General features: G+C 39.5%; 1 protein-coding gene across 1 annotated transcript; it reads left to right on the forward strand.

Annotated features, from left to right (window-relative positions):
- The first annotated feature begins 33,394 nt into the window (after positions 1-33,394).
- LOC128519367 (C-C motif chemokine 4 homolog) lies at positions 33,395-52,768 on the forward strand. Its single transcript, XM_053493078.1, has 3 exons — positions 33,395-33,545; positions 33,899-34,010; positions 52,617-52,768. The coding sequence occupies exons 1-3, from the start codon at positions 33,476-33,478 to the stop codon at positions 52,720-52,722; spliced, it is 288 nt and encodes a 95-aa protein (XP_053349053.1). The 5' UTR covers positions 33,395-33,475; the 3' UTR covers positions 52,723-52,768.
- Positions 52,769-72,089: the final 19,321 nt, after the last annotated feature.

Here is a 72,089-nt window from a genome sequence, read left to right on the forward strand (position 1 = left end):
GATTAAGGGTTTTGCTCAAAGGCCCAACAGTGGTAACTTGGTGGTTGGGGTTTGATCCTGGGACCTTCCGAAGCATAGTCCAATGCCTTAACCACTGAGCAACCACTGAGCGACCCATTGCTAAAAATGACCAGTGTTAATAAACCAGTGTGTGCATGCTGTGCTGTTACATGAAAAATACTGAGTGATGGTGGTATAAGGATTGGAGTTACAGGACTGAATTTGTTTGGTTTGCTGGAGGAACACATTCCAAAAACACATTTTTACTACAGCTTCCCTGATGGAGCTCCGTCTTTTTTACTTACCTCAGAGATTAAGGTAGCAATGGCGGAACATCTAAAACATGCTCCAGGAAGAGCTGTGGGTGGCGGATATAAGAAATGAGCCGTTAACAGCTGACAGCAATAATCCAAGTGTTCTTGTTCATGTTTTTTTTGTTCTTGTTTAACTGATGTAAAATGTTACTCTGTTACTGTTGTACTATATATTTAGCCTTTTATCATTTTATATTTGAATACATGTGTTGAATACAAAAATGTTTAAATATAATATATACAATATATATATGAGATATTTTTCCTTATTTGTTAAATACAAATATTTTGTAATGTGAACGTTGATTAAACATTTTATGTTTAATCATACAGGTCTGACTGGACTGATTTTGGACTTCCTTTTTTTAAATCATTTATGTTCTGATTCTGATGTGCATTTTACAATAGGGGCTTTTATATGCAGGCTCATAAGTACACTGACATTACGCAGCAAAACTTAAAAACATCCAGACGACGACACATTAGACATCCAGAAAAGATACCGATAAGACATCAAATTCACAGCAAGTTAACGTCAAACACGTCCATTCAACTTTCATTTTGCGAATCGGGGTCGATGACGCAGGCAGGGTCAAAAGTTGGATAAATCCAACAGATGCTTTAAAATCCAAGTGAGAAGGTAAGAGGTCCATAAAACAAAGCAGAGTTATCACTGTCCAGCAGCAAGAGACGTAAAATCTGGAAATTCGATCAAAGATTAAAGTCATTAAGCAGGCGAGGTCATATATGTAGGCAAATTCAAAGCAAGAGGGAATCCAGAGAGCAAGGCATGAAATAAAATCCAGGGAACAGGAGAGGTCAAACACAGAAACAGCGCACTAGGTAAAATCTCGGATAGACAGGACAAAAGGCAAGCAAGATGCATTGGCAACAACCATGTGCCACTAAACTGTACCACTGCTGCTCGGTCTTAAACATACAGTAAGTTGTACTTTAATTGTATTCCAATGACCTATATTAAGCTTTAATTTTATTCTAAGCTGGGTTTAGGGTTAGTTTGTACATGCAAATTCTTTACTGTCTTTGTGGTTGTGCATAACATTTTCTGCTATATATCGTGCTCTGCACATGTCCTGATAGAGGTGCACATTTTTTTTTTACATATGAGTTTCCTGTGAAACAATTTCCTGTTTCCTACCTACTGACCATTTATATGCTTAACAGCCTTCTTCATTTTATTTACACACTAATTCCTCCATCATCTTCATCTATGTTTTCCAAAACTTTTTTAATTCTGCTGGCAACCATCTGCTTTCATCCCTACACAGCAAGCAATGGTAAGTTAAGCATAACCACTTATCTATTTTCGCATTACAGCAAATAACCTGAGTTTATAACCAACATTTTTCTCCTGTTTTTCCACAGATGAGTTTGTGACCAAGTTTTGTTTAAACATGGATACATTTAGACAAGTGCAAGATAGTCTAAACTCTACATGGTTTTCAAATTTAACTACAAAAAGTCCTGCTCGACAGGATCACACAGAAGAACAACCACACACAGTAACTTTACAAGGAATTTCAGGTATGTGATCTCTAAATACTGTAAACTCCCAAAGCTTACAGCTTTACAGCAACAAAATTGGCAGGATCTAAAATTATAATTATTTTATTAAAATGTATTTAATTTGAAATTGTTGAATTTATTATTAATTATAAATTATAATTATTATTATGGCTTCTTAAACACTAACTTATTTTTAAATAATTATATGCTGGCTTAAGGGTTGGTATAGCAACGTTTTATTTATGTAAACTATTTAAAAATGTACTATATATTTTTAAAGGTTTATACACCCGTAAAAGATGCGTTCTACATAAGCGCTAATGTGATAGAATGGTAAAATTTATACTGGTACACCACTAGTGTAGTAGTAACTAAAGAAGTATAGCATTAGTATTCCACTATCCATAAAGTTAAGGTAAAGGTACTGTATAATTAGATGCACATTGTTATGATACTAGCACAGTAGAATTCATAGGAATGTAGTTCTTCACTCTAAAAAAATGATTCTTTGGCCTTGTAAATTTTACAATAATGAAATGGTTATATTACCTTACTTAGATAACTGAAAATCACATAAGTGGTTATTTGAATTGGACATATCAAATAAATAACAAAAACATTTTGTCTTAAATTAAACTACAATTGAAGTTTATTATTAAGTTTACACAAATATAAATTAACATTTGACTAACTGAATAATATTTTTAATATGCATTTCAATCAAAATATTTGACAATAGAGTAATTGTACTGATTACTTTCAAGAACTACATTAATCACTTATTCCTTAATTCAATATTCCTTGTGTTTGACAACAATACCATAAACAATGAGTAAATTGCATAAAAAGTTCATGTAAAATCTACAACATCAGAGACAAGAACACCCTGCTGTGAGAATGGACATGAAGCACCTGGAACACCCCTTACAAATCCTGGTAAGTAAGCAACTAACACAAGTAGTGAAATATTGACTCTGTTCGCATGCATACACAACTTTATAGGGTGTACATTACTTTTCTGAATACTGTCACAGCCGAGCTCCATAGGTCGCTCATGAATGATTCGTTCTTTTTGAACGAGTCTTTAAAGTGACTCAGATGAACGAGTCATCTCATAGAGTGATTCATTCATTTTCTATTGGGCGCGTTAATATCTAAACAAATGATATTATATCAATTGTTTGAGTCAATGTCTGTATAAGAGTTAAAATATCAGTTATGTTTAAGTGTTTTACTAACAAACAACATGAGAATACTGATAATATATATACAGGATTTCTGTTACTATTTTAGTATTTTGTTAGTATTTATGTAGGTTATTACTATCCATAGTGTCATAGTGTTAGTATAGGCAGCTAGATGATTTTTTATTAACATTTATATAATAGTTAAACTACCTGTTTGGTTTACTACATATAATCTTTTATTGTTTCATCCAGAGTCTGACAAATCACTTCCACTTCCACCCAGTATAAACAGTAAGTGAGCCAAAATATAATATACATTATACCTTATTATATTTAGCATTACAGTAGTGCCACGAAATATGAATTTAATCTATTTTGGAGGGCAGTTCTTAAGGTAAAATAATTTATTACCTATTTTCAACATTATTATCAGTCTTTGGATATCAAAACAATCAAAACATTTAAAAAAGACATGTAAATGAAGTCAAAGATGAAATAAATAGACCTTAATTTATGATTCCTTTTACTACTAGCTGCTTTAAAAACAAAATTAAATGCAGCTACCGTTTCTTCTTGCTACCATCCTTGGGACCAATGATGAAAAAAAATAAATAAATAACACAAGAAATAGCAAACTTGCTTTGCTTTTCACTGACACAAACAAGTTTTGAAAAGCTCCTTGATGTACTGTGCCTTGCAAAAGTATTCATACCCCTTGAACTTTTTCATACTTTGTCACGTTACAACCACAAACATAAATGTACTTTATTGGGATTTTATTTGACAGACCATCACAAAGCGGCACATACTGTAATTGTGAGGAGAAAAGAAAATAATACATTGTTAATTTTCATTTCTTTCTTTCTTTTTCTTTTTTTTTTTAAATAAATATCTGAAAAGTGTGGCATGCATTTGTATTTAGCCCCATTGAGTCAATACTTTGTAGTATCACATTTCCCTGCAATTAAAGCTGCACGTCTTTTTGGGTGTGTCTCTACTAGCTTTGCACATCTAGATTTTGGCCATTATTTTTCACAAAATAGCTCAAGCTCAGTCAGCTTGGATGGAGAGCATCTGAGAACAGCAATTTTCAAGTCAAGCCAATTATAATTATTATTGCCACAATGTTGTCCACAAATATCAAAATTAAAAACAGTCAATTGATATTTTCTTAGCAATATTTTTATTTATACTTTGTTGTAAAGTATTCAAAATCTACTAGGTATTTTTATATATGTTTATATGTGTTCTACATAAACTGAAGAAGTATGGCATTAGTGTTCCGCTGTATAATGTACTGTAGGTACGTATACATTGGAACCTTGGATTATGAGGCGCTGTGTGTGTGTTTGTGTGTGTGTGTTACACATTAACGGAGGGACTGTTTTATCATAAAAAATTGGCAAGGAACATCGCCAATCACACTTGCGTAAGCGCATACTTATGAAATTACTGCTGTAAAGTAAGGAAAAAAAAAACAAAAAAAACAAATGAACCTGCGCATTATCTTTGAAAAGAATCGCGGTCTGTATGTGTGTGAGAAGCTGAAAGGCGGAGGGAATGGGAGGGGGGCTGTAGAAGTGAGTGTGCTGTAAAAGCGACAGGCTGATACAGAGAGGGAGAAAAAAAACGGATCTTTACCCTCTAATGAGAATTGCTTTTGCCTTAACATGCGCACATGTGTGTTATAATAAACAATACATGTGCGCTGTACACACATGCTTACAAACATTAAAATAAAATATGTTTCACACACACACACACGCGTGGTCACAGTGTTATAGTAAAATCTAGGATTCTTTTTGTTATTTTCTATAAGAGTGGAGAGATATGTTGATCTAGCTACACTAAAAGCTTTTCTATAGTTCAGGATGCTCTCCTTCTATGCTATTTGAAATACTAACAATTTAGTTTGACGCCATTTACGTTCTAATTTCCGAGCGGTCTGTCTTAAAGTGCGCGTGTGATCGTTATACCAGGAAGAAAGTTTCTTATCTCTAATAATTTTTCTTTTAACTGGAGCTACATTATCTAAGGTGTAACGGAACGTCGACTTTAAATATTCAGTCGCCTGATCGAGTTCTGTGGGGTCAGACGGTGATCTAATCAAAGTTAATAACTCTGGGAGATTACTGATAAAACTCTGTGTGGTAGTTGATGTGAATGTACGTTTCATACGGTAGCGCGGCGCTGTGCGTACATTATTACTGTGACACACTTGAATTAAGACAAGATAGTGATCTGAGATAACTTCAGATAGTGGAATTGTGAATAAATTTCTTATACTTAATCCGAATATTATTATTAAATCTAAAGTGTGACCTGCTTTATGAGTGGGTCCTACTACACACTGATTTACTCCTACCGAGTCCAGTATAGACATAAATGCAGTTCTCAGAGGGTCTTCTGGATTCTCAAAATGAATATTAAAATCTCCAGCAATTAACACTTTGTCTACAGAAACGACTAGGTTTAAGAGGAAATCTGCAGTACGGCCCTGGAGGTCTGTAAATGACAATTAGTGGAATCGACTGAGCTGACTTAATATACTAAAATACACTTATGTTACTATAAAGAATTTCAAATGAATTAAATTTGTGTCCGTGTTTTTGTACAATAGTCAAATTATCATTGTGAATAACTGCGACGCCTCCTCCTCTACCAGTTAACCGAGGCTGGTGTATGTAGCTGTATCCAGGAGGACTAGCTTCATTTAGAGCTACATACTCGTCCTGTTTAACCCAGGTTTCTGTTAAACAGAGTATATCAAACTCCTGATCCGTGATAATTTCATTAACAATAACTGCTTCAGATGCGAGAGATCTAATATTTAACAGTCCTAGCTTCAGATCAGAGGTGCTGGCTGCACATTCAGTGTAATCCGAGTTTGTGGTATCTATGTTAATTAAATTACTAAAACAGACTTTCTGAGTCTTTCTACATTTTTGCTTAGCTCGGGAAACAGACACAGTCTCAATATGATGAACCCTGAGTGACGACTCTATGCAGCTAGCAGACGGTTGGTTTAGCCTGTCTGTCTGCTTCCTGGCCTGGGCTCTGGATTGTCACAGATTAACTAGGCCTCTTCTGAGACTATGCGTTATACTACAAGAAATGAGAGCAGCACCTTCCCAAGTGGGATGGACACCGTCCCGCCCTAACAGGCCAGCTTAATGCTTTATATGTTAAAAGTAGTATTTTAAAATCAGTGCGAAATTTCACAGGAAGCCAATGAAGTGAAGATAAGATAGGTGTGATGTGCTCGTATCTTCTGGTTCTTGTGAGGACTCTCGCTGCTGCATTCCGGACTTGCTAAAGCTTGTTTATGCACCTAGTTAAAACCAAACAGTAAGGTATTACAATAGTCCAACCTAGAGGTGATAAAAGCATAAACTAGTTTTTAAAATGATAATCATCGTTTAGCGACAATATATTTCTTATCTTGGCAATATTTCTGAGGTGAAAGAATGCTATCCTGGTAATATTATCTACATGAGCTTCAAATGAAAGGCTGTTGCACTTGAGGGAACAGAAAGGCCATCTAAAGTTACAGAGTGATCTAGAATCTTACTTCTAGCTGTATGCGGTCCTATGACTAGAACATCTGTTTTATCTGGATTAAGCAGAAGGAAGTTAATTAGCATCCAATTTTTTATGCCCTGCACACATTGCTCAACTTTAGTAAGATGGTTTATCTCATCAGGTTTTGCTGAGACATATAACTGTGTTGTCAGCATAACAGTGAAAACTAATACCATGCTTACAGATTATGTTGCCCAGAGGAAGCATGTAAAGGGAAAAAAGCAGTGGGCCTAAAACTGAACCCTGTGAAAGACCAAACTCCACTAGAGAACATGCAGAAAAATCACCATTTAAGTCTACATACTGATACTGATCGGTCAAATAGGATCTGAGCCAGGAGAGGGCTGTACCCTTAATTCCTACTACATTTTCTAATCTGTGAAGAAGAATAGCGTGATCAATGGTGTCAAAAGCTGCACTGAGGTCGAGTAACACAAGCATAGTTACACAACCGTGATCAGAGGCCAATAGGAGGTCATTTACTACTTTAACGAGTGCTGTCTCTGTACTGTGATGAGGCCTAAATCCTGACTGATAAAGTTCATGTATGCCATTTCTATGTAGATATGAGCATAGCTGCTCCGCTACTATCTTTTCGAGAATCTTAGAGATGAAGGGGAGGTTTGATATTGGCCTGTAACTGGATAGCTGTCAGGGGTCGAAGTCACGTTTCTTAATAATCGGTTTTATAACTGCTAATTTAAAAGATTTTGGAACATACCCAATGCTGAGTGAGGAATTAATTATTCTCATCAGGGGTTCTGTTATTGCTGGTACTATCTGTTTAAGAAAATTTGTCGGTATAGAATCCAATATACAAGTTGATGAATTTGCAGAAGAGATGAGTGAAATTAGTTCATTCTCTTCAAGGGGAGTAAAGTATTCTAAGTTCCGATCTGACATGGCTAGTCTGCATAACATGGCTACATAACATACATTGTTAGGTTTCAAAGCCTCAATTTTATGCCTAATATTTACAATTTTATTATTAAAAAAGTTTATGAAGTCCTCACTATTACACGAAGTTGTTGTGGAGATTTCTGCAGTGGTCTTATTTCTGGTTAATTCGGCTACGGTATTAAATAAAAATCTAGGATTATTTTTGTTATTTTCTATAAGAGTGGAGAGATACGTTGATCTAGCTACACTAACAGCTTTTCTGTAGTTCAGGATGCTCTCCTTTAATGCTATTTGAAATACTAACAATTAAGTTTGACGCCATTTACGTTCTAATTACCGAGCTGTCTGTTTTCAAGTGCGTGTATGATTGTTATACCAGGGAGCGAGTTTCTTATATTTAATAATTTTTCTTTTGACTGGAGCTACATTATCTAAGGTATAGCGAAATGTCGACTCTAAATATTCAGTCGCCTGATCGAGTTCTGTGGGGACAGACGGTGATCTAATCAAAGTTGGGAACTCTGGGAGATTACTGATAAAACTCTGTGTGGTAGTTGATGTGAATGTACGTTTAGTACGGTGGCATGGCGCTGTGCGTACATTATTACTATGACACACTTGAATTGAGACAAGATAGTGATCTGATATAGCTTCAGACAATGGACTTGTAAATAAATTTCTTATACTTAATCTGAAGAATATTATTAAATCTAAAGTTTGACCTGCTTTATGAGTGGGTCCTACAGTACTACACATTGATTTACTCCTACTGAGTCCAGTATGGACATAAATGCCTTATGCACAGGGTCTTCTGGATTCTCAAAATGAATATTAAAATCTCCAGCAATTAACGCCTTGACTACAGAAACGAATAGGTTTAAGAGGAAATCTGCAAATTTACTAAGAAATTCAGTGTATGGCCCTGGAGGTCTGTAAATGACAATTAGTGGAATCGACTGAGCTGACTTAATATTTGTAGCTACACTCGTTATGTTACTATAGTGAACTTCAAATGAATAAAATTTGTGTCCGTGTTTTTGTATAATAGTCAAATTATCATTGTGAATAACTTCGACACCACCTCCTCTACCAGTTAGCCGAGGCTGGTGTATGTAGCTGTATCCAGGAGGACTAGCTTTATTTAGAGCTACATACTCGTCCTGTTTAATCCAGGTTTCTGTTAAACAGAGTATATCAAATTCCTGATCCGTGATAATTTCATTAACTATAACTGCTTTAGATGCGAGAGATCTAATATTTAACAGTCCTAGCTTCAGATCAGAGGTGCTGGCTGCACATTCAGTAAAATCCGAGTTTGTGGTATCTATGTTAATTAAATTACTAAAACAGATTTTCTGGATCTTTCTACATTTTTGCTTAACTCGGGGAACAGACACAGTCTCAATACAGTGAACCCTGAGTGACGACTCTATGCAGCTAGCAGACGGTTGGTTTAGCCTGTCTGTCTGTTCCCTGGCCTGGGCTCTGGATTGTCACCGATTAACTAGGCCTCTTCTGAGACTATGAGCTATACTACAAGAAATGAGAGCAGCACCTTCCCGAGTGGGATGGACACCGTCCCGCCCTTACAGGCCAGTTTTGCCCTTAAAGGTCTTCCAATTATCCATGAAGCCCACGTTGTTTTCAGAGCACCACCTGGACATCCAGCGGTTCCAAGATGGCGCCGGTGAGGTTGGCTGCCGTCACGACTGCTCCGACCACCTTTTCTTTGTTTTTGTTCTTTAAGTTAGTTTTTTAGCGTTTTAAAACCAGTCAAATTACCACCATGGAGTACATTAGTTATATTAGAGACACTCTTGTTTCTATTGGTATACAATGTACTCACAATTCGATGTTTTTAACTCCGGATCCGAGCTGGCCGAGTGAGATCCTGAGGGAGAACAAAGGACGTGACGCGAAGCGGCGGCCCCGAGGGAAAGAGCCGGCGTCAGGAACAGGCTGAGAGCCCGTGCACACTGCACACCTCTGCCTGGCATCCTGCTCGCCAACGTCCAGTCACTGGAGAACAAGCTCGATGACCTCAGGGCCAGGATAAAGTTCCAGAAAGACATTCAGGACTGCAATCTCCTCTGCTTCACCGAGACATTGCTGAACCCAGCAGTGCCGGACCACGCCATCCAGCCGGCCGAGTTCTTCTCGGTTCACCGCATGGACAGGACACGGGACTCGGGGAAGTCAAGGGGAGGCCGCATGTGTTTAATGGTGAACAGCAGCTGGTGCAACAGCGCGAGCGTTGTTCCTCTCACACGCTCCTGCACACCAAATCTGGAACTACTGTCCATCATGTGTCGTCCTTTTTATCTACCTCGGGAGTTTACATCAGTCATAATGAGTGCTGTTTATATTCCACCACAAGCGGACACGGACACTGCCTTATGCGAGCTGCATGAGGCACTTACACAGCACCAATCACAACACCGGGACAACAGGGGACTTTAACAGTGCCAACCCCAAACACGCAGCGCCGAACTTTTATCAGCATATCACCTGCCCCACCAGGGGCGAAAGGACACTGGATCATTGTTATACAACGGTCAAGGACGGCTACAAGGCACAATCCTGCCCACTGTTTGGTAAATCCGACCACGCCGCCATCTTCCTCATGCCAAAATACAAACAAAGGCTGAAACAGGAAGTTCCGGTTTAGAGGGAGGTCGCACGCTGGACGGACCAATCGGTGGCCGCGTTACAGGACGAACTCGATGACGCAGACTGGGATATGTTCAGGAACAGCTCCGATGACGTCAGCGTGTTTACGGAAGCGGTTGTGGGATTCATCAGGAAACTAGCGGATGATACCGCGGGAAAAAAAGACTATTAGAACGTTTCCCAACCAGAAACCGTGGGTGGATAAAACCATCCGCGACGCTCTGAGATCTCGCACCGCTGCCTACAACACGGGATTCGCGTCGGGGGACATGGAATCGTACAAGGCTTCGTCATACAGCGAAGCAGGCGAAGCAGCGCTACGGGAGGAAACTAGAGTCACAGCTTCAACAGAGTGACTCTAGAAGCCTGTGGCAGGGATTAAGGACAATTACGGTTATAAAGCAACAACATCCGGTATGACAAATGCGGACGTGACTCAGCAGACGAGCTAAACACTTTCTATGCTCGCTTCGAGGCTGCAGCTAAAGACGCTAGCAATGCTAATGCTAGCGGCGCTAACGGCTGCAGACAGGAAGACACTGCTAGCACCAGAAACCTGTTCATCATCACTGAGCAGGACGTGAGGAGAGGCTTTAAGAGAGTGAACACCAGGAAAGCAGCAGGACCAGACGGCATCTCAGGTCGTGTTCTCAGAGCCTGCGCAGACCAGCTAGCATATGTGTTCACTGAGATATTCAACATCTCTTTATCTCAGTCGGTGATCCCCAAATGCTTCAAAGAGTCCATCATTGTTCCTGTCCCAAAGAAACCTCATCCTGCTTCCCTCAATGATTATCACCCTGTAGCCCTCACCTCAGTAGTGATGAAGTGCTTTGAACGCCTGGTCAGAGACTTCATCATTTCTTTACTACCAGACACACTGGACCCACTACAGTTTGCATACCGTCCAAACCGTTCCACGGACGATGCAATCTCACATCTCCTCCATACATCTTTCACTCACCTGGACACTTGGAGGGGGAATTATGTGAAAATGCTCTTCATCGACTACAGCTCTGCATTTAATACCATAATTCCCTCCACACTTACCACCAAGCTGAAGCACCTGGGACTCAGCTCATCAATGTGTCAGTGGATCTCCAATTTTCTGACTGGCAGACCACAGGCAGTAAGGATGGGCGGACATGTCTCAGCCTCCCTCACTCTCAGCACTGGAGCCCCCCAGGGTTGTGTTCTGAGCCCCCTGCTGTACTCTCTGTACACCTATGACTGCGTGGCCACTACCAACTCCACCACCGTCATCAAGTTTGCTGACGACACTGTCGTAGTGGGCCTGATCACGAACAACGATGAGACGGCCTACCTGGAGGAGGTTGGAAATCTGGAGAACTGGTGCCAGAGAATCAATCTCCTCCTGAACGTCAGCAAGACAAAGGAGCTGATAGTGGACTTCAGTACAAAGCAGGTGAGGATCTACCAGACCCCCATCATCAACAGGAGCCCAGTGGAGAGAGTGGACAGCTTCAGATACCTCGGTGTTCACATCACGCAGGACCTCGCATGGTCCTGTCACATCAACACCGTGGTAAAAAAGGCCCGGCAGCGTCTGTACCTCCTCAGACGCTTGAGAGACTTTAGACTGCCCTCCAAGTTGCTCAGGAATTTCTACTCCTGCACCATAGGGAGCATCCTGACGGGAAACATCACGAACTGGTTCGGGAACAGCACCATGCAGGACAGACGAGCTCTACAGAGCTCTACAGTGCGATCAGCTGAGCGCATCATCCGCACCGAGCTCCCTGACCAGCACTCAATCTACACCAAGCGGTGCTGGACCAAGGCCAGGAAGATCGTGTAGGACCTCAGCCACCTCAACAATGGACTGTTCACTCTGTTGCGGTCTGGGAAGCGATTCCGCTCCCTGAGGGCCAACACAGAAAGACTGAGGAGGAGCTTCTTCCCGCAGGCGATAAGGTCTCTCAATCACATCACACCACACAGGAGTAATATCTTTTAAACATTGACACTGACTGGACAATCATGGACACATTCATGCAATACATATTTACATATCTGAAGCCATTGCACATGTCACTTTTCATAAGTCACTTAATGGCAGATAAACAATACATGTTTATCTGCCATTGCACCTGACACTTTGCCACTTTGCCACTTTGCCACTTAAAAACGTTTTAATGCCACTTTAAAACATTTAAAAATGTTTATATATATATATATTTTCCCCCATATTCCTATATTCTATATTTTGATATTTTTACATGCCCTTATTTGTACAGTTTGTTTATTTTACTAGTTACATTTATTTTCCTTTGTATTTTATTTCTTTTTATTGATAATAATATCTTATATATATAGTTTTTTTATTTTCTTTTTAAGGTCACCGGCGGTCATATAAGCATTTCACTGCATATCGTACTGTGTATGACTGTGTATGTGACAAATAAAATTTGAATTTAAATTTAACACAGGCACATGTGATTGGATAAACTGATGTAGAGGATCTACTGAAAAAGCTACAAAGTCTATGCTGCTAAATTGCATTTTTCTTGTTTGACTGGAAAAAAGGAAATGTTTTGCTGCCTACATTTCCACATCACAGTCTCCCAGATGAAGATCCCCAAAGTGGTGGCTAAAGGACAAAGGCTGTAAGTCGCTGATCATAGAGATTACATCTCTGAGAAATCCCAACAGTAAAGGATTGTCTTGTGTTTATATCCTGAATGGAGATGTTAAACTCATCCTGTCCCACCTTGAGAAAAGTAGATGGGAAAGGCCATGAGCTCATGAGACAATTGGCTTCCTGTCTACTCCTTGCTCTCGCATGTCCTGCTGTGTATGTATGTATTTATTTATTTATTTATTTATTTGTAAAGCAAAAGTGAAATCATCCATCAGACATAAGGGGAAGCAGAGTGCAGAGTAATATCTGTGCTTTTTATTTAAGGCAAATATTTAGGACTTTATTTAAGCTGAACACTTTCATGGGTTTAAAAGGTCAGGATTTTTTAATATCACACAAACATACACTGCTACTCTGTTGGTAATGTGTGATGTGCTGCTGAAATTGCCACACGTGCCACAAAATCACTCCAACTTCAGTCAGTGGTAGCTCAGTGGTTAAGGCATTGAACTACGGTTTGGAAGATCCCAGGTTCAAACCCCACAACCACCAAGTTGCCACTGTGGGGCCCTTGAGCAAGGCTCTTAACCCTCAAATGCTCAGATGTGTAATGAGATAAAAATGTAAGTCGCTCTGGATAAGAGCGTCTGTCAAATACCATGTAATGAGAGATCTACTTAGGTCTTATCTGGCCCTTATTTAGCCCTCAGCATCAGCCAAATCAAACTGTCTACCTTCTTGCTGACCTCCAGAGCACATGCATTTCCTTAGGAACAAATAAACCATACTTTCATGGACAATTCCAAAGACAATAATTAAAAGTTTGCCAGTGGGGCAGTATATATATACTCAACAAAAAAAGAAACCTTTTTCAGGCCTGTGTATTTCAACAATAATGTTGTAAAAATCCAAATAACTTTACAGATCTTCATTGTAAAGGGTTTAAACAATGTTTTCCATGCATGTTCAATTAACCATAATCAATTAATTAACATGCACCTGTGGAATGGTCGTTAAGACCTTAACAGCTTACAGAAAGTAGGCATTTAAGGACACAGTTCTAAAAACGCAGAACACTATAGAGACTTGTCTACCGACTGTGAAAAACACCCAAAGAAAGATGCCCAGGGTCGCTGCTCATCTGCGTGAACGTGCATTAGGCATGCTGCAGGGAGGCATGAGGACTGCTGATGTGGCTAGGGAAATAAATGGCCATGTCCGCACTGTGAAACGCCTAAGACAGCGCTACAGGGAGACAGGAAGGACAGCTGATCATCCTCGCAGTGGAAGACCACGTGTAACAACAACTGCCCGAGTCACACCAGGAACACACAATCCCTCCATCAGTGCTCAGACTGTCCGCAATAGGCAGTCCATGAGGAGGAAATGCACTGCAGTACTTCAAGCAGCTGGTGGCCACACCAGATACTCACTGGTACTTTTGATTTTGAGCCTCCCTTCATTCAGGGACACATTGTGAAACATTTTTAGTTTATGTTTTATGGTGTTGACTCTTTTAGTGTTCATACAAATATTTACACATTAAGTTTACTGAAAGTAAAAACAGTTTCTTTTTTGCTGAGTGTATATATATATATATATATATATATATATATATATATATATATATATATATATATATATAATTAACATTATTATTCATTATAAATTAGTTCATTCTCTTCAAGGTGAGTAAAGTATTCTAGGTTCCTATCTGTCATAGTTAGTTTAATATCTGCACCAATTGCATTGTCCGGTTTTAAAGCCTCAATTTTATGCCTAATATTTACAATATTATTATTTAAAAAGTTCATAAAGTCCTCACTATTGAACAATGTTGTTGTGGAGATTTCTTAAATGGTCTTATTTCTAGTTAATTTAGCTACGGTATTAAATAAAAATCTCTTCTTCTCTTCTTTTTGTTATTTGATATGGAGAGATACGTTGATCTAGCTACACTAAGAGCTTTTCTATAGTTCAGGATGCTCTCCTTCCATGCTATTTAAAATACTAACAATTAAGTTTGACGCTATTTACGTTCTAATTTCCGAGAGGTCTGTTTTAAAGTACGTGTGTGGTTGTTATACCAGGGAGCGAGTTTCTTATCACTAATAATTTTTCTTTGAACTGGAGCCACATTATTGTTGTGAATAAATTTCTTATGCTTAATCCAAAAGATATTTATAAATCTAAAGTGTGACTTGCTTTGTGAGTGGGTCCTCATAAAGTGTGTGGGGACTACACACTGATTTTGAGTCTGGTTCCTCTCAAGGTTTCTTCCTATTACCATCTCAGGGAGTTTTTCCTTGCCACTGTCGCCCTCGGCTTGCTCACCAGGGACAAACTGACCATTTTGATTCATACAAATTCACATTTCATACAAACTTAAATAATTCTTTTAATTGTGTAAAGCTGCTTTGCGGCAATGAAAATTGCTAAAAGCGCTATACAAATAAAATTGAATTGAATTGAATTGAATTACTCCTACTGAGTCCAGTATGGACATAAATGCTGATATGAGCAGATTTATCGATAAACCTGCCAACATACTCCCCCATACAGTAAATAAAAAGGAAAGTATTAAATCCAACTATTAAGTCTGATTTAATTGCTATCATTAATCATTTTTATTTTTTTAATCTATTTTAGGCAGAGACGTCCACTCTGTCTTCTTAATTCATCTAAACCCCCTACAGTATTTGCCAACAGCGCACACAGTTTGATAATTTTACACCTATTGTGAATAAAAGGTGAGAAGAGATTCCGCAGAATCTTTTGACACAATGCTTGCTCTGAAGGACTATACTCGACAATAATATAGAGGATAAGAATCATATTTATAATAAGATTATAGATTATATCTATAATCTTATCTAGGATTATATCCAGCCCCTAATTGACAGGCAGGGAGACTGACAATTACACACATTTTTGTTTTGTTGTTTTTTGATTTTTTTTCAACAATAGGGCCACAAAAATTAACCTTCTTAACTTTTTAAACCTTTTGTTCACGGTTCAACTTTAGGTATTCATATCATTGCATACCAGATGAAAGGAACTTTTAAGCAGTCATCCACGTAAAGGTTTTTAAGTACTGTGTTGACTGCCACCGCAGATGCATTGCTGCGGTTTTCTTCTGCTGTTTTCCCAAGGGCGAAGTTAGCCACACTTGGAGACGATTTGGCACCAAACAAATGAACAACCATTTTAAACTCGACCAAATCCTGACTCACATCTCCATTCGGCCACCATAGAAAATGCTACAAATCTGTGTCCTTTTCCGGAACTCTAACCCGATAGTACATGGCTTCCACATCTGCCATCATGGCAACTTTCTCTTGTCTGAAGCGTGTAAGCACTCCAATGAGTGAGTTTGTCAGGTCGGGTCCCTGTAGGAGCTCGCTATTTAATGATACTGTCAGGGAATCAGAACGGACACAAATGCAGGTGTCCTTCAGTGTTTTTTCCTTTATTATTATTTGTTAGAGAGGTGCCTCGAATCAGGCAAAAAACAAAAACAAAAGGACAAAAACAAAACAAAAATAAACAAACTGAACAGTTCTTCTTAGGCAAAGACACGCGTCGCCCAAAGTCTCACAAGAACAAAAAACATACAACAAAAACCACTCCGAAGAGGAAAAGGCCTTCAATGTGAGACGTGGCTGCAGTTCCCTCGGCGGACAGCAGGGGGCGATAGGACCGAAATCCGCTGAACTTCAGAACGGCACAAACTAAGAAAAAACAGGACCCAGTCTGGATGCAAAAAAGGATAAAACCCTCTGCTGGTGGGCACCAGGAGGTTGAACTCCCTGCCGTTGTGGAGTGGGAGATAGAGTTGTAGACAGGAGCTGTTGGTGGATGGCGTCAACCTTGTTTTCGAAAAAGTCCTGGAACCTAGATCACAGATCAGCAGCATCAGACGGCTGGGGGGTGTCAGGAGGACGGAGAAGGCGGGTTTATAGTAGAAAAAAGCTTTCTAGGATTATGTTGTTGGTTATTGATGAGCATGGAGTAGTAGTGGGTTTTAGCCTTGGAGAGAGCCTCCTTGTAGTTCCTGACATGGTCCTTGTACGCCTTGAGATGGACAGTGAGGCCGGATTTTTTGTGGAGTCGCTCCAGCCGACGACTAGTTGACTTCGTGAGGCGAAGTTCGGGAGTGAACCAGGGAGCAGGTCGGGAGAAAGAGACTGAACGCGTGACAAGAGGGGCCACAGAGTCCAGACTTGTGGAGAGAGCAGTGTTGTAGTGTTCCACCAGGGTGGCCACTGAGAGGCCAGAGGCGGGAGCAGCAAGGTGAGTTTCTAAGTCACTGGAGAGCAGGGGCAGGCACACCTCTTTGGTCTTCCTGAAGGTGATGGTCTGTACGTGGCGTTGCCTGAGTAGGGGCAGAGGAACAGAGAACATAACAGCATGGTGGTCTGATATGGCCAGGTCCGTGCACTGGAGGTGTAATGGTGGTGTGCCAGTGGTGCACACCAGGTCCAGAGTATGTCCTTTAATGTGGGTGGGGCCAGGCACATGTTGGGTGATGTTAAAGCAATCTAAAAGTGACAGAAAATCGTCCGCAAAAGAGCAGCTGCCAGAGTCCACATGGGTGTTAAAGTCACCTAGTAGAATGGTAGATGGGGACATGGGGCAGATGGTGGCAAGCAGCATCGAGAGCTCATGGAGGAAACAGGTGGAGGCTTTGGGTGGTCGATATACAAGGACCACTTGTAGCTGTGCAATCCCAGTCAGAGCAAGATGGAGACACTCAAAGGATGAAGCATTGACAGGATGTTCTTTGACCAAGATATCAGAATTGTGTATGACAGCAAGTCCACCACAACGACCCAGGCAACGAGGCTTTTGTATGTATGTGTAACCAGGTGGGGTAGCTTGATTGAGACTGACAAAGTCCTGCTGGCTCTGCCATGTTTCAGTTAAACATAGAAAGTCATTTTTTTCCTCTGTGATAATGTCTTGGATAAGTAACGCTTATTGTTTATGGATCTGATGTTCTGTAACATGAAGGAGGCTATCCTGTATGTGGGTGCAGAGCTGTCCACGCAGGCCAGGGTCCGGAGATTGGCAAGTGATGGGCGTGGTTTGCGTTGGAGACGTCTTCGCACGGAAGCATGACCGGTAACCACAGGAATAGCCGGAGTTATGTCCGTGTAAACAAACTTGTGACAAACAGCCCTATGCACATAGGGTGGCCAACTCAGAAGGTGAAGCGATTTAATGACTTCAAGGCAACTTGGGAGGAGTGCAGTGTTGAGTTTTAGTAGTTCATCTGCGGTGTATCTTATGGGCGTCATCATGACAGGAGAAGCACCCGGTAATCACAGCACTTAGCTTGCCTGCTAGCGTTAGCCTGGCTTGCTAACCAACACTAACGTTATATTCCTCAGACAGCAGGGTGGCTTAAGGAGGACTACTCGACAGAACAGCCCCAGTGATGCCAGCAGTGATGCAGGCGGGCAGATCGCAGCAGATCACAAATCAGTTTGTAAACATCGGTATAATTAGCATTACTGAAGCAGTGTCCGGCAATCGCGAGATAGATTGTAGTAGCAGACACAGAGGAAAACAACAGCTCCAAAAACTTTGTGACAAGCAGGATTATTTGACCAGAGTTCAAAATGTAACTGAATCCTAACTGTACGGATCCAAGAAGCAGCGACATGCACGCCAGCGTCCTCTCAGCGTCCGGGAGGGTAAAAAAAAAGGAAGTAGAAGTGGTTATCGGTAAACTGCAGAGAGTTAGTTAGGGAGTCTAAAAACTGATAGTCCTCTTTTGACAACTCAGCTTTGTCATCACAATTCCGTTCAGGAAAGTCATGGTTGTACTGTTGTATCGGCATTTGTTCTACACTTTCGATGGAGACTCTGTTGACTGCAACGCTCGCTTGCTCATTGTCACACGTGCCTTCCTCGACCGACTCTCGAAGAGGTCCATTTATGGTCCATCCAAGAGCGGTCTTTACTGCCTATGGCCCATTGTGCCTGCTGTTAATTACTCGCCATGGTTCTAGGAGCCTATGCTCTTTGTTACCTATGAGAATTTCAACTCTAGCATTAATCTGAGGCAATTTTACTTCGCTGAGGTATGACCACTTATCAATGTCATGCTGTCGTAGAATATTTTCCACTGAGACTGGGATGCTCTTTTGTGTAAACACTTTGGGGAGTTCAACAAAGGTGTTTTGTTCCAGACCACTAACCTCTAAGTCAGTAAGCATGTAACTTTCTACTTGCTTCCTCGAGTTCATGGTGCTTAACATGATGTCAATTTTTTTAACATGTACGTTTAACCACCTTGCTAGTGACTCTGTACAAAAAATAGCAGAACTACCTGGGTCCATAAAGGCATACGCTTCTACTGTCTTATTACTTTTCTTGAACTCTATTTTAACAGGTACGATGGAGAGAATACAATCATCTCCAGCCCCAGTCCAAGCACTTGTTTCATGATTCACCGTGACGGGCAGTGTTTTAACTGGTTCAGTTTCATCTGCCTTTTACGATTACCTGAGCTGTGTCTTGTCCTGGAATGTGTAGCATGCAAGGATGATTCTTTGGGCACAACTGACATGTGATTTTCTTTTGCAGCCTTTGCTTAAGTGTCCTTTTACTAAACAGCCAAAGCAAAATCCATTTTTTCTCAAAAAGTCCAATTTGTCCTTACATGTCTTAATGTTAAACTTGTGGCATTCATGTAGTGTGTGATCTTTGGCACAGAATGCACACGGTTTAGGGAATGCACTGATAACTAATACACTACTACTCTTTACTGTAGTCGAGTCTTTATGATTTTCACCAACCTGTTTTACGCCAGTTGCAAAGCTGCTACCTCTTTTTCCTTCCCTTTTTTGCTTGAATCCTGGGGGAGATTTGTTGCAGTGTTTTTTATTGCTAGTTGAAACGTTTACATCTCCAAAAAGTGGGTTGGACATTACCCTCGCTTCTCGATCTACGAATTTCATCAACTGCGCAAACTTAGCTATTTTCTGATTGCACTCCTCATACTCGTATACGTGGCTTCTCCATTTTTCACGCAGTTTGTAAGGCAATTTTAGAGCAATAATCCTCAAGTTGGTAGCGTTGTCTAACTCATCCATGTAGTCAATGTTTGACATAGTGTTGTAACAGTTTACCAGAAACAGGGAAAACGTGGTCAACGACTTTCCGTCCTCTGACTTTATTTCCGGCCACTTGAGTGCCTTTTGCATCAGTGTTGTTGCAATTATTTGTTTATTTCCAAACTTATCATGTAACATTCTCATAGCTTCTGCGTAGCCACAATGTTCTGGCATGTGCTGGCAGCTTCTTACGAGATCTTTAGGCCTGTAGTGTACTGCTCAAGGTAATACAGCCTGTCCGCATCGTTATCAGTTTTGGTTTCGATGACGTGTTTAAATGCTCTCACGAAGGCCGTGAACTCAAGGGGGTCTCCATTAAACAAGGGAACATCGCGCTGAGGTAAGGAAAATTGCCTTTGACTCTTCACAAGCATATCTGTAATGTCTGCCTGACGTTGCATCATGCTCTGAAACTCTACAGATGTAGCCATTAAGACTGCGTGTGTTTTCCAGCGAGATGCCGCAATCTAGCGTGCGGCGTGTCGTGACTTGCCGTAAGCAACATTCAGGAATTTAAATAAATGTGTTGTGCTTCACTGAATATCCGCCAGATGGCGCATGGAAGGACTTTATCTAAAAGCCTGACCAAGTACTGTACAACGAAGATCTTTATATAATTACTTAGCCTAAAACAATATTGTTTCCAATGCTGAAGCAAACATGAATTTTATTTTGTTTTACAACAGATCTTTCATGATGAAGGTGTGTATATGTGCTTTATATTATTTTCACAATGATGCAATGAGATGCCCAAATTCGTGCTTTAAAAGTTTCTTATATAGTTTTTGTAATGTCTTTACAGGGATAAAACAGTAAAAAAACATGGCAATGCCTCGGTTTAAATGGTCTTGAAATTAATTTAATTTCCTGATAGTAGGCTATCTGATAGTGTTAACCAAGCAAATGTCCTGATTCGTGAATATGCCAACATATCTTATTTAAAATGTAAAAATGTGTCGACATCATCAGAAGACATGAATTCCCTATATATATATATATATATATATATATATATATATATATATCATAGTAAGTAAATTTTTTTTTTATGAACACGAACTTCTTCAGGCTTTTTATAATAATCATCATATTTGCTGTTTGTGTCCAGCATTGAATAATTATTTCATCCATTATTTAACCACGGCCATTTAGCAACATAGTTAGTCCTTGTATTAAGAACAAATATCAACAAAAAAAGGGTTTTAAAAAGTTATAATGGGAGCAGAACATTTAGAGATGGTTGCACAAAGAACTATGAGCTTATACTCCAATTAAAACATAAAAAAAATGTCTTTTTCCAGTCATTCTGATGTGTTAAACACTTGCATGTACGTTAGTTATGTCCATAGCATTACCCTGATCAGATGTGTCCAGACGTCCTTCGTGCTGATGTGCAAAATACTGTAGCATCCTAATCACTATCTCTATCATCTCTTTTAACACCCCTAACACCTTCCATGCTTGCCACACACCCACCCGGTTCCCACCAGGCCATCCTAATAATAAAAATAATTGCACACATTTAAGTTAATTGTATATGATGTGTTGGTTAATTTACCGATTTACTCAAATAAAGCTCAGTTTATTCTACTTTATTCAGCTGTAATTTGGCTGTAATTTTTACCACTTTAGGTGAAAGCATGTTTCCTGTGAAAGAGGTGATTTTTAGTCCTCTGAGTCACAGTGAAACATTTTATCTATGATCTGCCCCTCATTCAAACCACACACTCCTCCTCCTTTTATCAGCTTATAATACCAGTGCTGGAGTGATATGTGCGTTAGCATAATTCAACTCATACAGAGATCATCATCATCATCATCATCATCATCAGTATCAACATCATCATCATCATCAGCAGCAGCAGCAGCAGTCATGTCATCTTGTTCATTCCAGCTGGTTCTTCTGGTTCTTGTCTGCATTCAGTCTTTCACTACAGCCAGCCGTAAGTTCATCATTTAGCCTTTGTAACATGCGACTTTGTACATAGTTGATCTGTATTTCTGATCATTGATTTAAATCAGTTAACATGCACTAACTTAAACACCAAGAAGACACTAATAAGATAGCTGACTTTAAGTAAAACGTTTAATCTTTTTGGGGCATAAAGATCTCCAACATTTTGAAGGGGCACTGTGCAGGCTGTAGTGGTGGTAGAGAGGTCGGGTAGGTCTCATTTTGTAGGATAGGTTTTCAGTACCCATCATTTGTTGTACCGGTGAATATCAGGGCTTTGTTGTTCAAGCATATTATGAGAACAACCATTCTGTGATAGCGACACAGGGAGCATTCTGTACATGCCTCATGGTCTGTCAAAATGGTCCCGGCAACTGGAGCCACACGGAATAGATGCTTTTCGAGCTTTCACATTATTTGGTGTTCTGAGGATGTTCTGTAAAGTTCTTAAAGTTGCGTAGTAGAAGAAGCTATTTGCTCGGTCTGTCCGCTGTGCTTCGGTAAGCTTTTCTGCCGCCAGGAGAGACTCAGTCAAACACACACAAATTGTCTGTCAGAAAGGTCTCTGTTTATTAACAGCAAAACATAGTTTTTATATGTTTAACCAAACGCCTGTGCCATTGACATATGTTACTACAAAGAACATGAACCATTGTAAATGTCCTGGTGAGATCCTGTAGAATCAAAGGGGAGAAAGATAGAGAGGTCTCCGTCCAGAGACAGATGGGAGGAAGGAGACAGAGGGAGATAGATAGAGAGGTAGAGAGAGAGAGAGAGAGAGGGAGAGAGAGATAAAGAGAGAATGGGAAGGTGAGCGTGGGAGCGTTCACACCTTTAAGAACAGATACAAGAGGAGATAGGAAGATAGCATCAGTGAAGATTTAACACGTTCAAGTTCAAGTAGTTCAAGTTCAAGTAGGCTTTATTGTCATTACAACCATATACAGTTAGTACACAGTGAAACGAAACAACGTTCCTCCAGGACCAAGGTGCTACATGCAACATAAATTTACAACATAAACTAACAGAGACACTAAACTAGCTAACCAAGAGGCCTAGTTAACTGGCTAGCAGAGACAGGACAGAGAGACCTAACATAAATTACAACATAAATTAACAAAAACTAACTAGCTAAGTATAACTATTTTAACAGACAACATAAAGTGCACGTGCAAATGTGCAAATAAGAGCAACAACAAAGTGACAGTGCGCAACCACGACATAACAGAACATAAAATATGGTGTTGAGGTAGTGGGTAAACGTAAACGTAACTGTTACAGAACATAAAATATGGTGTTGAGGTAGTGGGTAAACGTAAACATTCTTTAAAAACAGCAGCAAGAATTGAGGAATTAGTGCAAAAATTAGTCCAGTAATGATCATTGTGCAAAAGATAAACAGTGAAGCATTTACAGGTTGGTGTGTACGATAATTTGGTGGTGTAGGTCAGTGTGTCTGCACTTGTGTTGATTAGTTCAATTCAATTCAATTTTATTTATATAGCGCTTTTAACAATGGTCATTGTCCCAAAGCAGCTTCACAAGAAAAAAAAAAAATGAAAGATTTTTTTTTTTTTTTTTTTTTTAAGAAAGAAAAGAAAAGAAAATATTTGGAAGTGTGTATGTGTGAGAAAAATGTGTCTAGATAATAATTAAATGAATGAATGATGAATGAAATGTCTCTGATGAGCAAGCCAAGGGTGACGGCGACAGTGGCAAGGAAAAACTCCCTGAGATGGCAATAGGAAGAAACCTTGAGAGGAACCAGACTCAACAGGGAACCCATCCTCATCTGGGTGATAACAGATAGAAATAACATCAAGTGTGTTGTGCAGGTGAAAGTTCAATATATCAGAAGTTGTGTAGATTCAGTTCAGCAGTAGGTGCAGAGGGCAGATGGGGTCAGATCACTGGAAGCACAGGAGCAGGATGTGTAGCTCCAGCCATCATAAAGCAGAATCTAGCTGGAGCAGGTCCTTCTCAAGATGCTTTAGAAACCTCGCAGGGTTGGCCTTTGTCTACTGAAGCTGGCACAATCTCCAGATGTCTCAGGATGGGTAGAAAAATACAGAAAAGATGGAGAGAATTAGCGTAGTTGCCATTCAGGATAAGTGTAATGGAGTATGAGGTTATGGGTTGAGTTACGCGTATGCCAGATTAAAGAGATACGTCTTGAGCCTACTTTTGAATTGGGAAACCGTGTCTGCTCCCCGAACAGTGTCTGGAAGTGTCTGGATTAGTCAGTCCAGTCCCAATGGATTAGTCAGTCCAGTCCCAATATTTTGAGGTAGTTGAGTTAAGCTGTGTGATAATGTTTGTGTTAGTGTGTCTGTGTGTGTGTGTGTGTGTGTGTGTTATCAGTCCAGTCCCTTTTTGTTGAGGAGACGGATGGCTTGTGGAAAAAAGCTGTTGCACAGTCTGGATGTGTGTGCCCGAATGCTTCGGTACCTTTTTCCAGATGGCAGGAGTATGAAGTGTGTGTGAGAGGGGTGTGTCCGATCAGCCACAATGCTGGTAGCTTTGCGGATGCAGCGTGTGGTGTAGATGTCTTCAATAGAGGGGAGAGAGACCCCGATGATCTTCTCCGCTGTCCTTACTATCCGCTGTAGGGTTTTGCGATCCGATATGGCACAATTCCCAAACCAGACAGTGATGCAGCCGCTCAGAATGCTCTCGATAGTTCCTCTATAGAAGGTGGTCAGGATCGGTGGTGGAAGCTGGGCCTTTCTCAGTCTTCTCAGAAAGAAGAGACGCTGTTGGGCTTTCTTGTGTAGGGAGCTGGTGTTGAGGGACCAGCTGAGGTCCTTCTCTAGGTGGACACCCAGGAATTTGATGCTTTCGACGATTCCCACAGAGGAGCCGTTGATGCTCAGCGGAGAATGGTCGCCTCGTGTCCTCCTAAAGTCAACAACCATCTCCTTTGTCTTTTTAACATTTAGAAACAGGTTGTTGTCTTTACACCAGTCCGTTAGCCTCTGCACTTCCTCTCTGTACGCTGACTCGTCGTTCTTGCTAATGAGACCCACCACGGTTGTGTCATCAGCGAACTTAATGATGTGGTTCGAACTGTGTGTTGCTACACAGTCGTGAGTCAGCAGTGTGAACAGCAGGGGACTGACCACGCAGCCTTGTGGGGCCCCAGTGCTCAGTGTGGTGGTGCTGGAGGTGCAGTTTCCGATCCGTACTGACTGAGGCCTACCGGTCAGAAAGTCCAGAATCCAGTTGCAGAGGGAGGTGTTCAGGCCCAACAGGTTCAGCTTCCCAATCAGTTGTTGGGGGATGATAGTGTTGAATGCTGAGCTGAAATCTATGTACAGCATTCGAACATATGTGTCTTTCTTGTTCAAGTGTGTGAGGGCAAGATGTAGTGTAGTGGAGATGGCATCATCCGTTGAGCGGTTAGTACGCAAACTGCAGTGGGTCCAGTGAGGAGGGCAGCAGGGTCTTGATGTGTCTCATGACGAGCCGCTCAAAGCACTTCATGATGGTGTGTGTGAGTGCAACGGGACGGTAGTCATTGAGACAGGACACAGTAGACTTCTTGGGCACGGGGACGATGGTGGTGGCCTTGAAGCACGTGGGAACGACGGCGCTGCTCAGAGAAATGTTAAAGATGTCGGTGAGAACATCTGCCAGCTGTTCAGCACATTCTCTGAGCACTCTGCCTGGGATGTTGTCTGGTCCAGCAGCTTTACGTGGGTTGACTCTGCGTAGAGTTTTCCTCACCTCAGCTGTAGTGAGACACAGCACCTGGTCGTTCGGAGAAGGGGTGGTCTTTCTCGCCGCCACATCGTTCTGCCTGTCAAACCGAGCAAAGAAGTTATTCAGCGCATCTGGAAGGGAGCCGTCACTGTCACAGGCAGTTGATGTCGTCCTGTAGTGAGTGATGGCTTGTAAACCCTGCCACATGCGCTGTGTGTCGCCGCTGTCCCTGAAGTGATTGTGGATTCTCTGGGCGTGTGCGCGCTTTGCCTCTCTGATGGCCCGAGAAAGTTTGGCCCTTGCTGTTCTGAGGGCCACCTTGTCTCCCGCTTTGAAGGCAGAGTCTCTGGTCCTCAGAAGTGCACGCACTTCCGCAGTAATCCACGGTTTCTGGTTGGGTCGTGAGATGATGTTCTTGGAGACAGTGACGTCATCGGTGCACTTGTTGATGTAGCTGGTCACTGATGACGTGTACTCCTCCAAGTTAATATCAGATCTACAGTATTAAGAAGAGAGCAAGAGAGTAGAAACAACTTCTTTATATATATAAAATAATTCTAACAGGGTAGTGGGTCTGCCAGATAATTTTCTTTTCAGTGTGAATCCAGTTGCCTAAAGGTTAGAAATCCATATAAAAATTGTTTTTTTAGATCTGGTACACATGCATTTTCAACCAAGCATGAGCACCTTATGTTGCTATCACAGAACTGCTGTTTTTATAATACGCTCGGACAGAGCAACTTACATTTTTATTTATCTTATTATAAATGTGAGCAGTTGAGGGTTAAGAGTCTTGCTCAAAGGCCCAACAATGGTAACTTGGGGGGTGGGGGGTTTGATCCTGGGACCTTCCGAAGCATAGTCCAATGTCTTAACCACTGAGCGACCCTTGCCTTACTGATAATAAACATTATTAAAAAGCCATTACAGCAGTATTTAGGAGGAAGGGGGTACAAATTAAATATACATCAAGAAGCATGTCCTACCAGATATAAAAATCTCTTATGTTTCACAATCAGTGACTGATACAGTAAATTAATGATTTTATTTACACAGATGCAAATGAACCAGAAGTATGCTGTTTGAATTTCCAGGAGGCGAAAGTCCCTCTACATCGTATTACTGAGTACAATAAAACCCGCCTTGATTGTACAAAAGCTGGAGTCATGTAAATTTTCAAAACTCTGCTTCATTTTAAGGAGAAATAAGTTTTTTTTCCCCTCATTTAACAATGATTTGATGTAATATAAACTAATGTTTATAGTTTAGGATGAGCGAGAGTGTTAGATTAAATGTTTGGATTATAGTTTATTTTGGTGTAAATTTTCTCTCTTCTGCAGTTTTATCATGAGGAATGGGCGTCGCCTGTGTGCAAATCCCAGAGTTCAGTGGGTGAAGGAACACATGGATAAAATTGACCAGCGTGTTCATAAAACCTCAAACTAACTTCTGCCTGGAGTGGTTACATTTACCCTTCTTTAATACAAAATTAGATGTTTTTTGTTCTCCATATTTGGATAGGATAAATAAAGCATTTATTTTAATTTTGTTTATCTAAGACTTGTGGGCACAAATTTATTTTACATTATATCTATATATTAAAGGACATTGTATTACATATTATGGCTGAGTTTCTCTTCTTCATATTTTAAAGGAAACCATGTTAGTTATTTTAAAATACATAAAAGTTTATATTACATTATGAAGCAACAATTTAAAAAGTTGTCTTAATAAACACGAGGGGTGTTCAAGTCAAACTGGGACTTCTGATTGTGCAGAATAACAGAACTCCCTTTATTTCTCTATATAATCCTCTGTTACACTAATGCACTTATCCCACTGTTACACTAGTGTTTGGCTCCATCAAGGTAGAAAGTTCTCAGTACTCCGGAGCCAAGGAACTATTTTAAAACATTTAAACCTCAAGATATGTGTCGGCAACACATATTCACTCCCACAGGGAATGACGTCGCACAAATGTAGAACTCTAAAAATTATTATTATTTCTTCTTTTTTATTTTGCTTGGTCATAGTGTATGACATGTAATCATGTGTATTTGTGCTATTTCTTCTTCTCAGTCATGTTTGTATAGACCAGTGGTTCTTAAACATTTTCTGTTATTCCATACTTTTAAGGGCGTGGGTGAATTTTCAAGCCCCACTTTTCAACATAATCATAACGAAATCGGTTTACTATTTATTGAAATATCAAATGTTTAAACCAATAAGATCAAATAACACAAAGTTCAAACCAGATAAAATACACGTGCAATTGTTATAACAGGCTTACTTCATCACTTATCTAGAGCTTTCTTTCAAAGAAGTCGAGTGGCTTATTAACGTGACTGGGGTGTGTTGTCTCTAAGTGTCTTCCTACTTTGTTGGGTCTCATGCTGTCTGCTGCCAGCGGTTTAAGACACAAAACACACACGGGTCTCTCCTCTGCCCTCACCATCACCACCATGAATCCAAGTGCAACATACAGTAGGCTTCCTCATGTTTTCCTTTTGGTTGGCTTTTTGGTAGATTAGGCTGATGGTGCTGAATCACCTGCTTTTTTATGGTCCATGTAACAAATGTATCCATTGACGTTATTATGCTCACTACATACAGTACGCTACTGACCTGGTTTGTGTCCGCTGTAAAGTTTAATATTCGCATCTCCGAATTCAATAGCTGCGTAAATAAACCCGCAAATAAGATACCCACATATATTTCCTCTCTACATTGTCTTTAAGCTCCATTCGCCTTAAATTATACATGTTTAAAAGCATAAACACCATTATTCTCTACGGCGCAACGAATGATTTAGGGATCATCGCAAAATGCCGCACACCAACAAAAAGCGTAGAAAGATATTGATCTTCCCTTCTGTTCAGCGCCTGTAGGATCAAAAAGCTACTTTGTTGCCACACTGGAAACTAGAAATGCCAGACTAGTACTGACTGATAAAATATTAATGTTTAACAAAAATACAGAAACATCAGCATACACATTGGAATAAATGAAATGACATATATAATACTGAATGTTTCCCTATATATTGTTCCTCTGCAATTAACACGCCGACGTTAAACCGTTATTGTTGCACTATGGTTCCACTTTTTCTCTGATGTTATTTTAATTTACTTGTATTAATGATCCATTTCTTTGCGTGTGATTGTTTAGTTTCGAGTGTCCGATCTTTATTGTCAATAAAGAAAAGCATGAATTAGAATAGGTACTTTCCTATTATTTTTCACTAATTCCCTCCTGTTCATTGCGCCCCACCTGTCATGTCTGTATTCCCCACTAGTGGGGCGCCACACTCTGAGAACCACGGGTATAGACGGTTAAAATGAAGAGAAGTTCAGTTCATCATACCTCCTATTTTGTGCTGAATAAAAGGATCTCATTCTATTATCTGGTGTACAATTCTTACCTCTATATATGTTTATTAAAAAGATAGGAACACTAAAAATGGCAAACATACGTTTTAAGAGCTTCTGGCTTAAACATGTAGAAATGAGAGGTCAGGATTGTACGGGGGATGTTACAATAACTCCTATTATGTATTCCTGTAATGTGTGTGTGTGTGTGTGTGTGTGTGTGTGTGCGTGTGTGTGTGTGTGTACGCGTGCGTGTGTGTGTGTACGCATGTGTGTGCCTTGGCACTGCGTCTAGAGTGTATCCTGCCTTGTGCCCTGAGCTCCCTGAAATTGACTTCACACACATTTCAGAAATTGCAAAGAAGAAAATAAATATATGACAGAATGTATCTGTACCATCACCAAATGATCTAAACCACTAAATGCTTCATTGCCGTTACGAGATGATAAACTCATTATTTCCTTTTAAGAATTTATTTAATCTTTATTTCTTTTTTAGATTTTCATAATTAACACATTATCTCATTGCAACCCCCCAAATTCTATTAAAAAATAAATTACTGATTTTATTGTTTGATTGAATATTTATTGATTGTCATTATTATACCCCAATCTGATTGGTTAGGAGATGCTGATTCATTTTCTATAATAGCAGCTCTACTACTACTCCCTACTTATAAGGGAAATCCACACATTTTGTAATTAGAAAGAGTTCAAATCTCTCTGTTAGTGTGTGTGTGTGTGTGTGTGTGTGTGTGTGGGTGTGTGTGTGTGTCATGTAAGTTTTCAAAACTCTGCTTCATTTTAAGGAGAAATAAGATTTTTTTTCCTCATTTAACAATGATTTGATGTAATATAAACTAATGTTTATAGTTTAGGATGAGTGAGAGTGTTAGATTAAATGTTTGGATTATAGTTTATTTTGGTGTAAATCTTCTCTCTTCTGCAGTTTTATCATGAAGAACGGTCGTCACCTGTGTGCAAATCCCAGAGTTCAGTGGGTGAAGTGTGTGTGTGTGTGTGTGTGCGCTGAATTTTTACATTAAACACCAAACAGCAGTGCCCTCACCTGGTGGCTTCTGTTTCTTTTTGATGATCATGACCTTTGACTCTGTAGTTTTGTGACAGTTTGTGGTTTTGGTGCATCAACCTTACAAACCATCACACTGAGCACTCGAGGAACATTTAAAAAATGTAAATATTCAACAGAATAGTTAGAATTATATACATTGAAATGACAAAAAAAACAATCAATTTAGTGATTTTCTTGTCTTGTAAAATAAATTTATTTATATTCTTTAATGTTTTACATAAAATGTTTAAAGAGTTAAAGGTTTTTAGAAGGTTAACATGATATTTAACATGATGTAATAATAATAATAATAATAATAATAATACTCACTCACTCTCACTCATCTTCTATATCACTTTATCCTGTATGCAGGGTCGCGGATAGCTTATTCCAGGAGTCTTAGGGGATGAGGCGGGGTACATTCTAAACAGGGTGCCAAAACATCACAGGACAAACACACAAACACACTCATGAACTATGGGCAATTTCGGAACACCAGTTAGCCTAATCTGCTTGTCTTTGAACTGTGGGAGTCTGTTCATTGTACTTTGTCACCGTCAGATACTGTTTCCCTTATATTTTCTAGTTCCCACACATATTGGACTGTTGCTACTGATTTGTTCCCACACCAAAGGTGAATTAACTGAGTTTTATTCTCTAAATATTGTAGCGTTTTTACGCCGGGAAGAATGCTGGAGAGACGAGTGAGCTTATTTGCTGCCCAATGCAATGGCTGGGAGTACTTTATTAAGCACACAGCATGTAAAGCATGAGCAGCACCTTCACTCAGGAGCCTACATCCAATTCAGCACTAGCTTGAACTGGAGCACATTTCACACTTCACACCCCCCTCACACACAACAGGGCCGAAGCCACCAACCCAAACACCTTTCCCCAACATGGTGAACACACACCGACATTCCCGCAAGGCATGCTGGTCGTCAGCCGCCGCCCCGCCCACGCCACACTGCCCCCACCCGAGCTGTGACCGTCCCTGGTCACCATGACGAACTCCGTTTCGGAGGCGTGGAGGCGGTCGGCGCTGGCGGTGGGAACACCGGCGTCCTTTGGCAGGTGAGGGGTGAACGCGAATGTAGCCCTGAGGCGGTCCGGCCTCCAGAGTTCGATGGTTCCCCGGCGTGCGGCTGTGGAGGCGCAAGACGGTCCCGGTGGGGCAAAACTCGTGCCCGCCCTGCCAACCGCACCCGGTAGATGACATCGGAGAGCCGAGCTGGCTGTGAGTGTCCACGCCCATTCGCCCCACAGGTGCCCCCACCCAAAGGTCTTGCAGCGGTGCCCGCGAGCGCTGGGTGGGGCCCTTCTGCCTGGCGATGAGCGGTTCACAGTTCCACAACCCGTGGGAAACAGTGGAGCCGGTGTCCACGAGCGCCCGCAGTAAGACGCCGTCCGGCACACAGTCGATGTAAAGCCCCGCGGGGCTCCCCAACTGTCCACCCGGCGCTAGTTTAGCGGCTGCTGGTGTACGCTGTCCCTCAGGCCTGAGAACGTTGAAGCGGTAGTCCGGCTGTCCCTCAGGCCTGAGAACGTTGCAGTGGTAGTCCGGCGGTCCCTGGCCTCAGCGTCGTCGCGGAATCTTGGAAGCGGTGTCGAGGCCTAGCCGCGACGGGTATCCCTGTCCCCGGCTAGGTTCACCTACCAAGCGCCACTGAGCTGCGGGCGGTCGCTCGGCTCTTTCGCCGTGATGTGCCGCCATTATGGGCTCAACGCGCTCGACCTCGCGCAGCGCCTCGTTACGGTCACCCGCGCCGTCGCCGCGAAACGTCGGAGAGCTGCTCGTTGTCTAGCCGCGACGGGTAGCCCTGTCCCCGGCTAGGTTCACGAACCGAGCGCCACTGAGCTGCGGGCGGTCGCTCGGCTCTTCCGCCGCGATGTGCCGCCGATATGGGCTCAGCGCGCTCGGCCTCGCGCAGCGGCAGGTCGCTTTGCCGGCTAACGGCGCACGGAGCTGTATCTTGCTCCGGCGCTTGCGCAGCGCCAGCCTCCGCCCAGAGATCCAGCGCCCGGAATTTTCTGCTTCCCGCTCCGCGTTGGTTGACGTGGTGTGCTCGCGCTAGCTCCGCCAGGAAAGCGCTTCTTCTGCGCAAGTAGTCGCTCCGCTACACGGCGGCCCGCTTGGATTTTTAGAAGGTCCTCCTTTGTGCGCTCGAACCCGTTATTCTCCATCCCACTTCTGACACCAATGTAGCGTTTTTACGCCGGGAAAAATGCTGGAGAGACGAGTGAGCTTATTTGCTACCCAATGCAATGGCTGGGAGTACTTTATTAAGCACACAGCATGTAAGGCATGAGCAGCACCTTCACTCAGGAGCCTACATCCAATTCAGCACTAGCTTGAACTGGAGCACATTTCACACGTCACACCCCCCTCACACACAACAGGGCCGAAGCCACCAACCCAAACACCTTTCCCCAACATGGTGAACACACACCGACATCCCCGCAAGGCATGCTGGTCGTCAGCCGCCGCCCCGCCCACGCCACAATATGTTCATTATAGCAAGGGAACACATCCCGATGGATAGAATTGTCTCTGTCAGATACTGTGTCCCCTCTGCTTTCTATATAAATAACTTCCCTCATGTATCAGACTGTTACTGCGGCTCTCTGAGTTTCATCACTAACACTATGTTCATATGTCCATGTTCTAAATAAGTAGTAGAGGTTCTGTTACTGCTCACTTGTTTACACAGCAAAAGTGAACCAGCTGATTCAGTGAAGTTTTATCATTATAAACACGTCCTTTATAGCAGCAGAAACACATCCTGATGAGTTTGTGCTATCAGTTAAGGTTCCCCCTCTACTGTTCACATACAGATGTGTCCACAGCTGTCAGGATGGTAATACTGACATGTTTACAGCCGACAGGTGACCCGTCTGATAATAATAATAATAATAATAATAATAATAATAATAATGCAATATAATTAGCATTTTATTTGTGTGATGTGAACTCACCAGGTCACATCTATCTGAATAAACCCAAACTGTATGAAATGAATCAGCATTAGTAGTGCTCCATTTATTATCAAACACAATCCAGAACAAAATTCATTTGTGAAATAGCATAAATAAATCATAAGTAGTGTAGACCAGTGATAATAAAACAACACAAAGCATATTATGATGAGTTTTGTTTTTAAGGCGCGTGAAATTCGCCGTCTTTTCCATTTCAGTGATTATAAAACGCCAACAATGTCATTTTTGTCCTTTACCGCGCTCCGTAGGATCTCACTGGCACGCGCATAACCCCTCGCGGGCGAGCCTTCTCCTAAATGCGCCGTTTTTACGGGGGCGAGGCTAAGGAAACACATCCCGATGGGGGAACCAACTTCGACACAACACCGGGGGCGGGGGCTGGTTATCTCCGGTTATCTCCGATGATACAAACGCGACAACGATACAAAAACAGAAAGTTACGTCACGCACCCTAAACTCTGTGTGAAACTTCAGTCATGTCCTCTTGTTCTCTCCCGCTGGTTCTCCTGGTTCTCATATGTGTTCAGTCCTTCACACTGGCCAAGGGTAAGATAATGTTTACCTTTTGATTTGTACATATTATTATTATTATCAACTGTTTATTATTATTATTATTATTATTATTAATAATTTAAATCAGTTAACAGTCACTGACTTAAGCAGTAAGTAAACACCAGTAAGACAACTGACTTGTACAAAGTTAAACTAGACTCATGTCAGTACTCACTACCACCACCCTGAGTTATAATGGTGACATCATTAATGATAGGATGCTGAACATAAACAACTGGTGTGTGTGTGTGTGTGTGTGTGTGTGTGTTATTAGACCAACATCAGCAGAAAGAGGAGCCACACGTCAGAACTTTAAAGTGAAATTTGAATATATTTTTTCCCTACAGAATCAAAAACACCAAGTTCATGCTGTTTCGTGTTCCAGAAGAGAAAGATTCCTGTACAGCTTATTACTAAGTATGAAGAAACCGAGCGTGCCTGTTACCACCCTGGAATCGTGTAAGTTTTCAGTATCTTGTATCATTTTAACAGGTTATAAAAGTCCCCTCATCAATCATTATTTCATGTATATATAGACTATAATATAAATGTAATAGAAACTAAATTTTAATAACATTAATAATAATTTACATTTATCAAACATTTCAATATGGTTTGAGATGAGTAAAATGTATATTTGCAGTTCAGATAATTCTTTAATTCTTCTCTCATCTGCAGTTTTATCATGAAGAGCGGTCGTCGTGTGTGTGCAGACCCCAGAGATCAATGGGTGAAGGAGCACATGGATATTGTTGACCTGCGCCTTTATGGAGGCACAAACCAAACTCAAGCGAGTAGTTAAATAATTCCTCCATCAATGTATAATAACTACAAACTGCACTTTCTATATATCGAGAATGGTTCTCTTAAAAGCGCTTTCTGTATGCTTGGCCAGGTGTTTAAATCCTCCCTCTATCAATAGATAATTACTACAAAATGCACTTGGTTTATGAATTGCATGCTGGTTTTGGACAGGAGGATTATAGCTTTTTGCTTGAAACATTTAATCAGGTACACTTGCTCAAAACATTATAGCATTATTTTGCTCAATTAATCTATGGCCCGTGGGGAGGAAGTCATTTTATTCCAAGTATTTTAAAGGACATTATTTACACATTATGGCTTCAAGGCCACATTTTTTAACATTTCAAAAATAAACCAATTTTTGAAATATATTGAAATATCATCATGTCTTTTATATCAACAATTTTAATGGTTGTCTTAATAAATGCATAAATAAAAGCTTCAATGCTTATATATTCTTCTACTAATACTACTATGAATAATAATAATAATAATAATACACTTTGCGACATGCCTGTGGAATAATTTCAGAGTGGTAAAAGTAGCTCTGCTTCATGACTGTTTTCTAATAAGATAAGATACTGTAAGAAGTCTTTACTAATCCCGAAGGTAATCCAGATTTAAACAGAATAAAAATAAATAGAAAAAACTACAGCCTGTACAGAAAAGTGCAGAATTATTTTGTGTACTGTAAATGTATGTTATTGCACCCAGGATTTATATTGCACATAATATTTAATATTGCATATAATGTAGTTAAGTTAATTTATTTATATAGCACATTTAAAACAACCGATGGTTGACCAAAGTGCTTTATATAATTAAAAAAAAATCATTTTAAAACTACAGAACCATCAAATTACCAATACAAACCAGCCTCGGCAAACAGATACGTTTTTAAGTTCGATTTAAAAATTGTAATAATGTGAGCTGATCGGACATGGAAAGGCAGCTTGTTCCAAAGCGTGGGACGGGACACCTCTCCTTCTCAATCGACCTTTCGGAATCGTGAGCAGAAGTTGATCAGATGATCTACAAAGTGCTCTCTGAGGACAATATGGAGGAATCAAATCACTCATATATTGAGGCACTACCCCCTTGATCGCCTTAAAAACAAATAAAAGCATTTTAAATATAACTCTATATTCCACCGGCAACCAATATAACGAAACTAAGATAAGTAATGTGACAACATTTTTTTGGATTTCGTGAAGCGTCATGCTGCAGCATTTTTTCATTAAAAATAAATAAACAACTAACATATAGAGTACTAATGATATTGCACACCAGATATATATTCAAGTTCTACTGATTGTTCTGTCATGACAGCTCCCGAATAAAGAGTTATAGACTGTACTTGCCACTGGTATAAATGATATCCTGTGGCATTCAGTTTTAGACTTTGGTAGTCTCAGTCTGTGGCTGAACGTGGTCTTGTATGACATAATAGCAACAGACACAGTTTTATTTCTCAATTACTAATTAGAGAATGGAAGCTCTTTTTTATTAGATATTAAATAGACTAGTTTCTGGTATATTGGAACATTTTGAAGTTTTAGGGCCATAATATAATAGTAATACATCAAATAACAAAAAAAAAAAAAACTTTGTCTTTTTCTAAGTTTTTAACCTGAATTTCACTTATATTAGCAAGAATTGCTAATAATGCAGAAAGACAAAATAAAGAGACCTTGTTTATATGGAAAAATATGTGACAGGCATTAAAAGATATAGACCAATGATTATTAAATTAGAAATCAATATAAAAAGTTTTTTTTTATCTACTCTGAGCCACTAGAACAGTTTCAACTTTAGTAGAATTTACAAAAAGTAAATAGTATTGCTCAATTTACCTTCACTGTAACTACTGTAAGAGGTACAAATCTGTTCCAGTATGACCATGTCACTGAATACAAAGTCAACGTTAATATGATGTGACAGACCAAATGTTGAAGAGAAGAGCCTCACACTGGCGTTGAAGGTAAAATCATAGCACGGCCTGTTTGGATGTTTTTCACACAACAGAGGACATCTTGATGCAACAAGGGATCTCTTTTTCCAAAGGCAGTAAAGTTCATCCTATAAATACTTCCTCAGGTGAGCAGCAGTCACAATTCAATGCAATAAGACAGATAGGATTATCAGTGACAGCATACTGACAATTTCAGTGATTTAGAATATAGCTTGAAAATGAAAACAAAAAATCTGAATGAACATTAAGAGCCAAACACCAGCTGATGTTCTAAAATTCTACTAATAAATGATGTGAATGTGTGTGATAAAATATTTATTTTTAAACCTTTATTTCTATTTTAAACTTCCACAGAAGTCACAACTTTTATACTTAAAGTAATTTTTTTTTTACTGAGAGTGGGAGAGAGAGTGTAACATCGGTACCACCTCGGTCCGGGGGAAAAAGATCTGGGTCTCCGGATTACTAGCCGTAGCTTTGTCACCCCCTAGTGTGTCTACATGTGTACTTGTCTCCCGGTATCTGTATTAGCACAAGACCAAGTTCACCTGTGTTTACCCCTGTGTGTCTCTATATATACCAGCCGAGCCCGTAGCCCTTTGTCTGTTCACCGTTGTGCACCTGTGTCTTACATGTTCTTGACTGTGCCCATGCTGACGACTCTGTCCCCTTTCCCCAGGAGTAAAGGTGTCTGCAGGACGGGGTCCGGAGGAACCGGTGTAGTTAGAGACTGTGAAGAGTCACGGCCCGCCTGCAGACCCAGTGAGGGAAGCTGCGACAAAGCGGGCAGAGCCTTAGTTTGTTTTTGTTGATTTAAGTTAAGTTCTTGTGTTTAAATAATAAATACCTGTTTCCTGCAACCCTGCATCTGCGTCTGTCCTATATCACGACATGACAGAGAGAGAGAGACGTTAGTTATGCTAGCAATCATACACTGTATAATGTCAATGTATTTTGTGCAAAGTGCTTCCCATAAGAGTATTTATTTAAAATATCATTGGCATCCAGATAAGAATGCACTTGACTGTGCACAGCTTTCTCCATAATTGTGGAGATGAAGGGTACCTTTTGATATTGGTCTATAGTTTAACAGAACCAGGGGGTCTGAGCACTTCATGCTCCCTTCCACAAACGAGGTTTATGGGGATGCGGGGGTATAGTGTTTACATAATACTGACAATGAATCACTGTTGCATTCTCCACCAATATATGAAGACATTTTAATGTGGACACTATGCCCAATGCATTCTTCACCATTAATATGTAGTGTTTAGCTCTGGGTCAGAGGGGTATCGAGTTTTCAACGATTCTGGTTAATTCGATTAACTGAAACTAAATTTATAATGTACACTTTATTGATGACCCGTCCAGTTTTATTTATTTTATTTTTTTTGCATTGAAATAAATGTATATACATTTTGTTTGCTTTGCAGCTGGAAATAAAAATAGACACAGTTTTTACTTTATCCAGCTGTATTCACGCCACCTCCATCAATCTCCTGACTTTTGCTTGTCCACAACTTTATTCCAGAGATCTTTTGACAATGCCTTGCCACCTATAATTAAGAATTTGCTGCAGTTGCACTGGCAGAGACTGAAATACTCCAGATTTTCATGCTGAGCTAATCAAAATGGCCAAAGCTGATCACAGTTGAAAGTCGAATGGCTTTGTATGCCATTGAGTTGGTATGTATAGCAGCTGTAGCATGAGAACAGCTAATTGTTTGGCGGACAACACATACTAACTGTTTATAACTGTTAACACGTGTTAACACGTAATAATTATAGAGCATCAGTTAACCTTTTAAAACATTGCATTCTAGATATTATCAGTGTTTGTGATAATGAGTTTACTATTATGTACTAAGTAGACACTGGTATGATGACTGGCTTGTAGTAAAAAGTTAAACTAGTTATTGTAATTGTACGTATTGTGTGAATGAGCAAGTCAGTATGTGCATATGTGTTTAACCTGTGATAGACTGGCAGCCAGTCCAGGGCGTAACCCGCCTCGTGCCCTAAGTCTCCTACGATAGGCTCCAGTCCCCCTTGTGAACCTATATACTGTACATGATAAAGTAGCATCGATGATAAGTGAGTCAATGAGGAAAACTTAATGGAACAGAAGATCTCCCAGTGGCTCAAACTGTTCTGGGAATTGGTTAAGCTCATCTAGTGGGTAGCTACATCAAGTGAAGTGCAGACACAAATGAGGACATCAACATGGATAAGGGGACAACATTTTGAATTTATTATGATTTAAATTTGTTATTAAAAATTGAAAAAAAAAAAAAAAAACGAAAAAGTTATGTTTGGGCAGCGAAAGCCAAACTCACTAATGATTGTGGTGTGTGTTTGTGTGTGTGTGTGTGTGTGTGTGTGTATGTGCATGTGTTGGGACAAAATATCACTTCCTATTTTGCCCGAATGTCTTGTGTTACGTTCCCCTCTAGTCTAGGGGTGGAAGGGAAGTAACAAAATGAATTGAAATAGCAGATTTTTATCTAAAATGAAGAATACAATGTTAAATTTCTCAAAAGAGAACACACTAATCGCAAATGCCAAAAAAAAAGATTTTATTTACAAACTCAAATATCCAAACCAGGGAGCAAAACAAACTTCAGGAGGGAACAAGGCCAAAATAACAAACATAACAGTTCTAACTAAGTTTTAAAGAAAGCTGGTTAACCTCACAAAAGAAAATACCAAATAAACAACAAAAGTCTTACCTAGCTCCCTTATTAACTTAACACATGAGAAAAGATGGTACAAAAGTAAATGGCGTCCTCCTCCCTACAGCTCCAAATAAAGTAAGTAAGTAAAAACAATAAAGCACTTAAGTTCAAGACAAGTGTAGGAACAGAGTTGTAGCAAAACTACAAAAAGATGACAACTGGTAAAGTTACACCTAGCACAAGCTAACACCTTAGCACAAACAAGCTAACAAATAGCACTAGCAATAGCACACAAGCTAATGGCTAAGACAGGAAAAAAACACAATAGTCTCTGGTGAGTTGGTCAGTAAACAGGAGGGCACCCACTCCTAAGCTACTCTGCTGTACACTACCTATCCACAGTACTGCCCTCCTCGTCCTTCAGGTGTCTGCAGCCTTTAACTCCAAAGAGCTCTCCTCGTTAGCCAATGTGGATCCAGCGGTGATTGATGCAATTAGGCACAGCTGTGCTACATCAAGCTGGCTGTGTGTTAGACGAGAGAAAAAGAGAGAAAGAAACCAAAATACTGTAGTATGACAGTTCATGTTTACACAACATAAAATAAATACGTCAGAGGACGTAACACCCCCATCACCAAATTTACAACCAGTGGATTGTAAATTATTATAACGTCAGACAGTATTACACTCAGTCACCAACATCAGACTCACAAGCCCTGGAAAGTGCATCTGCAACCACATTTTCCACTCCTTTCTTGTGGTGAATATCAAGGTTGTATTCTTGAAGAAACAATGACCAACGCATCAAACGTTGGTTAAGGTTGCACATTCGGGAGAGAAACACAAGAGGATTATGGTCTGTAAAAACAATGAGGTACACAACTTCTACCCACATAAACTTCAAAATGTTTAAGTGATGACACCAAGGCGAGAGCCTCTTTCTCAATAGTGCTGTAGTTTCTCTGACACTTGGAGAACTTCTTGGAGAAGTAACAAACCGGATGCTCGACACCTGCATCATCCTCCTGTAACAGGACAGCACCTGCACCTACAGCACTTGCGTCGATTTGTAACTTAAATGGACGAGAAAAGTTAGGGGCAGAGAGAATTGGAGCATTGCATAAAAGGTCTTTTACAGCAATAAAAGCATTTTCACACTAAGAATTCCAGACAAACTTTCTCTCTGTGCTAAGCAAGTCAGTTAAGGGAGATACCACGGTTGCGAAGTTTTTGCAAAAACCTCGATAGTATCCAGCCATCCCTAAGAACCTGCGTAACTGACGTTTAGTAAGGGGATTAGGAAACTCAGTAACAGCAATCACCTTAGCTGTCACAGGCCTTACACAGCCTTGGCCCACTTTCTTTCCAAGGTATGTTACCACAGCTTTAGCAAATTCACACTTTGCTAAGTTGAGTGTTAAGTTAGCACTACACAGTCTTTCAAACACTTTCTCCAAATTAGTGAGATGGTCTTCCCAATTACATGAGTAAACCACAATATCATCCAAATATGCTTCACAATTACACAGTCCGGACAAAACTTTCTGCATGAGCCTCTGGAATGTTGCTGGGGCATTTCGCATGCCAAACGCCATACAGTTGTACTGTAGGAAATTGTCAGGAGTGACAAACGCAGAGATTTCACACGCTCGTGTAGTCAAAGGAACCTGCCAGTAACCCTTTAACAGGTCTAGCTTTGTCACATACTTTGCAGCACCAACATTATCTACACAGTCTTCCATTCTGGGTAATGGAAAGGAATCAGGTTTGGTGATACTGTTTACCTTCCTATAGTCCGTACAAAAACGAAACGTGGAATCAAGTTTGGGAACAAGTAAACATGGAGAACTCCACGGACTTTGACTGTGAACAGCAAGATTGTTTTGAAGCAAGTAATCTACCTCACTTCTCATGATATCCCGCTTTACAGGATATAGTTTAATAGGAGTAGAATTACCCACGTCAATATCATGGGACAACACCGTTGTTCTCCCAGGCAGATCAGAGAACAATGACAGGTATTTTCGCAACAACTTCACAACCTCATTCAACTGATCTTTAGGTAAATATGAGGTATAAGGTCCAGAAAACTTTGCTTGCAGCGGTGAGCCAGGAACGGGGAGAAAAACAAGAACAGATTTACCCGCCTGAAAACTGTGTTGAACTGCCTTTCTATCATAATGTTCTTTCATTTCACACTGTGATACTGCAAGATGAGACTTAGCCAGGCTACACGCTGTGTGTAAGCGTTCACGAAAAGAACGCATAATCATGAACAGACATAGGGGTGCTCTCTTTACCCGTTAACTGCTCTTTCAACAACTTCAAAGGTCCGCGAACTGTATGTGCGAACACAAGTTCCGCAGGACTAAACCCTAGAGATTCTTGAACGGACCCTTTCACAGCAAACATGAGTAGCGGCAATCCATCTACCCAATCTTTACCAGTCTCAGTACAAAAAGTACGCAACAAAGTCTTCAACGTCTGATGAAAGCGTTCCAATGCACCCTGTGATTCTGAATGATAAGCACTAGACAATTTGTGAGAAACTCCCAGCTCTTTTAACAGCTGCTCAAACACTTTAGAAGTGAAATTCGTGCCTTGGTCTGTCTAAATTACTTTAGGCAGACCGAACGTACTGCAAAACTTCACAATCTCTTTCAAAACTACCTGTGCTTTCAGTGTACGCAATGGTACGGCTTCAGGGTAGCGAGTAGCAGCACACAATTGTTAAAATATACTGGTGCCCATGTTTTGATTTGGGCAAAGGTCCTACACAGTCAATTATCAACCTCTCAACGGTTCCCCAATGACAGGAATCGGGTGAAGCGGGGCTTTAGGAACAGTTTGATTAGGCTTTCCTGCACGTTGACAAACATCACATGACCTACAAAATCATGAAACATCCCCCTTCACGCCAGGCCAATAAAAATGTTTTACAATTCGCTGAAATGCCTCGTGACACCTAGATGACCAGCGAGAACATTTCCGTGCGCTAACTTCAACACATGAGATCGATAAGTGGAAGGTAAAACTATTTGATACGCTATCTGCCAATCACCACTTTCTTTTGGCTGCCATTTATGCATTAAAATTTTATCATCCCAAAAATATCCCACCCTTGCCACCACAAGGTCAGCACTTGCCACTGCAGCGCTAATACAATTTGTTAGAGTGGGGTCTAACTTCTGGGCAGCACTCAAATTTTCCTTACCCACAACAGAGTCTTTCTCAAATGGAAACTTGGGCTTCTGCTCAGCAATCACATCCTCCTTAGCAGATAACCTGCACTCCACCTGCTTAAAGGGTACACTCAAAAGAATCAGACAAGTCAATAACATCCTGAAAACTTTTCGATTGAGATCTTGTAATGACACAAGCTGGAAAAGCTAGTGGAAACGTTACAGAGAGATCTGGTACCTCAGAAATTACCGGCTTGCTTACGACAATTGGACAGGGAAAAACTGCACCACCAGCAAGATCATTTCCCAATATGATACTGACATTCTCAACGGGCAACTTCTTACAAACACCCATCTGCACTTTGCCTGAAACTAGGTCTGACTTCAAGTTAAAAGTGTGCAAAGGAATACCAATACATCCCATTTCGATACCACGCACTAGCGCGTTGGCACCTGCATACGATGCATCACAAAACGGTAAAACATCCTCTAATACGAAAGATTGTGCCGATCCAGTGTCCCTTAAAATCTGAACACACCTAACTGTAGAGTCTCCTACAAGTGACATAACCTGTCAGCATAAAAGGACTAAACGAGGAAGCATCAGGCGTAACTGAACCAGGAACTGCCTGTACAGTCGCTGCACTTTTAGGTCTAGCCTTTTGCTTCCAAGCGCTACACTCAGCAATCATGTGACCAGGATCAAGACAATAAAAACAAACCCTCCTCTTCTCTGTGCTCTTTAAAACTGCTTTTCCACCACCAGACATTTTGAATTTACCGTTAGGCGCAGTACGAATGACTGACTCCGTGGCGAAAGGAGCTTTAAACTGACGTACCGAAGAAAAGACGGTTCGGTGAGTAAGTGCGAATTCGTCAGCGAGCACAGCCGCATCAGTGATTTTTAATACTTTTTGCTCATTTAAATGAACAACAACGTTCTCCGGTAAGCAAGTTCTAAAATCTTCAAGTAAGATTAATTCTTGCAATTCCTCGTAAGTGGTAATCTTACAAGCGTGACACCATTTCTCAAACAGAAATTTCTTTTCCCTTACAAACTCCACATGAGTCTGTTTGGGCTGCTTTAAACATGCCCTAAACTTCTGTCTATAGGCTTCTGAAACTAACTTATATGCTCTTAATACTACTGCTTTTACTACGTCATAGTCTAATGACTCTTCAATCGGCAAGGCAGCACACACCTCCTGCGCTTTGCCTACTAGGTTGCACTGCAGCAGTAAAGCCCACATATCTTTTGGCCAGTTTAACTTTGCAGCCACACGTTCAAATGCTATAAAGTAGGCATCTACCTCTGACTCACGGAAAGGCAGAACTAATTTAACATACCTACTAATGTCAAATTCAGGACCTGTTATTCCACCATCACCAGTAGAAGGCGCTCTAGCACGGGGAATAGGAACTGGACGACTACGCAAAGTTTCTACTTCTACCTCAAGCCTGCGTAATTTCACATCACGATCAGCCTGAACTCAAGAGCTTTTAATCGTAGCATTTGCGTCTCGTACTCTTGCTTTTTTAATGCAAGATCAAGCTCCTTTAATCTCACAGTTATGTGTGGATCTACTAACGCTACACTCTTACTACTAGTAACAGAGTTAGAGTCAACGTCTGTACCAACATCTTCCTCATCTCTCTGCTCTAAAGCTTTACCAGGAAAGATGCCAGCTTCCACCAATTTAACATATAACTCTTCCTTAATTACCTGTTTCCTAGCAACTCTAGAAACAGCGATATTATAAAAATCTGCTATCAAAAGAAGATCTACCTTTTTACAGTTATTAAATTCTTCCAAAGAAGGAGATAAGGTAAACTTCACTAAATCAAAGTCCATATTTCCCCTAATATGACTATGACCCCTCCCCTACCAAAGTTTAAAGCAGCCACACAAACTTTATACTTTAGCAATATGGGAACAACAATTGTGATATTGATATTACTCACAAGCAAACGAGCCCCCAATTGTTAATTGCAATGGACGGACGAGCCCCCAATTGTTAATTGCAATGGACGGACGAGCCCCCAATTGTTAATTGCAATGGACGGACGAGCCCCCAATTGTTAATTGCAATGGACGGACGAGCCCCCAATTGTTAATTGCAATGGACGGACGAGCCCCCAATTGTTAATTGCAATGGACGGACGAGCCCCCAATTGTTAATTGCAATGGACGGACGAGCCCCCAATTGTTAATTGCAATGGACGGACGAGCCCCCAATTGTTAATTGCAATGGACGGACGAGCCCCCAATTGTTAATTGCAATGGACGGACGAGCCCCCAATTGTTAATTGCAATGGACGGACGAGCCCCCAATTGTTAATTGCAATGGACGGACGAGCCCCCAATTGTTAATTGCAATGGACGGACGAGCCCCCAATTGTTACATTCCCCTATAGTCTAGGAGTGGAAGGGAAGTAACAAAATGAATTGAAATAGCAGATTTTTATCTAAAATGAAGAATACAATGTTAAATTTCTCAAAAGAGAACACACTAATCACAAATGCCAAAAAAAAGATTTTATTTACAAACTCAAATATCCAAACCAGGGAGCAAAACAAACTTCAGGAGGGAACAAGGCCAAAATAACAAACATAACAGTTCTAACTAAGTTTTAAAGAAAGCTGGTTAACCTCACAAAAGAAAATACCAAATAAACAACAAAAGTCTTACCTAGCTCCCTTACTAACTTAACACATGAGAAAAGATGGTACAAAAGTAAATGGCGTCCTCCTCCCTACAGCTCCAAATAAAGTAAGTAAGTAAAAACAATAAAGCACTTAAGTTCAAGACAAGTGTAGGAACAGAGTTGTAGCAAAACTACAAAAAGATGACAACTGGTAAAGTTACACCTAGCACAAGCTAACACCTTAGCACAAACAAGCTAACAAATAGCACTAGCACACAAGCTAATGGCTAAGACAGGAAAAAAAACACAATAGTCTCTGGTGAGTTGGTCAGTAAACAGGAGGGCACCCACTCCTAAGCTACTCTGCTGTACACTACCTATCCACAGTACTGCCCTCCTCGTCCTTCAGGTGTCTGCAGTCTTTAACTCCAAAGAGCTCTCCTCGTTAGCCAATGTGGATCCAGCGGTGATTGATGCAATTAGGCACAGCTGAGCTACATCAAGCTGGCTGTGTGTTAGACGAAAGAAAAGGAGAGAAAGAAACCAAAATACTGTAGTATGACAGTTCATGTTTACACAACATAAAATAAATACGTCAGAGGACGTAACACTTGTATCACTCGATATAGCACTTCTGAAATCTTTCTACCAATTTATTCTATCGTTTCTTTACATTTTAGGTCACAGTCATATAAGCATCTCTGTGTTGGTTGTGTCTGAATCTGGACTCATCACAAAAACAAGTTAGAAAGTGTATGGAGTCTGACATAGTTCTATCCATGGGCCCATTGTATTTGTTGCCGTTTGGCTATATCCTGCGAAAACATGGAATCTCGTTTTATTGCTGATGATAATCAGATCTACTTCCAGTTAAAGCAGAAAGGAGGTTCCTCTATCTGGGCTCTGTTAACATGTCTAGGAGAAATAAAGGCATGGTTAGCCCTGAATTATTAAAAACACTGAAGTTCTGGTGTGTGGTTCTGTTGTTAGGGGTGGAGTTTCACCTCTGGATTTGGGAGCCTTGGAGCAGTACAGTAAATCATCAGTGTTACATTTAGGTGTTATAGTTAACCATGGTCTTAAATTAAATGAACAGATTAGTGCTGTGGGTCAGACCAGCTTCTTTTAATTAAGGCAATTAGCAAAGCCTGTCTTGCCTATTAGGCATTTTGAAAAAGCCATACACGCCTTTAACAGCCTATATATATATATATATATATGTGTGTGTGTGTGTGCGTGTAAGTAAACAGTAGCCTAAGCTCCGAAATCGTTCACCCTAAAAAATGCTGCTGGGTAACTATTGGACTAACTACATGCTGGGTTAATTTAACCCAGCAAAATGGGTTATTTTTTTAACCCAGCAAAATGGGTTAAATATTCAACCCAAATGCTGGGTCATATTTAACTATAATGCTGGGTTAATTCTACCACATAAATTGGTTAAATGTTCTACCCAGATGTTGGTTCATTTTAACTGTAAAGTTGAGTTAATTCTACCTCACAAATAGGTTATTATTATTTTCATGTTTTACAGTGAATCTGTAAAAAAAAAAAAAAAAGTACCCATGTCCATTAAACAGTCAAATTACTTTGACATACTGGTTTATTACAACAAAAAAAAAAAACTTCCAAGTTTTGCAAACCATACATATATGCAATAAACAACATCCTATTAAATGTTCTTAGAAAAAAAATTATTTTTCAAAAGCACAAGAGCAGATAATCAACAGCGACATCATTACTATACTATTACTCACAAGGGCAGAATGGAGTAATAACACAAATAGGCTGAGGCAGCTTCTACAGAGCAGGATCTCTCTGTGACATTAGATATCTTTTCTGCAGAACAAAACTATCCAGCCCTGGTCTCATTTTAACATACAAACACTGTCTATGACTTTTCAAGTAGGCCTTGCTATTTCATAGCAACATTACAAAAAGTCCTATACAGGAGCACACTACTTTGGAGTATATAAAAATATAAAATGCCTTGAAGCACACATCAACCACCCCAAGTAGTGTGCATTGCTCCAGAGCCTGACCCACCAGAATGACGAATGCCTGAGAGCAGCGCTGGTCATTATCTCCCAACGTCAGGATGTACAGTAGGGGTACGGCCTTGACCCTTCAGCCTGCTGGTGGCATTCCACCATGTTGGTGCCAACCTTAGAAAGAAATGAAAGAAAGTTAAAAATTTGTTGAATAACAAAGATTAAACTGAATAAGACTATCAATTTAATGTGTAATAGGATTTATACTAAATTAAAAAATGACAAAGCTAGGGCATAGGTAACCTGAAACAAAAACATGGAGACAGCTACTACCAAATAGTCTGTACAGCTGACTGATAGTTAATTTAGTGAGTCACAAGCAACTTTGGTTAAAGAGGGCTACCTGGTTAGCTTACATGCAGCAGTCATATTTGCATACTACTTGCCAAAGGGGGAAAGGTGTAAAATATTGTTATAACTCGGGAGAAACGCGGGCAACTTTTGACCGCGGAGTAAATTACTAGCTAGTGAAAAACGGGAGGGTTAGCAGGTGTGTATATTTGTGAGAGGGTCAGTGTTTTGTAACACCCCAGCATTTTATTGTCTCAAACAGTGAGATTAATAAAGATTTAATGTTAATGTGGTTGCTAACGCTAGCAACCTAACTAAATGCTAGCGTCATGCTAATACTACAGTTACAGTTTCGTCACCCTGCAAACATTCTACAGAGAAAGATAAAAAGCTCAGAGATCTTATCCATTTCTTTCACACACAGGTGGGGTTCTCTGGCTAACTATAGCAGCTATTGTCAGCTAAATTATCTTACCTCAGACCAGCCTGAAAGTTTGTGTGTAACCTTAACACGGTAACAGTAATACATCTTACATATAGTAATAATATTTTAGTCATATGTGACTTAGGTGAGTGAACATGTGTATACAGACCTTGTATTTAACGTAATTTTCCCTTAAATGAACCGTCATCAGCGGTGTGGGAGCTCAAGAGAGACACGAAGCTCTGACTGACAGCCGCTGAATACACCGGTGACCTTTGGGGGAGGAGCCAATCAAACTTCAACCCAGCAGCTGGGTTACACAAAAACTACCCAACTCTCTCTAAATAACCCAGAAAAATTACCCAACAGCGGCAACCCAGCGCTTGGGTAGAAAAAACAACCCAGCGTTTTTTAGAGTATTGGGGCATTTTTTTTTCTAAATAGACGCTATCTTTAATAACTGATGGAGGTTTTGATCTTTACACACAGGCATTCCGGCCTAAACAACTCTTAAAACTACACTTGTGACACAATAACAGTAATATTTTGAACATTTTGCAGGGTGCCATTTGGAGAAATGAATGAATAACGAATAAACCAGTTGTTGGGTCAAAATAACCCAACCAGGTGTTCATTTGTAAATGGCCCACTACATCTCATATGAGCCAACATGAGCGACACAACAATGTGTTTAAAGAACCCAAAATAACCCAGAACTTAAATAACAATAAACAGATACAGAGATACGCTATATAACAGTTTATACTTTGTACAAATCAAATTGTCAGCTAGTGAACTTGATCTAAACACCATTTAACCAATATTTTTTTTTGACTCATTATTGTACAGTACATATCAATAGTTCTGATTCAGATTTTTCATGTTTGTTGTGTAAAGTACTCGTGGAAATTACCATCACTATTGTATTTCTTCGATACAAACCTTTTTTGAAAATCTTCGGGAAGATCCCCTCAACCTTACTATTACCCTGATGCAAACAAATACCTGTTAGACCAAACACTAAACAGGCCAGTTTGTGTATTTCGTATATGCAGAGAATTTGGCCAAAAGAGTTGTCACACTGTGACATCCCGGAGTTCAGATATTTTTAACATATTGAGAATTAGTGGAATAAAAGGAAGTATTTGGAGTCATTTAAGTTCATCCAGTACCTCAGGTGAAGAGCTGTCACATTAGAGGCCAGTGAAACAGATAGGATGATAAATAATAATAGAATTTGATCTAAAAACTAAAATAAAAACTTCAATTCAATTTTATTTTATTTGTATAGCGCTTTTAGCAACTTTCATTGCCGCAAAGCAGCTTTACACAGTCAAAAGAATTATTTAAGTTTGTATGAAATGTGAATTTGTATGAATCAAAATGGTCAGTTTGTCCCTGGTGAACAAGCCGAGGGCGACAGTGGCAAGGAAAAAACTCCCTGAGATGGTAGTAGGAAGAAACCTTGAGAGGAACCAGACTCAACAGGGAACCCATCCTCATCTGGGTGAAACAGTAAATGATCTGCATTTATACAGTGTGTTAGGTGGCAGGCAGTTCAGCTATAATAGCTAATAAAATAAAAACAAGTTCTGAATGAGCAGTGAGAGCCAACAAGTTCAGTGCCAGTCATCTGCTGTTTGTGATGATGCTAAAATAATGTTATAAATACATTACTGTTTTAAGCTTTAGCTCAGGTTGTTCTTCTAATCACAAAATAATACCCGAACTAGTCATAATAAATAATAATACCTTTCTTTCGTGAGAAAGACTTGATGAATGGAGAATGTCTCCTGTTACTTAATTCATATTTTAACTCAGTTATCACATCAAGTACAGGATTTGTACAGTGATTAAAGAGTCACACCAGGGCATCGGAAAAAGGAACAAAAATAACATTATTTTTGCAAATGTGTGCATGTGTGTTTGTGTGTGAGTCCATCAAAAACCCTGTAGCTTTTACTAGTAATAACATGTCATGATGACCATCCTTTCATTGGGTTTGAAGTGAGATCTATGGAAAAGTATATTTGATGGTTAAGGCATGTTAAATTGAAATGTATTTTATTTCTGTAAGAATCATTATTTACTCCATAATATGAGTTTTAAAAAGAAACCAGGTGTAATGTTCATAGTTGTATGGTTTCAGCTTTTTGTCAGAGATGAATCGAATCTTTAAAGATTCGGGTTGATTTGAATAATTGATTTAAAATTTATAGCATACACTTTATCTTCTATCCATCCACTGTCTAGCACAATTTTACAAAAGGTTTATCTTACCAATTCATTATCAAACATCTCATATCTTGCATACTCCTTAATATAGAAAAGGGTTGTAAATGTTGATTGTCCTTCCTAGATTATAATAAAAACGTCCAGCATAACAGAAAGGCATGGAGCATACTAGATAAGCATATATATTTGCCCTACTGGAAATGACCAAATTACTAAATTACTGTCTTTGGAATTGTTCCTTAAAGTATGGTCTCTTTGAAAAGGCACGTGCTCTGGAGGTCAGCAAGAGGGTCAACAGTGTAAATGAGATGAACTTTGATGTGTGATCTATGCTACAAGCTCATTCCACTGCATTTGATTTGGCTGGTGCTGAGGGCTACAAAATACAGACTGAAGTTGGAGGGATTTTGTGGCACATGTGGCAGTGTCGGCAGCACATCACACATTACCAACAGAGCAGCAGTGTATGTTTATGTGATAATAAAAAATACTGACCTGTTAAACCCCTGAAAGTATTCAGCTTAAATGAAGTCTTAAATATTTGCCTTAAATAAAAAGCACAGCTATTACTGTGCACTCTGCTCCCCCTTATGTCTGAGGAAGGATTTCACTTTTGCTTTACAAATAAATAAATAAATACACAGCAGGAGATGAGAGGAGTGGACAGGAAGCCAATTGTCTCATGAGCTCATGGGCCTTTCCATCTACTTTTCTCAATGTGGAACAGGATGAGTTTACCACCTACATTCAGGATATAAACACAAGACAATCATTTACTGTTGGGAATTTCTCAGAGATGTAATCTCTATGATCAGAAACTCACAGCCTTTGTCCTTTATCCACCACTTTGGGGATCTTCATCTGTGAGACTGTGATCTGGAAATGTAGGCAGCAAAACATTTCCTTCTTTGTAGCCATTTGGCAACATAGCCAGTCCTTGTATTCAGAACAAATACCAACAAATTAACAAATCTAAAAAAGGGATTAAAAAAGTTATGATGGAAGCAGAACATTTAGAGATGGTTGGACAAAGAACTATGAGCTTATACTACAATTAAAACCTAAATATTGTCTTATTTCTGGCCATTCTGTTATGTTAAACACTTGCATGTACCTTAGTAATGTCCATATCATCACCCTGTTTAAACGTCCTGTGTGCTGATGTGCAAAATAGCATCCTAATCACTATCTCTATCATCTCTTTTAACACCCTAACACCTTCCCTGCTCGCCACACACCCAACATGCTCCCACCAGGCCATGCTAATAAATACACACATTTAAGATTAATGTTAATTGTATATGATGTGTTGGTTAATTTACTGATTTACTCAAATAAAGCTCAGTTTATTCTACTTTATTCAGCTGTAATTTGGCAATCTATCTCACTTTAGGTGAAAACCGCAGACATGTTTCCTGTGAAAGAGGTGATTTTTAGTCCTCTGAGTCACAGTGAAACATTTTCAACCACATCATTCAAACCACACGCTCCTCCTCCTTTTATCAGCTTATAAAACCAGTACTGAAGCGATTCCTGCGTTAGCATAATTCACCTCATACAGAGGTCATCATTATCATCATCATCATCATCAGCAACAGCGGCAATCATGTCATCTCGTTCATTCCGGCTGGTTCTTCTGGTTCTCGTTTGCATTCAGTCTTTCACTACAGCCAGCCGTCAGATAAAGTTCATCAGGCTGTCGTGGTGGTAGAGAGGTCGGGTAGGTCTAATTTGGTCCAACTCATAATGGGTACTTAAAATGGTAGAGTCTAACTTATGGAATAAGACCTACCCCACCTCTCTACCACCACTACAGCCTGCACAGTGCCATGCTTCAAAATGTTGGCGATCTATACAGTGGAACCTCGAAATACGAGTAATGCGGTTTATGAGTGTCCAGCAAGACGAGCAGTTTTAATGAATTTGGACTTGTAAAGCGAGCATTGTCTTGGTTTATCATGTATCATGTATCATGTATGCGCTTCTTGTTTTGACACCGAGCGTCATGTGATCACAACTGATCCAACGTTTTTTCTCTCTCTCCGCCTTACACAGAAACTCTGCAAGCACTAAGACCCAGCAGGGGAGACGACTATCCAGAGAGCCTTACATTTTTATGTATCTTATTATACATATGAGCAGTTCAGCGTTAAGGGCCTTGATCAAAGGCCCAACAGTGGTAACTTGTTGGTTCTGCGGTTTGAGCCTGGGACCTTCCGAAGCATAGTTCAATGCCTTAACCACTGAGCTACCACTTTCTGTTACATGAAAATTACTGAGTGACAGCGTGTCTTAAGGATTGGAGTCATAGCACTGAATGTGTTGAGTTTGCTGGAAAAACACATTCCAAAAACACATTTTTACTTAAAAAAGCTATCACAGCAGTATTTAGGAGGAAAGGGGTACAAATTATGCATCAAGAAGCATGTCCTACCAGATATAAAAATCATCTTTTGTTTTAAAAACAGTGACTGATAAATTAATGGTTTTATTTACACAGATGCAAATGCACCAGTAGAATGCTGTTTAAATTTCCAGGAGGCGAAAATCCCTCTACATCGTATTACTGAGTAAAGAGAAACCCGGCTTGATTGTACAGAAGCTAGAGTCATGTAAGTTTTCAAAACTCTGCTTCAAGGAGAAATACAGAGAAAATTTATTTTTCCTCATTTAACAATGATTTTATGTAATATAAACTACTCTTTAGAGTTTAGGATGAGTGAGAGTGTTAGATTAAATGTTTGGATTATAGTTCATTTTGGTGTAAATCTTCTCTCTTCTGCAGTTTTATCATGAAGAACGGGCGTCGCCTGTGTGCAAATCCCAGAGTTCAGTGGGTGAAGGAACACATGGATAAAATAGACCAGCGTGTTCATAAAACCTCAAACTAACTTCTGCCTGGAGTGGTGACATTTACCCTTCTTTAATACAAAATTTTATTTTTATTTTTATTTTTTGCCATATTTGAATAGGATAAATAAAGCATTTATTTTATTATGATTAAATTTAGTTTATCTAAGGCTTGTGGGCAATTTCATATTATATTATATTTATATATTATAGCACATTGTATTGTGAGTTTCTTTTCTTTATATTTTAAAAGGAAACCATGCTGGTTATTTTAAAATACATAAAAGTTCATATTACATTATGAAGCAACAATTTAAAAAGAAAAAAACAAACAATGTATATATTACATCCATAACATGTACATTTTACAACAGGGTATGAAAAAAATGAATACAACCCAAAAATCACATTATGATGTGTATTTGTGCTATTTCTTCTTCTCAGTCATGTTTGTATAGACGGTCATACTTCCTATTTTGTGCTGAATAAAAGGATCTCATTCTATTATCTACTGTACAATTCTTACCTCTATATATGTTTATTAAAAAGATAGGAACACAAAAAATGGCTAAAATATGTTTCAAGAGCTTCAGGCTTAAACATGTAGAAATGAGAGGTCAGGATTGTACGAGGGATTTGGCAATAACTCCAATTATGTATTTACTGTAATGTGTGTGTGTTTTCAGAAATTGCAAAGAAGAAAATAAATATGACAGAATGTATCTGTATGATCACCAGCTTTTAAAATGATCTAAACCATAAGAAGCTTCATTGCCGTTATGAGATGATAAACTTATTTGCTTTTGAGAATTAATTTAATCTTTATTTCTTTTTTAGATTTTCATAATTAACACATTATCTCATTGCAACTCCCCAAATTCTATAAAAAAATATATTATTGATTTTATTGTTTGATTGAATATTTATTGATTGTTATTATTATACCCCAATCTGATTGGTTGGGAGATGCTGATAAATTTTCTATAATAGCAGCTCTACTACTACTCCCTACTTATAAGGCAAATCCACACATTTTGTAATTAAAAAGAATTCAAATATCTCTTAGTGTGTGTGTGTGTGTGTGTGTGTGTGTGTGTGCTGAATTTTTACATTAAACACCAAATGGCAGTTCCCTCAACTAGTGGTTTCTGTTTCTTTTTGATGATCATGACCTTTAACTCTGTGGTTTTGTGACAGTTTGTGGTTTTGGTGCATCAACCTTACAAACCATCACACTGAGCACTCGAGGAACATTAAAAAAATGTAAATCTCCAGCAGAGAAACAGAATAGTTAGAATTATATACATTAAAATGGCCAAGAAAACAATCAATTTACAGTAGTGATTTTCTTGCTTTGTTAAATAAATTTAGTTATATTATTTAAGGTTTTACTTTAAATTTTTTGAAGGTTTTTAAAAGGTTCACATGCTATTTAACATGATGTAATAATAATAATAATAACAATAATAGTAATACTTACTCAGTCTCACTCATCTTCTATATCACTTTATCCTGTATGCAGGGTGGCGGGGTCCTGAAGCCTATTCTGCAAGGTGACAGTGCTAACATTAAGCTACCATGTTGCCTAATAATAACTATAATAATAATAATAATAATTTTAGTGGCAATTTTCAGCACTCTCAGGGTACCATAAATGCTCAATGCATACAGATCTGGCCATTAAGAACGCATGTTTCTAGAAGAGGAATCCAGTGACTTGCTGCAGCAAGCTATTAAAATGCACTTCATTACCTGTAGGGGGCAGTCATGTTTCAGTCTGAAGTATTGTGTGTCTACTGAAGCCGAAAATGTGTTCTCTCTCTTAGGCACCCATTGACAGCAAACGACAGAGCTCATAAACGTGTCGAGCTCAAACTGTAAATACTGATATGTATTTATTCTACATTTTTTTCTCTGCTTCTATGATGATACTTCTTTAACTGCGCTTTCTCCATTTAGTATTATTATTATTAGTAGTAGTAGTAGTGCTCTGAATTTTTTATTATAATTGTTATTATTCGTATTATTATAGTAACGCACCCGCGTGTGTGCAAAAAGACGAAGTACAAAAAATAATACAAAGATGTATGATATATTAGCCTAAAACAATATTGTTTTATTGTTTATGTGCTTTAAATATACACTGAACAATAAACACTGCTTTTTGCAAAGTGAAAGTGAGTTGCGCGTGCGACTTTTTGATCAAAAGGCAGATATGAGCAGATCTATTGATAAAACCGCGGACATTCTCTCCCATAGAGCAAATAAAAAGAAAAGTATCAAATCCAACTATTAAGTCTGATTTAATTGCTATCATTAACCTTTTTTTTAAATTTTTTTTTAAGCAGAGGCGTCCTCTCACTTCTTAATTCATCTAAACCCCCTACAGTATTTGCCAACAGCGCACACAGTTTGATAAGTTCACACCTATCGTGAATGAAAGGTGAAAGAGATTCCGCAGAATCTTTTGACACAATGCTTGCTCTGAAGGACTCGACAAGAATATAGAGAATAAGAATCATATTTATAATAAGATAATTAATTAAATAAAAAAATTATATAAAATAAGAACTTTATCTAAAAGCCAGACCGACTTAATTTCTAATTCACTGCTGAAGTAGTTAAATATTTTTATACTGTAGTATGTAGGTTACATTTTAAAAGTACAATCGCAAGTAAATTACAAACTGCATGTAATGTTGTAAAATATAAATAAAACAGTATTAGGCAAATATATGATAGTATATAAAATGAAAAAGCTCAACAAGTGCTTAAATGTAAAGCAAACGCAATTATTAATTTATTGTGTATATTTAACTTCATTCAGCGGCTTAAGTTATATAAAAAATAACGTTCCTACCAGCCCACCATTATTTTCTGTTTAAATTTAAAGATGCCTGGGTGTGTGTGTGCAAATAGACAAATTTTACAAAGAATACAAAAGTGAATAATCTTTAATAAAGTTAACCTAATACAATATTGTTTCCAATGTTGAAGCAAACATTATTTTGTTTTAGTCTATTTGACAACACGACAGCGCGCTCTGAGGTGAACACACAGAACCCCCCCAGTTACTTTAATCCCTCTTCTCATCTTTCATTCACGATAGGTGTGAAGTTATCAAGCTGGTTTTACAGCTGGGGAACAACAAATTCGCAGAACAACAAGACCGAGCAGGGGTCCATTCTTCTTACGTCGCTAACTCAGTTAGCCGGATTTGATTGTTGTGGATTTGTCATGATCTTGGGTTGTTTAGTTTTTCGATGCGCTTCTCGCATTTCCATGCACCATCTGGTGGATATTCAGTGAAGCACAGCACATTTATTTAAATTTCTGAATGTTGCTTGTGACAAGTCACGGCATTGCGGCATCTCATGGGAAAAAAACGTGCATTCTTAATGGCCACATGTGTAAATGTGTAAATGTGTTATTGAAAAATTGCTGGTACGTCCTTGAATGACCTTCAGGATCTGAATAAGGTCAGGTCCTTAACGAAAGCTTGATCAATATTGGCATATTTAAGCCATTCCCTGTGGTGTGAATTTAGGTTGCTATCATTAGGGTGCGGATATATTCTGTCATGTTGCAGAACAAATAAGTTTAAGACGTCATTTTTTCCTGTTGTTATCATTATGGTTAAAGATGAGTTGTAATTATAAAATTGATTCATATTTTTGGTCTGTGTTGGTTTTATATTGTATGTTGCAGCAGTCTATGAACTGAATTGGCCTTCTGAAGCCAGCTGAAAACACTAAAAACACTAAAAACATGGTTAGGTGCAATTCAGAGATAATACTAATCCCATGCGAATAGGGGTTTAGAGTCCACAAGAAGAACTTCTATTACGCTTTTGTCAATTTTGAGATGTTGTTTGTCATCTACAGGTGAATTTCACAGCCTAACAATTAAAATGAATGTCCCAATGATAAAAGATGGTACTATAAGGAATGCCTGTGCCTGGCGGACCCTCGTCTCCAAGTTCCATTGAAGAGGTGCGATGATCCGGGAGGAGGAGATGACAGGCACAGGGTCTGCGCGTTTCCCGGGCGCAGTGGACAGATCACCACGGTCAGCGAGGCACGCCCTAATTGCATGGGTTCCCTGGCTCCGGTGTTAACCATGGCAGGAGGTGGAGGTCCGACATGTTCAGTGATGGTGGGAGTGAAGGTGGCCGGTGGTCGAGTTGAAGTGTGGACGTAGGTAGGAGTAGGCGGCAGGGTCCTCGGGACTGGCTTCGGACGAGAGAGGAGGCGCTGGTCAATGCGGAGAGCAAGTTGGATTAGCCCCTCCAGTGTGGCGGGGAGCTCTCGTCCGGCTAATTCGTCCTTGATGCCTGAAGCCAGTCCCTCGTAGTAGGATGAGCGCGGCGTCTCCCCAGGATGTTTGTACAGCGAGGGTGCGGAATTCGGCTGTGTAGCGGCTCACGGACAATCCTCCCTGCCGCAGGTGGTAGAGCTTGGTGTCGGTGTTCAGCTCGCCCGCAGGGTGTTCAAAGGTATGTTTGAGCTGGCGGGTGAATTTGTTGTAGGAATGGGCGGTGTCTGAATCTGATTTGAGAACTGCCGTGGCCCACTCAGCTGCCTGCCCGGATAGCAACGAAACGAGTAGCGCAATGCGCAGCCGATCGGTGGAGTACTTGGTGAAATTGAACTCAAACACAAGATCTAAAGCCGTCAAAAACATATTGCATTTCCCGTCCATGCCATCCCATTTATCTGGTAGAGAGAGGAAAACATCAGAAGGGGGAGGGGGGGTTGTGGTTCCACGGCCGCCGCGACGGGAGGCCGACTTGCCGCGCTAGCAATAGCCGTGCAGCGATCCCCGTTCTCCTGTCGGGGCTCCGCAACCTGATTTGACGTCTTGGACGCTCTGCCGCAGAGTAGCGATCTCTCTGTTTAGTGCATTGATAAGCATGGCATGCTGATCCACCATATCGCAGAGGCGCGCATGATCCGCTGGGTTCACGGCGGAAGGCTTTGTCATTCTGTCAAGAACTAACCTGAGTAGACCAGAAGATGTGGCTTTAGCAGTTAGCCCTTTGTAGCGTGGATGGTAAACCCAAACGCGGAGTAACACGAATAGGCAGGATAACCACGCGATTTGTTCTAAGGCCTCTCACAAATGGGGAGCAAGGGATAAACACAATTTAACCTGCCTCCTATAAATACACACTCAATCTGAAAGCAAACCCAAGAAAGTGAGTACTCACGATTCGGCGACAATATCCGTGACGACATGGGCGAACTTAATGACAAAGCAGTGTGCTGTGGTTTGTTTACTCCTTTTATACTCCCTGGTTTGCGACTGCATTACTTCCGGGTTCTAGTGCCGGTTGCGAATTGAGTGTGCATGACAAGGAAGGAGATAAATGATAAAGAAGAGTGGGGCCAATGCTGAAGCCTGTGAGACTCAGACTGTTAAAGTCTCTGAACTGTGTCCTATCAATGAGTTTTATAGCAAACTACTGATACACAGTGCCCTGGACTCTGATGCTATCCAGTTGTTCCATGGCAAGTTCGATATGGTAGAAAGTGACTTGAAATGACTCCACTGAGATCAATAGGGATGAGAATGGAATGGATTTTTTTTTTTTTTTACTAAATAAAATATACAATTCTCGTCAACTTACTGTGCTATAAGAGGTATAAAACACTATAAAACACTATAACAAAACTGAAGGACTTGCAATATACAAATTAAATTTTATTTGTATAGCGCTTTTAACAGTTGTCATTGTCCCAAAGCAGCTTTACACAATCAAAAGAGTTATTTAAGTTTGTATGGATTGTGAATGGTTATGAATCAAAATGGTCAGATAGTCCCTGGTGAGCAAGCCGAGGGCGACTGGCAAGGAAAAACTCCCTGAGATTGTAATAAGAAAAAACCTTGAGAGGAACCAGACTCAACAGGGAACCCATCCTCATTTGGGTAACACATAAAGCAGGAACTGATCTGGATTCATACCGTGTGTTAGTTGGCAGGCAGTTCAGCATAACAGTTGATGTTAATTGATGTTAATATGGAGCCCATGTAGTTATTGGAAATTCCAATCCTGAACTATCGGGCAACTGCAGCCAAGTCAAGTCCTTAAAGAAACAGCTGTCAACACTAGTCGAGGCCAGAACCGTCTTCATGGTAGAGTAAAACCATCCCCAGACACGAGACGCATCCCAAAGAGACACACGGGGAATCCATGCGACGAGATCTCCGACCAGAAGCAGGGCCCCAGGATGGGTCAGACAGGTCCAGAGGACAGAGGGAGTCTGGATCACTGGCAGCTCAAGAACGCCATGTGTAGCTTGACAGAGAAAGGGAAGAGAGAGAGGAGGAGAGGAGAGGGGAGAGCAGAAGAGGAGAGATAACGTTAGGTACAGTATGGTCGCTGTCACATAATGTATATTGTGATTGTATATTTAGTGTAGAGTGCAAGCAGAGACTCCGGCAGGACTAACTACAACAGCATAACTAAAAGGGAGAGGCAGAAGAAAACACAGACATGAGAGCTCCCTGAGATGTAAAGAAAACAATCACATCACCATCAACAAACCTGAGTGATCAATGAGAGTGGGGATAACAGCATCTAAACATACCAGTTCACCATAATATTCTACGTCCATGAGATCCCCCAGATCTGCTCCTTTACCCCAGACAAATCCTATAAAAAATACTACATTTTGGTTACAGTAAGTTTTCCAGACACCCATGTAGAGAGTTGTAAATTGCAGTATAAAAGCTTTACAGAAATGGAAATATAGAGTAAGAGAAGAGGGGTGGATAGGTGGAAAGGAAGTTAATTAGCTCATGAGTTCATTTGATAGAGCAAGTTTCCCCACATTGCTCAAAATATAATAATACAGAACAGTGGGCATTTAAATATTTGTAGCGATGAACAGTGCTCCCTAAGAGAGAGCAGTCAATTGATCACATTCCAGAGCCCTCTGTCAGCCTGCATGTCGCCATCCTGATAACCTTATCTGATCCGCGATCATAAAGGAGTGTCTGTAAAACGAAGCTGGAGAAAACTTCACAAGACATAAAACCAGGTGCCTCGAAGTAAACCCCAAAACCAAGGGTGTAAATTGGCGATCCGGAAAACAAAGCGGATAGTTTAACACCCCGAGTTGGGAGGGAACCACCAAGTTACACAAGCACATCCAATTGGACCAATCACCCGTGGGACGGACTGACCCCGAAGGGGCAAAACTCTAAACAGTCGTCGAGTAAAGTTAACATCACTACTGCGACCTAGAACATCTTCCAAGCAGCTCGGGCTTTTGCTCTTGCAGGTGCCACACTGCCACTGCTGGTATCATCCGCTCTTCAAGAACTCTCAACGAGACTTCGTGCCAGAACTCCAAGGTTTCGCAACAAAGAAAGGCTGGGAAAAGTTCCAGAGCGCAACCATCAGTAACCAGGCAACCAACGCATCACCGAAGGGCTTTTCCGACAGACGTCATCTTTACAACAGCGCACCAACCAATCAGCAACGCTGTGATTCTCTTCGCTGGAGGTGAACCAACAGATGAGAACGAAACGTAACGGAAGTAAACAAACAAAGCTGCATACCTTGCTGAAATTGGTGCTTGTTTCCTAACTGAAGCGTAAAATTTAACCCAAGACTCTGCTCTTTTGACTTTCGTTGATCTAGTAAACAGTACTAGAATAACTCCATTAATTTTCACCTTCCAAACTGTTTGTATATGTGTGTGTGTGTTTGTGTGTGTGTGCGTGTGCGTTTAAGTAGTGTAGCGTATTTTGCATCGTAGATTAGTCAAATAAATTCTCGTTTCTTTATAAAGAACTATTGCCTTGGTCATGTATTTTAAAGGCTAAACATTTGCCCAAATCTTGTTACCTTGCTCATAATTGCTAAATACTATATTTTGTGTTATCATCGTTGGCCACAAGATAAGCAGAACTGGTAAGATACATTAAATTGTCCTAAACGGGTAGTCGATAAAGTGTACAATATAAATTTTGATTCAGTTAATCAAATTCACGCGAATCGTTAAAGATTCAATACAACTCTGACCCAGAGCTAAAAATTACATATTAATGGTAAAGAATGCGTTGGGCATTGTGTCATCACATTAAAATGTCTACATTTATTAATGGACAATGCGACCGTCATTCGTTGTCATTGTTATTTAAACCTCACACCCCAAATCCACAATCTCAGAAAATTAGAATATTACACATAGGATTACACATATCGGACCTCTGAAAAGTATAATTATGCATATGAACTCAGTACTTGGTTTGAGCCCCTTTTGCAGCAATTACTGCCTTAATGCGGAAGACCAGGATGCTTCAATGCTGGCCATCAGCTCTTCTACGTTTTTCGGTCGATTATTATGTAAACCCTACATATTGATGATAGAAATGTCAAAAAAGTCAAGCTTAACATACCGCAACAGAAAAAGCAGATTAAACACATTCCTAAAATCTTGAAAAAAAAAACAAAAAAAACAATATGTACACCATCTGAGCAGTTAAGAGTCTTGCTCAAGGACCCAAGAGATACAGTTTGCAATGGGTGGGATTTTAACTCATAACCATCTGACCATTCCAAATTATCTGAGAGTAGAACCAGGATACACCAGAATAATCAAATTAGGGCTAATTTTCTCCCGTTCAAATTTACAGCATTTAGTAGACACCTTTTTTTAGAGCAACTAAAGAAACTTAATGTAAAGTCCTTTGTAGTGTCCCTTTGAAGAACATGTTATCATGGTTTACAAGGTCAGTGTCTAAGAGACCATCAGAATGAAAACCGTGTTATGGTTACTTGGTGGAATTTGATGCCTAAAGTACTGATAGGGATGCTTTCAGCACCAAAACCACCACCACCACAATGTAGTCCAAATAATTATTAAAGTGTACACTAGAAATACTCTTAAAATATGCTTTGAACATTAAGTAAGCTATTGAAGAAACAATATGAAAGACAATTGACCTTGCTGTGACTCTGATCCTCCACTAATCAATTCCAACATCTAATCAACTCTGCTGGTTTCAGTAATAATTCCACATACTTTAAATCAGGGGAAGAAAAAAAAAAAACAGACAATTAATCTTTGGCTATCCTAGTAACAAAAATTTTGGACAAACCCAATTACATGATGCGGTTAGCATAGTCATTTTATCTGGCTTCTTATGAATGCATATTTGGATGTATATTACAGCGATGCCATGGAGCTGTGGTTTACATCAGTGTTTAATGGTCTAAATGAGATAATATTTGTTTTAATGACTGTCATTTACACTCGGCATTTCCCCTAAACACTCCCATAGTATTAGCACTGTTACAAAGTTATAAAGCTACTGTTTACTTCCCTAAAGAGTAACATCCAATCAATGTTATATATTAACCACAGGGAATGTCTGTACATTGTGCTTTGTCTCTGTCAGATACTGTTTCCCTTATATTTTCTAGTTCCCACACATATCAGACTGTTGCTACTAATTTGTTCCCACACCACTGGTAAATTAACTGAGTTGTACCCTTCTAAATATGTTCATTATATCAAGGGAAACACATCTTGATGAATAGAATTGTCACTGTCAGACTAATTCCACTTTGTTTTCTATATAAATAATTTCCCTTATGTATTAGACTGTTAGTGCGACTCTCTGAGTTTCATCATTCGAACGCAATGTTACTATGTCCATGTACTGTACTAAGTAAGTAGTAGAGGTTCTGTTACTGCTTACTTGTTTACACAGCAAAAGTGATTCAGTCAAGTTTTATCATTTTAAATATGTCCTTTATAGCAGCAGAAACATATCCTGATGGCAAGAGTTTGTGCTATCAGTTAAGGTTCCCCCTCTACTTTTCACATACAGATGTGTCCACAGCTGTCAGAATGGTAATACTGACATGTTTACAGCCTACAACTGACTCAGCTGAGGTTCTGCCAAAAAACAATAGGAAAACAATAAATCTATTAGTTGTCTGTTTTTGTAAAATAAATGTATGTATATTCTTATCCTGAAGTCTTGAATTTTTATCTTGAAGTCTTGAAGCTGGTATTACCAACAGAGGCTTTTGTATGATATATCAAATACATCATACAAAAGCCTTTGTTTCAGTAAGCATGATCAAAACATTTTCCCTGTATCATTTCTCATTATTACACATAACCTAATTTACGGAAATCTATGAGTTGATTTATTTGCATGTTTACATTGCATGGGTTGTTGCCAAGATTTGGTGAATATTTCATGTAAATAGCACCTTTAGAAATATATTTACTGAAAAAAAGGCGTGTTTAAAGGGGTCAAACACAAGTGCGTACACAACCACTCTACAATGATAAAGAGCCGCCCAGTGATTTTCTTTTCATTTTTTACAATAACATGCCCCTTCTGAAATCAGGCCAATCGCAAATGCCTGTCACTGTGACGCCACACCACAAGAGGCCGCTCCTACACTACATGTAGTTGATTGACACTGGTGTTTTAGCAAAGACCCGCCCCGAGTGAGAAGAAGCTGTCGGCCATTGTTTTTCACCGCTGGAGCAAAATGTCGCCTAAGCGAGTGTGGTGTACAGTTATTGGGTGTAATAGCGAACACAGCAGTCGTCATTCACTACCGACATCTGAGCCGCTGAGGACGCAGTGGCTAGTTTTTAAAGCTAACGTCCCCGCCGATCTACCTAAATGCCTTCATGTTTGCACTAATCATTTTTCACCAGACTGCTTTATAAACGAGGGTCAATATAAAGCAGGTTACTAGAAAGCTGCTCCTAAAAATGGATCTGTACTAACGCTTCGTGTTCCTGCTTCATCTTCACCAGGCTCAGTGAGTAATTTCTTTTTCTATGAATCTTTGCAGATCGCCTTTTCTAATAATCACGATGAATGTGGAGTGTAAGTTAACTTATACTCTCATAGAACATGGTTATGGCTTCGTCTCTATGTACATCTGTTACGTGTTAGATGTTAATGGGGATGATCTGTAACATTTAAGTGAGATGTTTTGCCACAGGGGTAAACCATGAAGGAAAGTCGTAAGGCAAGTGAATAAAGATAAAAGCAGTTTTATTTTAACCAATTTCAAAAAATGTAAAACAAAAGAAATTAAAGGGAAAGGAGAAAACTGAGTGACACCAAAACAAAGAAATCATCAAAAGCAAAAGAAATTCTGATAACTAAACCCCAACCCAAATACTCTAACTACCAAACAAAAAATGTGGAAAAGAAACCGGAAGCTTCGGCGCATGCGGCGCCCAAACTAAACTACTCTAACTGATAAAACAAAAATACAAAGGTGGTGGTCACTCCTTACCTGCTATTAACAAAAAACTAAATTCTAAGTTACCAGTTTACCTGTCTCCTTTCTCTTGGGTATTTTAGCCAGACTTAAATAACAATAAAGCTGAATTAATCAAGGCAAAGCAGTGCTTAAGGTTCATTACAAACATCATTCAGTAGCAGGTGTTTCATACGTCTCGAGGGTTCGAAGGTTTAAACAAGCTACAGCAGAATCAGGCTAACTGATAGCCACCGAAGACAGAATACAGACTAAACATGGCAAGCTTAAATTCACCACAAAACCAAAGCGCAGTCAACACAAAATGGACAGCCGCCCGCTGGCCAGAAAGCAGGACGACTGACGGCAAGTCAAGGGAGCCCCGCCTCTTTTATAACGACAGGTCTGGTTTTATTGGAGGATTGGCGAACCCCGGACAACCACTGTGCTGAACCTGCAGTATACTTTAGAGAGAGGAGACAAAGTAACAGATACAAGAAAACAACAAATACACGAGGGAACGTAACAACATCCCTCTCTATATAATCCCTAATCTCCCGTTTATAATAAACAATGCATTATGGTGATTGTCTAGTTGCAAACTGTGTACGTAGTTGGAAAACTATATTATGCTTACCTTTGTAACGTAAGATGGTTTATAACGGTGTCTGTTGAAGATTAAGAAGTCATGTAAACACATCAGTAAACACATCACGTTCGTATCTCTCTTAGTAAGTTTCTCCGCTTTTGTTGTTGTTGCTCGCGGCAGCGTAACAGCCCGTTAATTCATGCCCATGCAGTCAGGAGTAAGACAAATTGAGTCGATGCATGTCCATTCTTTTAATTTTTGCGTTGTCAGGCGATATTACAAACTTCCGTGTAGGTTCCGTACTTAAATTAAACCAAAAACGACTTAAGAAAACAGGCTCAGGCTCTATATTCCAGCGTTTTCCAGTTTAGACTGCATTACCCACAAAGCATTGCCCGTGTGGGCAATGCTTTGTGGGCAATGCTTTGTGGACAATGCTTTGTGGGTAATGCAGTCCAAAGCATTGCCCGCACTGGACTACACTCCCGTGGCTATACCGCACATGTGTTGTGAAGACACGCCCCACAGAACTGGGGGGGGCGGGCTCAGCAGAGATCATAAGCATTTAAAGGAACATGTACTGAAACAGGTTGCTGAGAACAGAGCTAGTTTTTACCAGTTAAAAGTAGTGTTTTTTTTACACAACCATTGAGAATTTTTAATTAAATATATTACAAACTTTTCATTAGGACCCTAAAGATCAATAACATTTAATGAAAAATGTGTCTGGATGACCCCTTTAATATATGTTTTACCTGCTGTAAATGTTAAGAAATGGGCTGATGAATACATTTTGGATCTTTCTGAGACTAATGTTAACTTCTTTAAAAGGAATATTAAGTATATGGCATTATTTAACTATGAATAAATAAAAAGTAGAATACCGTGTTTTATTTACGAAAATATATACAATTCCCAGCGAACTGCTGTGCAATAAGACGTATAAAACATAAGGACATGATGTTATAGAAATTCTGTGTTTGGTACAGTAAGTTTTCCAGACCACCTCTTTATTGGTCATTTTACTTTAATAGCATGATTAACTGTGTTTTATATTTTACTTACCACAGACTCTAAGGTGATTGAAAGTTTCACACTGACAGGATCTCACACATACACACATGTAGTGGGCTATAGAGTGGAGTGCAAGAGCTTTACAGAAATGGAAATATAGAATAAGCAAAGAAGGGTGTGGACAGGAGGTGAATTAGCTCATGGGTTTATTTGATAGAGTGAGTTTCCCCACACATGGCTCAAAATATAACAATATGCAATGGGGTGCGTTTAAAATAATGATGATATAAAGGTCAGAATTACCCCCACCCTCACCACAAAAGTCAGAATCCTACACCCACATGAAAAGTCAGGTTTACCATGAAAGGTCAGGGTTAAGGGTCTTTCTGAAGGGCCATCATATCCAGAGCAACTTAACAACTATTTTGTTGTCCAAATGCTTTGTAGTGTCTCTATCAGGAACACATCATTATGCTAGTCTACAAGGTCAGGGTCTAAGTGGCCATTAGAATAAAAACTCTGTTGTGGTTCCTAAATAAAATTTGATGCCAAAAGCACTGATAGAGATGCCTCCAGCTCCAACACCATCTTTTAATCCTAATAATTATTGCACACAAAAAAAACTGTTAAAATATACCTCGAACATGAAGAAAACGAATGAATTTTTTTATGGTGACCTTGCTGTGACCCTGACTGCTGGTTTCAGTATTACAGTGAAACCTCAGATTGTAACATTGTACAAAGTGTTACAATACAAGTGTTCCACAAGACGAGCAAAGATTTCTAAAAAAAAATGATTTGGAAAACTAGCAAGTCTTGATTTACGAGTACCACATGATCACAACTGAGGCAACGTTTTTTCTCTCTCTTGTGCTGCGGAATTGTGGTTAAATCGTCTCCCCTGCTGGGTCTTAGTGCGTGTCTATCACTGGTATAATCAACATCCGTTCACGTGTACTGTTTACTATAACACTGTGACCACATGTGTGTGTGCATAAAACATATTTCTTATAACATACGTGTGCACATGTGTAAAGCAAAGGAAAGTCTCATTAGAAGGTAAAAAAAACCTTTTTCTCTCTCCCTCTCTGTTTCAGCCTCTCTTATGTGTGTGCACACATGTAATTTGACACTGTCGGGTACACACTCTCTCTCTCTCTCTCCCGCTCGTGCGTTTTGTGTGTGTGTGTGTGCCCTACACTCTCTGCCCTACACAGAAACACTGCTCTGTTGCGATTCTTTTCAAAGGTAAAGTGACGGTTCATTTGTTTGTTTGATTTACTGCAATGCCACATTTCAGTCAGTGAGTTGTAGAGTGTAGCAGTGGCATTATTACATCCAATCCATCTTAACTTTGAATATTTTTAGCAAAGCCCTGAATATTTTTGCTTTGAGGTGGAAGTGTTTTATTAACAAGAATCAGACAGGCTAAGAGATTTACTGACCAGATCTTTACCTTCAATCAACATCTTAATGAGGTGATGAGTACAGAATAATGCTGGGACATGCATGCCCATATTTCACAAAATGCTCGGGTTATTAAAAAAAAAAAAAAAAGTCTAGCATGTGGGCTGTTTCATGGGCAGTTGATAAATTGTGCCCTCTTTGTTTAAAATTTGTATATGGTATAATGCAACCTCTCTCTCTCTCTCTCTCTCTCTCTCTCTCTCTCTCTCTCATGTGTTTGTGTGTCCGTGTATGTGTGTAAGATAATACAGTGGAAGTATTATAGTTTTCTTTCTGCACAAATTAGGCGTTGTCACTAATTATTTATTTTGTATCTGGTTTAAGAGCTGTTTCCTAAAACTCAGGAATTCTCAAATGAATTGTGTATTTCCATGATCTGTTTAATTGAAAGAAATGGTCCTGGAGTGGTGTGTAAGAGCTTTACAAAAACAGAATTACAGAATTAGAGAAGAGTGGGGGAGTGGTGGACAGGAAGTTTATTTTAGGTAGTAGCTACTTTAACACACACAGTACTTCACTCAAAAGATTACAACATGGAAGGGGGGGGGCGTGGTTTAGTATAATGTTGTGTTCAGAAGTACCCACACACCAGCACAAGAGTCAGAATTAAAATAAGTAGAACAACAAAATAACAGAATTAACAATGTTAAAACTAAATACCCCTAAATGGGTATGTTAAGAGAAAAAAAATGTTTTGCTAAACTGAATTTGCAACTGAAGTTAAAGCAACCGAAATCTGAAAGTCATACTGTTCTCAACATCAGTCCAGGTTTACCCACCGAGCTTTTATTCCAAATTCACTTATCCACAACAACCAGTAGCACTGTGTAATGTCTCTATTAAGAACACAACCATTAGTCCAAAGACTCTGTTGTGGAGGTTAGTGACTAAGTGGAATTTGATGCTATCAGCATGGTATATAATGTAACCCCCAGAACTTTGGAAGCTGCCACAGGTCTCTATGGAGAGATCCTATCATACCAGATTGCTTCCTTTTCTGTACATTTCTGCCTTTGTTTAAATGCTATATTGACAAAATTACTGGACAGGCTAAAAAAGCAATTTTCTGGATATTTGATGTCAAATACCATGGGAAACATGTAGTGTAATCACTATCTCTATCATTTCTTTTAACACACTAACACATTCCCTAGTCGCCACACACCCACCAGGCTCCCACCAGGCCATCCTAATAAATACACATATTTAAGATTAATGTTAATTGTATATGATGTGTTGGTTAATTTACTGATTTACTCAAATAAAGCTCCATATATTCATGTTCATTCTACTTTATTCAGCTGTAATTTGGCAATCTATCTCACTGTAAGTGAAAACCGCAGACATGTTTCCTATAAAAGAGGTGATTTTTAGTCCTCTGAGTCAAAGTGGAACATTTTATCTATGATCTGCCCCTCATTCAAACCACACACTCCTCCTCCTTTTATCAGCTTATAATACCAGTGCTGAAGTGATACCTGTGTTAGCATAATTTAACTCATACAGAGATCATCATCATCATCATCAGCAGCAGCAGCAGTCATGTCATCTCGTTCATTCCTGCTGGTTCTTCTGGTTCTCGTCTGCATTCAGTCTTTCACTACAGCCAGCAGTAAGTTCATCATTCAGCCTTTGTAACATGCTACTTTGTAAATTTTTTATCTGTATTTCTGATCATTGATTTAAATCAGTTAACATGCACTAACTTAAACACCAAGGAGACACTAATATGATAGCTGACTTTAAGTAAAAAGTTAAATCTTTTTGGGGCATAAAGATCTCCAACATTTTGAAGGGGCACTGTGCAGGCTGTAGTGGTGGTAGAGAGGTCGGGTAGGTCTAATTTGGTAGGTTGTTTGCAGTGCCCATCATGAGTTGGAACACTGACAATCAGGGCTTTGTTGTTCAAGCATATTATGAGAATAAGCATTCTGTGATAGCGACACAGGGAGCATTCTGTACACACTTTATGTTCTGTCAAAATGCATTCCGGCAACTGGAGCCAAATGGAATGGATGCTCTTTTTGATGTTTTAACGATACTAGGTCTGCCAGATAATTTTCTTTTCAGTGTGGATCCAGTTGCCTGAAGGTTACAAATCCATAGAAAAAAAACGTTTTCAGACCTGTTCACGTGCATTTTGACCAATCATGAGCACTCTATGTTGCTATCACAAAATGGTTGTTCTCATAATATGCTTGAACAACAAAGCCCAGATGTTCACTGGTCCAACTCATGATCAGTAAATAAAATGGTAGAGTCTAACTTATAGAATGAGACCTACCCCACCTCTCTACCACCACTACAGCCTGCGCAGTGCCCCTTCAAACTGTGGGACATCTTTATTTACATTTAGGCATCTGGCAGACACATTTATCCAGAACAACTTACATTTTTATTTATCTTATTATACATGTGAGCAGTTGAGGGTTAAGAGTCTTGCTCAAAAGCCCAACAGTGTTAACTTGGTGGTTGTGGGGCTTGATACTGGGACCTAGTGAAACATGATTTATGGTCCAATGCTTTAACCACTAAGCTATCACTGACCGACCCCTGCATTGCTGAAAATAACTAGCATTAATAAACCAATGTGTGCAGTATTAAGGAGGAAGGGGGTACAAATTAAATATACATCAAGAAGCACATGTCCTACCAGATATAAAAATCATCTTATGTTTCACAAACAGTGACTGATACAGTAAATTAATGATTTTATTTACACAGATGCAAATGCACCAGAAGTATGCTGTTTTAAATTCCAGGAGGCGAAAATCCCTCTACATCTTATTACTGAGTACAATAAAACCCGGCTTGATTGTAAAGAAGCTGGAGTCATGTAAGTTTTCAAAACTCTGCTTCATTTTAAGGAGAAATAAGATTTTTTCCCCTCATTTAACAATGATTTGATGTAATATAAACTAATGTTTATAGTTTAGGATGAGTGAGAGTGTTAGATTAAATGTTTGGATTATAGTTTATTTTGGTGTAAATCTTCTCTCTTCTGCAGTTTTATCATGAAGAACGGGCGTCACCTGTGTGCAAATCCCAGAGTTCAGTGGGTGAAGGAACACATGGATAAAATTGACCAGCGTGTTTATAAAACCTCAACCTAACTTCTGCCTGGAGTGGTTACATTTACCCTTCTTTAATACAAAATTAAAAAAAAAAAAATGTTTTGCCATATTTGGATAGGATGAATAAAACATTTATTTAATTATAATTACATTTTGTTTATTTAAGGCTTGTGGGCACAAATTCATTTTATTTATATTTATATATTAAAGAACATTGTATTACATATTATGGCTAAGTTTCTCTTCTTCATATTTTAAAGGAAACCATGTTAGTTATTTTAAAATACATAAAAGTTCATATTACATTATGAAGCAACAATTTAAAAAGTTGTCTTAATAAACACGAGGGGTGTTCAAGTTAAACTGGGACTTCTGATTGTGCAGAATAACAGAACTCCCTTTATGTCTCTATATAATCCCCTGTTACACTAATGCACTTATCCCACTGTTTCACTAGTGTTTGGCTCCATCAAGGTAGAAAGTTCTCAGTACTCCGGAGCCAAGGAACTATTTTAAAACACTTAAAACTCAAGATATGTGTCGGCAACACAACATAGGTGAATTAAAAAGAAACAAGCAAAAACAACAAACTCTCTCTCTCTCTCTCTCTCTCTCTCTATTATTATTATTATTATTTTTCCTTTTTTTTTTGTTTAGTCATAGAAAAAAATAAAAACAAACCCAAAATCACATTATCATGTGTATTCATGCTATTTCTTCTTCTCAGTCATGTTTGTATAGAAGGGTAAAATGAAGTAAAGTTCAGTTTTTCATATTTTCTATTGTGTGCTGAATAAAAAGATCTCATTCTATCATCTACTGTACAATTTTAAAACATATATTTGCTTATTAAAAAGATAGGAACACAAAAACTGGCTAAAATACGTTTCAAGAGCTTCAGGCTTAAACATGTAGAAATGAGAGGTCAGGATTGTACGGGGGATGTGACCATAACTCATACATATCATAAATTTTGCACACACGCGTGGGTGCGTTACAATAATAAAAAGAATAATAACAACAATAATAAATTCGGAGCACTACTACTACTAATAATAATAATACTAAATAAAGAAAGCGCAGTTAAACAAGTATCATCATTAAAGAAAAGAAGAAAATGAAAAATAAATACATATCAGTATTTACAGTTTGAGCTCGACACGTTTATGAGCTCTGTTGCTTGCTGTCAATAGCCGCCTAATTTTCGGCTTCAGTAGACACACAATACTTTAGATTGAAACACTACTGCCCCCTACAGGTAATGAAGGGCACTTTCACAGCTTGCCGCGCGCAGCCGCACCAAGTCACAGGATTCCTTTTCTCGAAAAATGCGTTCCTAATGGCCAGATCTGTATACGACCACTCCTGACCTTTAAAATCTAAATCATCAATAGAAATAGAAATAAATTAGGGAATGGAAATAAAAAATAAAATATATAGACCTTTCTAAAACCTGAAGCTGAGTAGAATGGAATATAAAATATAAAATATGAAATATAGAAAAAATGTCTATGATTTAAACCTAGCTGTACAAAATATACACAGTAATTACTGTACAATTATGCAAAATATGGAAAATGTGTAAAATGAAATAGATACAAGGTGACACAGAATAAATGGTATTTTTGAAATGTGTGTTGGTAGCCATTATCAGGTGGTAGCACTGCGGGTTAGTGACGTTTAGTTAAATATACTTTAGTATTTCTACAAGTTTTAGGTTTCAATTACTACTAATAAAATGTATTTCTTTTATCACTTTTTTATCACAGTTTTATTGGATTGTAAGAAGGTTCCTGTTTTTTTGTGTCACCTATAAATATCCAGAAAGTATGTAGAAATTAAATGACTAGAAGTGTGCAAAATGAAATGAAGTATACATGTCTATAAATGTCCAGAAATGTTCAGGGTGCGTGCAAATGTGCATTAGTCTACAAATATATCATGTCCATAAATGGACTATAATTGTCAGGGACAGAGGTGGAAGGTAACTGAGTAAATTTACTTTGTTAC

Source organism: Clarias gariepinus, chromosome 1, assembly GCF_024256425.1.
Source record: "Clarias gariepinus isolate MV-2021 ecotype Netherlands chromosome 1, CGAR_prim_01v2, whole genome shotgun sequence".
Classification (NCBI taxonomy): domain Eukaryota; kingdom Metazoa; phylum Chordata; class Actinopteri; order Siluriformes; family Clariidae; genus Clarias; species Clarias gariepinus.

What these genes read in the sequence shown, in the direction of transcription:
- LOC128519367 (XM_053493078.1), top strand. Translation starts at nt 33,476, where the DNA reads ATGTCCTCTTGTTCTCTCCCGCTGGTTCTCCTGGTTCTCATATGTGTT. An exon ending in GTCCTTCACACTGGCCAAGG is followed by an intron (nt 33,546 to 33,898) that starts GTAAGATAATGT and finishes TTTTCCCTACAG; the next exon opens with AATCAAAAACACCAAGTTCA. An exon ending in TGTTACCACCCTGGAATCGT is followed by an intron (nt 34,011 to 52,616) that starts GTAAGTTTTCAG and finishes TCTCTTCTGCAG; the next exon opens with TTTTATCATGAAGAACGGGC.